The 60,948-nt window shown below is 39.5% G+C and overlaps 2 protein-coding genes and 2 pseudogenes across 3 annotated transcripts; 3 read left to right on the top strand and 1 right to left on the bottom strand.

Moving 5' to 3' along the window:
* Positions 1–37,116: 37,116 nt before the first annotated feature.
* Positions 37,117–42,786, top strand: LOC120290344 (putative disease resistance RPP13-like protein 1). 2 transcript variants are annotated; one of them, XM_039306348.1, is made up of 3 exons: positions 37,117–37,234; positions 37,372–37,504; positions 40,788–42,786. In XM_039306348.1, the coding sequence occupies exon 3, from the start codon at positions 40,880–40,882 to the stop codon at positions 42,176–42,178; it is 1,299 nt and encodes a 432-aa protein (XP_039162282.1). In that variant the 5' UTR covers positions 37,117–37,234; positions 37,372–37,504; positions 40,788–40,879; the 3' UTR covers positions 42,179–42,786. The 2 variants fall into 2 exon arrangements, with proteins under 2 accessions (XP_039162282.1, XP_039162281.1); XM_039306347.1 differs by having other exon boundaries at positions 37,121–37,234; positions 37,368–37,504.
* On the top strand, positions 42,248–45,764 carry LOC120290679 (putative disease resistance protein At3g14460). Its single transcript, XM_039307037.1, has 3 exons — positions 42,248–43,630; positions 43,796–44,032; positions 45,006–45,764. The coding sequence occupies exons 1-3, from the start codon at positions 42,248–42,250 to the stop codon at positions 45,762–45,764; spliced, it is 2,379 nt and encodes a 792-aa protein (XP_039162971.1).
* A 108-nt stretch (positions 45,765–45,872) lies between these two features.
* On the bottom strand, positions 45,873–46,533 carry LOC120290680 (annotated as a pseudogene).
* A 6,974-nt stretch (positions 46,534–53,507) lies between these two features.
* On the top strand, positions 53,508–59,200 carry LOC104434984 (annotated as a pseudogene).
* Positions 59,201–60,948: the final 1,748 nt, after the last annotated feature.

The following is a 60,948-nucleotide window of genomic DNA, read 5'->3' on the forward strand; positions in this document are numbered from 1 at the left end:
GATTTTATAAGTAAATTAAAATTTTAAGGACTTGATTAGAAAAGCTGCATAAGTTGAACGACGAAAAGAAATCAGAAAACCTTTTCCATTCTTAACAATTTTGGAGTTCGAGGATATGTCATTCTGGCAGGATTGGACTCATTTTCGTGGCGCCGAAGAAATAGAAGCGACGTTCCCTTGTCTTCAGCAGCCCGGAAAACTCGATGCCCTCGTGAGGCTTGATATTATTCGTGTCCGCTTCTGGATGCCTCCCTGCGGGAAAATATTCAGTGGTTGCTAACCACCAGGTCACCATCCTACGTGGCGCGCGTGAGCTGAAGTGGCTCCATTGAAAGATCGACACGTGACCTCTGATCTGGACCAGCCACGAAATGGAAAAGTCTAAAAGTTGAGTTTTCTTTTTCTCGTTCCGTAAGCAGGCTGTCAGAAAAGGACGAGACAATAAATGCTCGGACTCCCGCTTAAAAAATTCTCTCTCTTAATTTCAATTTTCAGAGCTCTTTACGTTCTTTCTTGAAGAAGAACAGCCCAGACACTTCGCTTTCTTTCTCCAGCGAGTCCACTGCCTCCGCCTCTCCAGAAAGCCTCGCCGGTCGTCGCTTCCCCCAAGAGCTCCGTCGGTCACAACTGGTTCCCGCCTTCGCCTCCGCCGTTGCCTCTCGGAGCGCCATCGGTGGTTCCAACGAGCTCAAGTAAACCTTGCATGCGCTTCGCTCCTCTCTCTCGCCTGGGTTTTGGGAAATCAAGCGATGAAGAAGAAGCTTCCCCCTTTTTTTTTTTCTGCTTTTTCTTGGAGACATTTCTTGTTTTCGCCCAACCTGTATCCTTGTTTCGACACCACCATTTGAAAAGCTCCTTTGTCGTTGTTAAGCTCAAAATCCTCTTGGTGTTTTATTCTCTGTTGAAGTTCATTTCTCTTGACACTGTACAAATACTCTGTTTTCTTTCCCCTTTTCTTCGACCGGTTTTGATTTCGAGCTCAAAAACACCTTATTTGCAAACATTTTTTCCCTTCATTCAAACACCCACGATGTGCACGCATTTTTTTTAATGGGTGTGTTTTACTTGTGCAGGATCCTAACACGTATGGGAAGATGCGAGTGTGCATGACGGTGTTTGAAGGCTTTATTTGATTTGGGCTTAAGGCCCGTCCGCCCAAGTTGGGCCCAGAAAGCCCGGCCCACGGGAATAGGGCCCGTGGAAAGAAGGGAGTATAAAAGGGAGGAGAGAGAGAGAAAAGGTACCGTTTAATAAAAAGAAACGACGTACGCTTCTCTCTCTCCCGCTCTATGTTGTTTTTTCCTCCAAAGGCAAACAAAAGGACTCCCGAAGCCGTTTTGCTTCACCGGATCAACAGGACTAAGATTTCTCTTCCTCCATTGGCGTCGGTGTTTAATCGTGGCTAAAAGGTACGCTCGAATCCGTGGTGTGTTTTAGGATCGGTGATGCGTGTTCGTTTTCCCGGGCTTGTCTTCCGCTTGAGTTTAGGGGTTTGATTTAGTGTCGAATCCGGAGTTTCGGGGATCAGTCATTCCCAACATTGGTATCGAGCCCCTAGTTCACGTTTTCCCGATCAATTTGATGTTTTTGTTTGAAATTTCGCGAAGAAACTCTCGGCCGTACGGATTGGGACAAAAATCCCGACACCCGAGCGTTCTTCGGCTTTTTTTACTGAGTTTTCGTATGTCGAAACTGTTTTCTGATTGCATAGGAAGAAGCGCGACGTCGAGACGAGTCCGGCGATGTGTCGACCGCCGCCGGGCTCCGCCGCACGCCCCCACACGCGCGGCCGGAAGGCGCTACGCGTGGGCGCGACGCGCCCGAAGCGCTGGCATTGGCCAGCGCGTGCGGTGCACGCGCCGGTCGGTGAAACCGCGCGTGCACGCCCGCCGGCAGCCGACCGACACGCCCGGTCCGCGGACCGGCGCGCGGCCGACGTCACGTGATGACGTCACCGATGACGTCATCGGCGCTAGGTTCGGACGCGTCGTTTCAGCCGGCGGTCACCGGCCGGGGACCCCACCCACCGGAGACCAAGGCACATGGTAGGCACGTGCGGATGGCGTCCGCGTGACGTCATCCCCCGCACGCGCGCGGCACGTGCGTCGGTCCGCGGAGCCCGTCCAGCCGCCCGACCCGGTCCGTCCGGTCCGATCGGTCCGGCGACCGACGAGCGTTGACCAGCGACGACCGTTGACCGTTGACTTGACCGTTGACCGACCGACGACCGTTGACCGTTGACCACCGTTGACCGACGACCGTTGACCGGTGACTTTGACCGTTGACCGTTGACCCGAAAAAAAAAAAAAAAAAAAAAAAAAAAAAAAAAAAGGAGGAAAGAATGTGTTTCTTTTTTTTTTTTTTTTCAATTAAGTCTATGTGGATTATAATGTGATCCCTTATTTGTTCTGCATTTGTTGCGGGAACAATGCCTCCCCCGAGGTTGCGCACACCTATTCGCGCATTACAGATGAACAAAAGGATAGGGGCTTGTCTAAGTTGATAGGCGAGCGTGATCGATCATCGATGGGAGAGAAGTGACTTAATTGATCATGTCCTTGAAGTTAACGGGAAAATTCAACATGTCATATGGAATGGTCGTCCTATGTCACAGTCAGAGATGGTGCGATTTTTCATAAACACTCTTCCACCTGAATGGCAAGATGTGTTGAATCGCATATGGGATGTCAACGGAGCTGCTTCCTATAAGAAAATTGTGATGGATTTTGTAAATGAATATTATCGTATTGTTTCAAGGGAAAAGATCAAGAAATTGAACAAAAGAGGATCTTTCCCAGTTCGTGTGTTGACTTGGTGTTAGTTGTATTGGCTTATGTATGTTAAGTATGATTTGTGGACATATTATGTAATGATTACTACCTAATTGTGTTAATTGAAAGCATTATTGTTTTAATTGTATGTCAATTATCTCATTGCTTTCATTCTTTTGCTTGTTCTTTGTGGGTAATTAGCTATGGGTAGTTTTAGAAGTTTTTGTAGCTTCATAGAATTGATTTTGCATAAGATAATTATATTGATGATAGTTTTAAGTTAGGATTTTGGAGGATGATTGGAAACATAGTGACCTTTTGATTCTAAAACCTTACTTAAAATTATTCATTAATATGATGGGTCTATGTAAATAGGGATGTATAAATGATAGGCATTAATAATTCGTGAATATTTGTCGATTTGTTCGGATCAATGGCTTGACCACAAAGAGCATAGTTGCTTGAGCTGAACAAAGGTGAAAAGCTCAATGGTGACAACTATGAAATTTGGCAAATGAAAATCCGGTATGTCTTTGGAAGAGCAAGAAGCACTTGAGGCTCTTGTCATGACCATGGTAGAACCCGAAGAGGGAACCACTTTGCACAAAGACAAAAGAGACAAAGAAGCTTTTTCTGCGTGGAAAGAATGAACTCTCTAGCTCGCATCACGTTCTTTGAGCAGCATGGAAAATGACGTCATGCGAGAGTTTCGGCGTTTTGACAATGCTAAGGAAATGTGGGAGGCATTGGCGGCTAGATTTGGTCATACTTCGGTGACTAGGCGAGGCGGCTCACTATCGGGTTTGACTCTTATAAGAAACCTCATGGTCGAGACCATGAAGCAACATCTTAGAAAGATGTCAAACATGATAAGCGAGCTGAGAGATGCTGGCCATGTCCTCACGGATGAGTAGCGAGTGCAAGCGGTGATTCGTTCCTTACCTCGAGTTGGGAGCACATGAAGGTGCACGACTCACAATGAAAATATCAAAACCTTTGAGAATGCAATGCGTCATCTTGAGCTGGAAGAGGACCGCTTGTTGGCGGCTAAGCCGGATGCTTGAACTTTATCATGCTAGTTCTAGCTCAAATGGAGCTTCGAGCTCCAGCGCAAACGCCCTAACTAGTTTGATAAGGAAAAGGCAAGGAAGAAGCGGGTCCTTCGGGGAAGAAACCCAAGTTTAACCAACATGAAAGAGGGAAGCGTCCACGCATGAAAAAGCTTGCAAGGGTGAAATGCTACAAGCGTGACAAGAAGGGTCACTATGCTCGCGGCCCATCGTGAGCCAAAGAAGGTATACACCCCTTGTACTTTTCAGAACTTTACTTTTGTGTCGAGTTCTGTTTTCTTAGCGAGTCTAATCCTTTGTGGACTGTGGATTCGGGAGCGACGGACCATGTAGCGAAGGATAGAGGATCCTTTGTGGAATTCCGGCAGTACCAAGCTGGAACTAAGTGGATCTATGTGGAAACAACTCCAGCTGAAGTGAAAGGAATTGGCACATGCCAGCCGAATATGCGTGGTGGACGCACTTTGTTCCTTCATGATGTCTTTGTACGCTCCGGAGATTCGTCGAATTTAGTGTACTGTATTAGTGTTGGTTAAATTAGGTTTTAATATGAACTTACGTAATAGAGGTGTGAATTTGTTTTTGGATACAAATTACTATGGTTGTGGTTATTTTCTGAATGGTTTTATTGTATTAGATATTGATTATGTTAATACTAATGTTTGTTATTCCCCTTCTCACGTCTCCTAATAAATATGATAATGATGTGAATGTGTGGCATGCTAGACTTGGTCACATTGGCCAACAACGTATGAATAGACTAGCCAAAGAGGGCTTGTTGGGCAATATTGAAAAAGTCGATTTGTCCATATGTAAGCATTGCCTAGAAGGGAAAATGACAAGGAAACCATTTGGAAAAGGAAAAAGAGCTGAATTTCCTCTGCATTTAATCCATGCTTGATATATGTGGTCCAATGAATGTGAAAGGAAGGCATGGGGCTGTTTATTTCATCACTTTTATAGATGATTACACTCGATTTGGATATGTCTATTTGATTTCTCATAAATCTGAAGCAATAAGTTGTTTCAAAAGGTTTATGAACCTGGTAGAGAATCAATTAGACAAGAAAATAAAAGCATTGAGATCCGATCGAGTCGAGAATATTTATCGATGAGTTCAGAAAATTATGTGATGAAAAAGGAATAGAAAGACAGTTGTCTATTCCATATACTCCTCAACAAAATGGTGTTGCGGAGAGAAGAAAGCAGAACCTACTAGAAATGGTTAGGTCCATGATGGCGCATGCTAACTTGCCTATCACCTTTTGGAGTGATGCATTGTTAACGTCCGCTTGCGTATATACTAACAGTGCCTTCCAAATCAGTTACTTCCACTCCATATGAGTTATGGACGGGTAGAAAACCGGACTTAAGTTTTTTTAAGCCATGGGGTTGTGCTGCCTATACACATGAGTCCTCTCATAAGTTTGGGAAATTGGGTCCCAGAGGAAAGAAGAGTATTTTCATAAGATACTCGAACACTCGAAAGGATATGTGTTCATAGGTGAGCAGGAAAGTGGGAGTATAACGAGTTTGAATCACGAGATGTCACATTCTTAGAGGATGAATTTCCTAGGAAGGGCGAAATAGGGGAAGATTGTTCCCTATTTGAGACCTTGGATCAGGATAATGATATTAGTGGAGTTCATCCAAGTGGGAGTAATATGAGAAGTGATGAATTGAATTCAACTCATTCTCAATTGCAACCACTTGATGAGACGACATCATTACTTAATCAAGTGGGAGCATAATGGGAAATGATGTGCAAAGTGTACAATCTCCCATTAGGCGAACAAGTCGCCAAAGTATTCCCCGTCGACGTTTTGGCATTGAAGGGGAAACTTTATGGTTGCTCCACAAGATGAGGATGAGCCAAGAAATATTAATGAGGCTCGAATTGCCCTAGTAAGGAAAAATGGATCAATGCAATGGAAGAGGAAATGGAGTCAATGAAATCAAACCAAGTCTGGAACTGGTTGATCGACAAAAGGGCGAGCTATTAGGAACAAATGGGTTCTCAAAATAAAGCGAAAGGCTGATGGCTCGATTGAAAGGCATAAGGCTCGCCTTGTGGCGAAAGGGTATAATCAACAGGAAGGAATTGATTATGAAGATACATTTTCTCCTGTAGTGAGATTTACCTCGATTCGCATTATTCGGCAATAGTGGCTGTCGGATCTTGAATTACATCAAATGGATGTAAAGACTGCTTTCCTCAATGGAGAATTAGAGGAAGGAACATATATGGAACAACCTGTTAGTTTCATAGTGAAAGGCCAAGAAGAAAAAGTATGTCGACTTTTGAGGTCGATATATGGTTTTAAGCAGTCATCAAGACAATGGTATATACGTTTTCATAATGCCATAATGGCATATGATTTTACGATGATTGATAAGGATCATTGTGTATATATCAAAAGATCCAAAGATCAATTTGTGATCATATCATTATATGTTGATGATATACTAATTATTGGAAGCAATATGGAGTTTGTTAAGACTGTCAAAAGTTGGTTGTCTTCCAACTTTGAGATGAAGGATATGGGTGAGGCTGCATACATTCTTGGAGTTAAGATTTCAAGAGATCGTTCGAAGAGATCGTTGTCTCTTTCAAGAAACTTATATAAACAAAGTTTTAGAACGGTTTCGTATGCAAGATTGTAAACCCATAGACACTCCTATTGCAAAAGGTGAAGGATTGAGCCATAGGCGTGTCCAGGACTCCACAAGAGAAGGAACAAATGAAACATGTTCCTTATGCAAGTCTTGTTGGGAGCTTGATGTACGCTATGATGTGTACAAGACCCGACATATGTTTTACAGTTGGAATGGTGAGTAGATACCAATCCAATCCAGGTCCAAAGCACATTGGAAAGCTGTCAAAAGAATACGAGGTATCCGAAGGGAAGCTGCTGATTACAAGTTGAATTACCAAGGAAAGGATCTGCGACTTGAAGGCTATTCGGATGCTGATTGGGAGGAGATTTAGATGAAAGGAAATCTACCTCGGGATTTGCTTTCTTGCGAGCAATGGCGCCATATCATGGAGTAGTAAGAAGCAAACCTGCATAGCCTTATCCACGATGGAAGCTGAGTTCGTGGCATTATCAACGACGGTACAAGAAGGAGTTTGGCTTAAGAGATTTTTGGATCATTTAGGTGTTATTGAGAAAGCTGCAAATCCATTGTTGGTTAATTGTGATAGCCAAGCAGCTATAGCGTACACCAAAGATCCAAAGTATCATGGCAAGACCAAACATATAGATACCAAGTATAACTTTGTAAAAGATATGGTTGCACGAAAGGATGTGAACTTACGGTACATATCTACGCATAGAATGGTAGCAGATCCTATGACAAAGCCAATACCTAGAGATGTGTTTGTGGTCATGTAAAATCTCTAGGATTGCGTAGAGTCGATGTACTGAATTGTAATTTCCTGAGTTGTTCACATTTATGAAATTTTGTTTTTCATTGATTAATGCCTATGAATCTTTGTATGATCTTTATGCATCTTAATACTTAGTTTATTATTTTAAGTTGAGAAGTATGTCGGACGATAAAAGATTAGCCCACTCACACGGGTAATCGCCTCATTTCTTGTGTGATAAATAGAGATGAGACTGATTTTAAGCTTATTATCTAGGTGATAATCGAGCTCAAGCTTAAAATACACATGTTGCCTTAACTAAGTGTTAAGATGAGGACATAATACTTGTGATGTCCGAAAGTAAAATACCCCACATATTTTACTTTATCTGTCTATGATGCCAGATGTGAGTTCTGATGAATTTTGTGATTAGTAGATATGTGAACTCAAGTTAGACATTAGGTATGTCTAAACTATCATCTGTACGGTATTGAAAAGTGCAGACATACGCTCCAAGGGAAAGGAGTTAATACCGTAATACGTATTTCATACTACGTATGCATGAGACGACCAATAAGAGTGGCAAAAAGTTTGATCTCAACTTTTATGATGTGTGAGACTCTTGAGGAAAAGAGTTCCTCAATTTTTAGTCCCCTCGGGACTCTTACTTATTCTCAAGATTTCTATTTAGTGTTTGCTATCTTAGGATGTTGCCAATGGTCATGAGATGATTCGATCTAATGGGGCATTTCTAGAAAAGCAAGCTAGACTGAAATTGAGAGTTTGAAGGAAAGAGGAAGATCGATTTTGGAGAATCACATTGTAGTTTTTGTATTCACTTTGGTCGACCAATTATGATTGTTTTGTGATAATTATAATTGTGAATACAATATATATCATTGTTTAAAAGAGATCAAGAGAGATATAAATGTGATCGATCGATCTAGGGTACTGCATACTAAATCTACTCGGAGTGTGACGCCCAATTATGAGCTGCTACATATTCCTAACAGATGTATAGCAACGAGCTCTCAAAGTATGTTGGTCGCACGGATTATTCACCGGTATGAAAGTTGAAGAGAGTAAAAGAGAATCTGTTCGGCCCACCATGTGCGAGTGGGAGATGAAGGCTTTATTTGATTTGGGCTTAAGGCCCGTCCGCCCAAGTTGGGCCCAGAAAGCCCACGGAATAGGGCCCGTGGAAAGAAGGGTATAAAGGGAGGAGAGAGAGAGAAAAAGGTACCGTTTAATCAAAAAGAAACGACGTACGCTTCTCTCTCCCCCCGCTCTCTATTGTTTTCCTCCAAAGGCAAACGGTGACTCCCGAAGCCGTTTTGCTTCACCGGATCAACAGGACTAAGATTTCTCTTCCTCCATTGGCGTCGGTGTTTAATCTGTGGCTAAAAGGTACGCTCGAATCCGTGGTGTGCTTTAGGATCGGTGATGCGTGTTCGTTTTCCCGGGCTTGTCTTCCGCTTGAGTTTAGGGGTTTGATTTAGTGTCGAATCTGGAGTTTCGGGGATCAGTCATTCCCAACGGTGTTGACATTGATCAAGGCTTTGGAGGGTGAAGCTTGCATCTTCATCATGACATTCAGATAAACCCCTTTCCTTGGAAATATCTAAAGAAGCGAGGGCTTCGAGATGGCAAGCCTGGAGAGGTCACGGAGGAAAGTGTGGAGGAGGGTTTTCATCTTCATGGAGCTGGAAACTAGAAAGAGAAGGTGGAAGCTTCATGAAGAAACTACGAAGACGATGATTTTTTGCCTAAAATGTTGAACCTGCATTTTGATTTTCATTTTCTGACCTTATGCAACATTAGCTTACCGCTGGGGAGATGGACGTAGATGGCATACTGAATAGTTTTAATTCTTCGTGAATGGTTGCAATTGTGGGATGGAAGGCATCAAATAAGGAGCTGATGATTTTTTGCCTAAAATGTTGAACGCCAGATTTTGACTTACTCAGGGCTTTTCAGTAAAGGATTGAGGATTAAGGATGAAAGATAGGTGAGGAAATGAGCAACGCTTGAATGGAGTAGATATTAGTAGAAGCATGAGTATAAGTAGAAGGGAACTTGAGGAAAAACTGAAGGAAAAAATTGAAGCATGTAAAAAGATCTCTTGTTATTAACTAACTTTACATGAAAGAAAATGGCTTGTTTCTTTAAGCCTGCCATTCCCACTCTTGTCATTTAATTTGTACATTCTAACCTTCAACTGAAAGGTACGTTCAACCTGCTCAAAAATTTGAAGCCAAAAACACCCATAAAATAGAAACATGAAACACAAACTACATTCTCGCAGCCAAAGTTGGAGATTGATTATCTAATGATGCATCATTGGCTTCCAATAATCAGTCGTCAATAGTCAAGAAGGTGAGACGTTTCTTTGCCTCTGCAACTCCAGAGAAAGCTTGGGTACTTGCGAGCATGAGATACAGATTCTCCAGTTTGGCCACAATTGCTTGCTAATCTCTTCTCCGCTTCCCGTGTCTTTCTTCTCCATTTACAAAAAAGACCACGTATCAACTCAACGATTCAGCGTTTAGGGGCTCAACATGATGCTGCAGTATTAAATAATTGAATCAATATATTCACCAATATAAACAAGCAGAATTCTCTCTCTATATATCCATCACTCTACACGATCAAAAAGACACCAGCTTTTGCCTCACAAATGCACATCAAGAACCTAAAGAAGCCCATGATTACTAGGCTAAAGATATCTGCTTCATTAAGATGCAAAACTTTCCATCCTCTTCGTCTTCGTAGTTTCTCCATAAAGCTTCCACCTTCTCTTCCCAGCTCCATGAAGATGAAAACCCTCCTCCACACTTTCCTCCGTGACCTCTCCGGGCTTGCCATCTCGAAGCCCTCGCTTCTTTAGATATTTCCAAGGAAAGAGCTTTATCCGAATGTCATGATGAAGATGCAAGCTTCACTCTCCAAAGCCTTGATCAATATCAACACTGTCATGCACACTCGCATCTTCCCATACGTGTTAGGATCCTGCACAAGTAAAACACACCCATTAAAAAAAAATGCATGCACATTGTGGGTGTTTGAATGAAGGGAAAAAATATTTGCAAATAAGGTGTTTTTGAGCTCGAAATCAAAACTGGGCGAAGAAAAGGGGAAAGAAAACAGAGTATTTGTACAGTGTCAAGAGAAATGAACTTCAACAGAGAATAAAACACCAAGAGGATTTTGAGCTTAACAACGACAAAGGAGCTTTTCAAATGGTGGTGTCGCAACAAGGATACAGGTTGGGCGAAAACAAGAAATGTCTCCAAGAAAAAGCAGAAAAAAATGGAGAAGCTTCTTCTTCGTCGCTTGATTTCCCAAAACCCAGGTGAGAGAGAGGAGCAAAGCGCGTGCAAGGTTCACTCGAGCTTGTTGGAACCACTGATGGCGCTCCGAGAGGCAAGGCGGAGGTGAAGACGGGAACCGGTTGCGACCGATGGAGCTCTTGGGGAAGCGGCGACCGGCGAGGCTTTGGGAGGCGGAGGCGGTGGACTCGCTGGAGAAAAAAAGGAGAAGCGTCAGGCTGTTCTCCAAGAAAGAATGTAAAGAGCTCTGAAAATTGAAATTAAGAGAGAATTTTTTAAGCGGGAGTCCGAGCGTTCATTGTCCCATCCTTTTCTGACAGCCAGCAGTCTGAGGAACGAGAAAAAGAAAACTCAATTTTTAGAATTTTTCATTTCATAGCCGGTCCAGATCAGAGGCCACGTGTCGATCTTTCAATGGAGCCACTTTTGCTCACGCACGCCACGTAGGACGGTGACCTGGTGGTTAGCAACCACTGAATATTTTCTCCTTGCCTGCCGTTAGTCCTCTCTCTCTCCACGAGCTACATATACTTCAGAAGCTGTAACGAGGTGACTTTTAGGATCTTGGTTAACATGACTTCTCTAACCACTCTTGCTGTCGAAAATGTCGAGGGGCTCGCTTTCCTCTTGGGTACACGACCTCCTTGACCAAGTTAGAGAAGTTTGAGGTCAGAAGATGCAAAAAAACCTGATACACTTGTGGCAGGACAGAGATTATGTTCAGAATCTTGCTTGTCTGAAGAGCTTAGTGTTGGAGAAATCTTTCCAGAATATTTTGAAGCTGACAAAACGTTTCTATCAGTCTAGTCTGGATAATTGCAGACCTTCTTTTTAGAGTCGAAGACTTTCGGATCACCGGACTCGGCGCTCAAGACTCAAGACTCAAGACTATTCTCATTGACAGTTTTCTAATCCAGTGACGTAGGCAATCCAGAGCCAAAGTATTTGGTTGAGGATTTAGTCCTATCCTCTGGAGAAGATCTCTTGGCTGGATAAATATAACGGTTCTTTTATTCATAATCAAGATCGTTTGAAGATCCGATGATCGAAAATATTCTTGGAAGGTTCTATTCTTGGAAACCAAGATCCCGATTGTATGGGCGAACATGATTGATGGGCTATCGTCGGGTTCCTTTAATAGCTCGAATGATCTTCTTGATTGATTCCGTCCAACGGGTAGATTGGAGGAATTCCTTTGTAAGTGCCAACGGGTATGATGGCATAAAGGAGTATAAAAGGAAGACGTTCTAGTTGCTTTAGTGCATGATCGATAGAGAAATTCCAAAGTCTGAAGCACCTTGATTATTAGTCGATACGTTTTGAGCGAAATTGTATACACAAAGAGTGTCTATACTTAGTGATACCTTGAGCGAGTGTGGTAGATCACCTACACCGAGAAATCAAGGAAGAACAACGCTGTAACATCTTTTTGTTCATAGTGGAATCCAGCCAATAGACTGTCAGTGCAGAAGAGTGGACGTAGGCTTGAAATAAGCCAAACCACTATAAACCGCGTGTTCAATTCTCTCATTCCTTCTCTCAATCTTACTTTGATTATTGTTTGTCGCAAATCTATCAACTGTCTAGTATTGTGCAATTATCGAGAAAAATCTTTTATATACCTCTTCACCCCCCTCTAAGTACTTATACTAGCTATATCAATTGGTATTAGAACTCGTGTACTTACTTTATTCGAAGTGTTTTACTTCAGAGTAAAAGATCCATGGCTAGTATGCTAGCACCAGGGCTGGTTGAAGGGCAAAGCAATACCAGACCACCTTACTTTGATGGAAAGGATTACAACATCTGAAAGAACAAGATGAAAGCTTTCCTACGATCAAAGGATCCTCTGGAATGGGACGTTGTAGAAAGAGGAATTACTCCTACAGCTGCATCAGTCTCTGAGAGAGGGAAAGAAACTGTTGAGACCAGCGGAATGACTCAGGAAGAGATAATCAAAAGACAAGCACTCGATGCAAAAGCAATTTACTCTTTATATTGTGCTTTATCACCAACTGAATATAACAGAATATCTTCTTATGTTACAACAAAAGAAGTTTGGGACAAATTACATATCACCTATGAAGGAACAGATCGAGTGAAGGAGACCAGAATTAACATTCTCCTCGGTCAATATGAAGCCTTCAAAATGAAACCAGGAGAATCTATAACTGACATGTTTAGCCGTTTTACAGATATTATCAATGGTCTTGAGAATCAAGGACAAAAAATTTCTGATCCCATGAAGGTAAACAAGCTTCTGCGTGGACTCTCCAAGGATTGGAATCACATAAAGACTTCAATAAGAGAGACGCAAAGAATTATGCCACTATCTGTCGAACGAGCTGATTGGAACTCTTCGATCTTATGAAGTGGAACGAGTTAATGAAGACGAAGATCCAAAAGGTAAGAAATCCATTGCATTAAAATCAAATGATGATTCGATGATGACAGATTCTCAAGATGATCTAGGACGATGAGGAGCTTGCTCTTATGATAAGAAGATTCAGAAAACTGAATAGAAAATGAAGAAGGTTCAACTTAAAGAAACAAAGTTTTCAAAGACAGCAGACCAAGTCTCGTGATGATGAGGAACCAAACAAAGATGTAGTCTGCTTTGAATGCAAGAAAAATGGACACATCAGACCCAACTGTCCTTTTCTAAAGAAGAAGAGAGGAAAAGCTGAAAAGTTTCGTAAAGCTCTCAAAGCCGAAACATGGAGTGATACAGAGTGTGAAGAAAGTAATGATGAATATGCCAACTTGTGTCTAATGGCACAATCAGACTCAGACTCAGATTCTGGATCAGACTCAAACAGTGAATTTGAGGCAAGTAATTTTAAAATTCCTGTCAAAGTTTCTAAATACATTGATGAACTGTGTTTTAGTCTTAAGACTTCTCTCAAAAGAATTTTCGAACTTAAAAAGGAAAACTCAGCTCTAAAACAAAAGGAAAACGTTTTAGAAGAAAGAGTTAAAAGTTTAGACTTGAATGTTTTCACTCTTAAAGAAAATGAAGATAATCTTTTGAGAGAAAATGCCCTTTTAAAAACTGATTTATCAAATATTTCAAAGAAATTTTCAATAGGGTCCGAGAAACTTGAAAAAATTCTTTCAGCTTAAAGACCTTACTTCAATAAGTCCGGTCTAGGTATGACAGCAGAAACAATTCCCTTGATTGATTTTCCTAAGGTAAAAGAAAGAATTAAGAAAAGACCCTCGAGAGAGGCTTACAAAAATCATTTCAAGAAAGTTTTTGTAAAGTCTGTAGGTCGAAATGCCCTCAGATGTTCAAAGTGCAACAGTCAGAATCACTTTGAAAAGGAGTGTCCTATGGTTTGGAAACCTGTTAAGAAAGTATGGGCTAATAATGTTTATCTTACTAACACCAAATGACCTAAGAAAATTTGGGTACCAAAGAAAGCTTGAGACTCTCTTTTAGATGTAGGTCTCCGTCAAGAAAAAGGTAAAGTGGTATCTTGACAGCGGATGCTCAAGACACATGACAGGAGACTCAAATTGCTTCATAAAGCTTATTCAAGTAAATGGTGGAAACGTTTCATTTGGAGGAAACAACAAAGGAAGTATTGTGGGATTTGGAACTGTGAAAATTGGAAATCTCACAATAAGCAATGTTTCTCTAGTGGAAGGACTCAATTACAATCTTCTCAGCATTAGCCAATTGTGTGATACTGGTTTCAAGATCTTCTTTCAAGAAGGAACATGTTCGGAATCGAAAGACTCTACTCGATCTTTTATGGGTCGAAGACATGGAAATATCTACCTCTTAGACGTGAAACCAAATGAATCACAATGCCTAATCTCAATTCAAGATGAAGCAAGCCTATGGCACAGAAAGCTTGGTCATGTCAACATGAAGCAATTAGCCAAAATCTCATCAAAGCAGCTTGTTCGAGGTCTACCAAAACTACCATACCAAAAGTCCGATCCATGCACTCCTTGTATTCTGGGGAAGCAGGTTAGAAATTCATTTAAGCCAATAAATCATGTCTCTACTAATCATGTACTACAGTTGCTGCATATGGATCTCTTCGGACCAACCAGAACCCAGAGCATTGGAGGTAAGAAATATTGCCTAGTAATTGTGGACGATTACTCCCGCTTTACTTGGGTATATTTCCTTGCAAGTAAGTTTGAAACCTTCTCGTATTTTAAAAAATTTGCTAAAAAGGTTCAAAATGAAAAAAGGGTGTGTTATCTCAAGTATAAGAACAGATCATGGAGGTGAATTTGAAAATCAAGATTTTATGAAATTTTGTGATGAATCTGGCTTTAAGCATATGTTCTCTTCACCATATACTCCAGAGCAAAATGGAGTTGTGGAAAGAAAGAATAGATCTCTTCAAGAAATGGCTAGAACTCTTTTAATTGAAAGTAAGATTTCTTCACGATTTTGGGCTGAAGCTGTTTCAACAGCGTGCTATATCATTAATAGAGTCTTCTTAAGACCTATTCTAGAGAAAACCCCTTATGAGTTATTCAAAGGTAAGAAGCCTATTGTTTCATACTTTCATGTGTTCGGTTGCAAATGCTTTATTTTGAAAAATGCAAAAGATCAAGTTGGTAAGTTTGAAGAAAGATCAGATGAAGGCATCTTCCTTGGATATTCTACATCAAGCAAAGCCTACGAGTCTACAATAAGAAGAGCCGATCCAGTGGAGGAGTCAATGAATGTCAAATTTCAAGACTCTACGCAAGATGAATCCAATTTGACTCATCATGAAGAGTCTGAACCTGCTCCAGACCCTCCAAAGCTTACAACTCAAGAAGCATCTCAGACTCTGGAAGACCAGCATCAAGCTGTTCGTGAAGATTCAAATAAAGAAAGAGATCATCAACCGCACAAATCAACCAAGAATCGGAAGCATAAGTCCAGTCATCGCAAAGATCTCATTATCGGCGAAATTAATGAAGGAATTCGCACCAGATCTAAAAGGCGTGAAGAGTCTAGTGTTATGGCTCTCATTTCTGAAATTGAACCAAAGAGCATAGAAGAAGCTTTATCTGATGAAAGCTGGATTGAAGCTATGCAAGAAGAGCTCAGACAGTTCAACATTAATGATGTCTGGGAATTGACATCTAAACCAAAAGGCAAAACTGTTATTGGAACTAAATGGGTTTTCAGAAACAAGATGGACGAGAAAGGTAAAGTCGTAAGAAACAAAGCAAGACTCGTGGCCAAGGGACACACACAAGAAGAAGGGATCGACTATGACGAGACTTATGCACCGGTAGCAAGGTTAGAAGCAATTCGTTTATTACTTGCATTTGCTTGTCATAAAAATTTCAGGTTATTTCAAATGGACGTCAAAAGTGCTTTCCTAAATGGATTCATCCATGAGGAAGTCTATGTGGAACAACCACCAGGGTTTGAAGACCCAAGGAAACTAGACTCATTATTCATACTCAAAAAGGCCTTATATGGCTTAAAGCAAGCACATCGAGCTTGGTACGACAGATTAAATAAGTTTTTAATACATAAATGGATTTGTTAAAGGTAAAGTAGACACTACTCTTTTTATTAAAAAGAAAAAAAAAGTTTTTTACTTGTTCAAATATATGTCGATGATATTATTTTTTGGATCCCCTAATGAAAGTCCGTGCAAGAAATTTTCAAAGTCTATACGGGATGAGTTTGAAATGAGTATGATGGGAGAGTTAACATTCTTTCTCGGGCTCTAAGTGAAACAAATGGAGGAAGGAACTTTCATTCATCAAGAAAAGTATGCAAATGATCTTGTCAAAAGGTTTGGACTGGAAAAGTGCAAAAAGACCGACATACCGATGTCATGTTCTTTGAAGATAGACAAAGATGAAGAAGGGAAGAAAGTTGATCAAAAGCATGCAGGAGCATCATTGGTTCACTTCTTTATCTTACCGCTTCTAGACCCGACATTTTGTTGAGTGTTTGCATCTCGTGCTAGGTTTCAATCGATTCTAGAGAATCCCATCTCGGTGCTGCGAAACGTATTATCAAATACGTTGCTTCATCTTCAAGCATCGGTCTTTGGTATCCTAAGAAGGGAGACTTTAATCTTCTAGGATACTCAGACGCAGATCTGGCCGGTTGCAGAGTCGATAGAAAGAGCACTTCGGGAACTTGCCAATTGCTTGGAAGCAGGACAGTGTCTTGGTTTTCAAGGAAACAAAGCACTATGGCTCTCTCAACAACAGAAGCTGAGTATATAGCTCTTGGAAGTTGCTGTTCGCAAATTCTATGGATAAAACAACAGGTACAAGACTTTGGAATTGAAGACTCATGCACGGAGATTAGATGTGACAATACCAAATAAGCAATCAATCTCACTAAAAATCCAATCATTCACTCAAGAGCAAAGCATATAGAGATTCGACATCATTTCATTAGAGATCATGTTCAAAATGGAGAAATCTCAATTAAATTTGTTGATTCAAAAAATCAACTAGCGGATATATTCACAAAACCTTTGGAGAAGAATCAATTCGATCATATCCGTTCCGACTCAACATTTTGAAACTTGAGGAAGTTAAAGTCTAGAGGCTCTCCAACCCTCGAGACTCGGACATTCATGGCTATAGACGTAAGTTGTTATTATATTCAAACTCGAAAAGGTACAATCTTTATTTCAGTTAATTTATAATTTCCGTGAAAAACGGAATCTTGTCTTTTCAAAAAGGATTAACCTCTATTTGGGTAGTTATTGATTTTAAAAGGAGGTGTTTTTCAAAATTGGACGTTCACTTTCCTTTGTGCCGATTGATCTTTCCTTTTTAAACCGAGTTATATATATACGCTTTTCTTTTTTCGCTTAAACTTCAAAACCCTAAAAGGCATTCTCCTCCCAATCCTGTCTCTACTTTGTGTTCATCTTCGAGAAAGTTGTCATCTTTTCTTGGGAAAGCGAGTAAAGGAATCTTTCAATGACAAGGAAGGATGTCTTCTTCGAGAAAGTCTTCAAGAATCGCGAACAGGGGGACCACAGAGAATGAGGGAGGGGCCTACCCATTTCGATCTCACCGAGGAGGAAGATTTATCGAGTCAGCAATAGAGCCCGATTCACTCTCCACCACGTCATTCTTCACCATCTACCCCACAAGGTGCGGGTCAACAATCGGAGGAAGAAATAATCGAAGACGCAGACCCTGTAAGAGTTCAAAAACCCTCTTATATTTACAAGCTCTATCGTGCGTTGAAAACCACTGGTACTCCGCTGAACTATATAGATGATTTCCTTAAAGATAAGAATTATGGGAATGAGTATATCTTTTTGCGAAAAATGGAGGATTTGGAAATTGCTCCCAAAGGAAAGGCCGAGGAAGCACTTGCGAACATTCCAAGTGACCCTCATGTAGGAGGATTGAATCCCACTAATGGGAATGATGATGATAAAATGTTCAGTGAATTTCAACCTAGAATGGGTGTTGCTGCAAAGGTGAAGGGAAAAAGGATGGATTTGTTTAAATCAAAGGAACAGGAGAACTGTTCTTGGTGATGTTGAAACGAGGGTGATAAACCCTAGAAGTGTTGATTTCGATTTCTTGGATGCCATTAATGTGAACTTAAGGGAGAAGTTCAATCTGCTTCAACTTAAGCAATTTTGCTCTGATACCACAGACGGTTATGCGCAATTGACAGCATACTTCTATTCGAATCTTAGCTTTTTAGATGCGAATAGAATATCATTCAGTGTTCGAGACCAAGACCATGTGGTAGATGTGGACATGTTGGCTGACATAATTGGAGTTGAACGAGGACGCTATCAACCGATCAAAGTTTCGATTGCTCGTGCCACACTGGAACTTGTCAAAGACAGGAATACAGAGGGAAGAATTACCTACTCAAGAATGCATGCCATCAACATCTTGCTTCACAAAATTGTGATCAAGCAGATCGGGCCAAAATCTACATCCAAGACTAACGTGTCTAACTCCGAGGCGAAATTGATGTACGCGATCAACTCGGGGAAGAAGTTCTCTCTCCCTCACACCATTCTCTTTCACATGTACGAGCAATGGCGAAGGACAAGGGCCAATTTTCTACCCGGTGTCTTGTGACCAAGATCTTCAGACACTTGAACATTGAACCTCCACATACTCTTTGTGTTTGACCATGCGACAAAATGGTGGTAGGTCTGAAAATGCTGACAAAAATGCGTCTGAAAGAGCTTGATATGGCAATGGAGAAGTTCAAAGTGAAGACTCCAGTATCTTCTGCATCAAAGAGAAAAGGGAAGGAGCCCATGGGTGTTCCACCCAAGAAGAAAAGAACTCTCATCTTGGAGGATGAAGATGAAGAGGAAGATGTCACTATCTCTGCATTGATAAGAACTAGACATTCTGTACCTGAATCAACGGAACATCAGAAGAAAGGGAAAGAAGTAGAGCAAGCAAAGAACAGAGAAGCAGAGGAGTAGCAAGAGAAAGAGAAAGAGAAAGAAGTTGAAGAAGAAGGAGAAGCAGAGAAAGAAAAGCTGCAGATGCTGAAGAGCATGACCATCACTCTTCCCCATTTGAGGTCCTAGAGACAGGGGGAGATGGCGAGCAAGGAAGGACTACACCACATGCTGTCAACAGTGAAGGTGTAAGTCGCTCACCAGCAAATCCAGAAGACTTTCAGGCTTCTCAAATGCCTGAGGAAGGACATGATACGTCAACACCAAATCTGCAAGATTACACAGAAGTTCCATCGTCTGCCTTCACTCCATCCGAGAGAGCAAATGCGAGCACACAGACGGACAATACAACGGATTTTCGTCGTATTCTTGATGTTCTTCTGGAAATGAAGGGTCAAATCTATGCTCTAGAATGTGAACTTCAAGTCATGAAGAATGCTGGACAAGCATCTTCTGTTACCCTGACGGATCAAATGAAAGACCTCGCTCTTCAAATTCAAGCCAATGCCAAAGGAGAAGAGGTGGCTCATCTACGGGAAGACTTGAAGAGGTTGGAAGGGATCGTACAGTCGATGGGTGATTTCCAGATTGTGCGCATTCCCAAGAAGACTTGACTCTTTTCTCACCTTTTTAATGATGACAAAAAGGGGGAGAATTGCAATTTGAACTTTAAACTTTGACTTTAAATTTCTTTTGTGTGTTTGAATATGTTTGTTTTTGAGTATGACTTGAGTGAACTTGGGTGTGAACTTGAATTTGACTGACTAGAGTATGGATTTTGATTGATGCTTGACCGTTTGCATTTATATCAAGTGTTGTTGTATGGTATTACTCATGAAAGACTAACCGATTTTCTGTGGATGCAGAGTCTAGTTGTTTTATTAATATTTATGAGATAGCCATATTACTTGAGAAATGTTTTGCAGTCAAAGTTGTTCAAATCTACAGGAAAGTTTTGTCACCATAAAAATGGGGAGATTGTTGGAGAAATCTTTCGAGAATATTTTGAAGCCGACAAAACGTTTCTATCGGTCTAGTCTGGATAATTGCAGACCTTGTTTAGAGTCCGAAGACTTTCAGATCACCGGACTCAAGCTCAAGACTCAAGACTCAAGACTATTCTCATTGACAGTTTTTCTAATCCATTGACGTAGGCAATCCAAAGCCAAAGTATTTGGTTGAGGATTTAGTCCTATCCTCTGGAGAAGATCTCTTGGCTGGATAAATATAACAGTTCTTTTATTCATAATCAAGATTGTTTGAAGATCCGATGATCGACGAAATATTCTTGGAAGGTTCTATTCTTGGAAACCAAGATCCTAATTGTATGGGCGAACAGGATTGATGGGCTATCGTCAGGTTCCTTTAATAGCTCGAATGATCTTCTTGATTGATTCCGTCCAACGGGTAGATTGGAGGAATTCCTTTGGTAAGTGCCAACGGGTATGATGGCATAAAGGAGTATAAAAGGAAGACGTTCTAGTTGCTTTAGTGCATGATCGATAGAGAAATTCAGTCCGAAGCACCTTGATTATTAGTCGATACGTTTTGAGCGAAATTGTATACACAAAGAGTGTCTATACTTAGTGATACCTTGAGCGAGTGTGGTAGATCACCTACACCGAGAAATCAAGGAAGAACAACGCTGTAACATCTCTTTGTTCATAGTGGAATCAGCCAATAGGCTGTCGGTGCGCGAGTGGACGTAGGCTTGAAATAAGCCGAACCACTATAAACCGCGTGTTCAATTCTCTCCTTCCTTCTCTCAATCTTACTTTGATTATTGTTTGTCGCAAATCTATCAACAGTCTAGTATTGTGCAATTATTGAGAAAAATCTTTTATATACCTATTCACCCCCCTCTAGGTACTTATACTAGCTATATCACTTAGATGTCACAAGTTGTCCTCAGCTCGTATCTTTTATAGCTGAAGAAAGTGATAGAGAGTTGCTTAGCCGCCTCGAAGCTATGAAATTGAGCGATTGCTCAAACCTAGAGAAGCTTCCATATGAGATGCACAATCTGGCCTCTCTTCGTGGCTTGATCGTTCTTAATTGTCCGAAACTCCGGTCCTTTCCAGAGACCGGTTTGCCAGCATCTATGACATCATTGACCATTGAAAACTGCGAGAATCTCCAGCATTTGCCCGTAGGCACTAAGATCGCAATGAGACGTCTCGTCTGAGAGAATTGAGAATCTACGGATGCGATTCGCTGCCCGCATCACCATTCAGCAAGGACGGACTACCGGCGACTCTCAAGGAACTTAATTTTCACAACTGCAGGGGAGTGAAGTCACTGGCGGAGATAGTTTCAGACTCTGGCCACCAACACCACGTCCAATGGCTTGAAGATGTAAGAATTTTCTATTGCGAGCAATTAAGAAGCTTGCCCCGGAGCCTGCACAAGCTATCCCACCTCACTCGGTTGACGATATTCGGGTGTCCTCCTCTGAAGCTGGAGCACTTCCCTCCGCTTCCCGCCAGCATGTCCGAGTTCAGCCTCTGGAGTTGCCCGGATGTGAAGTCTTTACCTGATAAATCGCATCACCTCACATCCCTCCGGAGCCTATATATCGTCGATTGCGAGAACATCAAATGCTTTCCCAGGGGAGGGTTACCTCCCAATATAGAGATATTCGAGGTGTAGGTCTGCGTGAACATGGAGCAGCATGTGGAAGAGTGGGGGCTTGCACACACTCGCGTCGCTCCAATCTTTATGGATCGACGGGAGTGTCGGAGGACTTGGAGATATGGTGTGCTTTCCTCCAGATGGCGACAGCAACGGTGACGACCATGATCTCCTCGCTTCCTCTCTCGCCTATCTTAATCTCTCCGACATGAGGAACCTAGAGAGTCTATCAAGTGGCCTCCCTTGCTCTCTCCAGCGCTTATACACTCATGGATGCTGGAAGCTGAGGTGCTTACCCAAGGCTGGCCTCCCTTCCTCGCTCGAGCATTTGTCCATCAGCGACTGCAAACTTCTTGAAGAGCGATGCTTAAAGCATGCCGGCGACTATTGGCACCTCATCAAAGAAATCCCGACCATCTACGTAAACAATGATCTGATCTCATGAAGAATTCCACCATGTCTTTACCTCCCATTTTTGGTATGATTTCAACTACTGGCATTGGTAAAAATATGCATTAACATTTCCCATGTAAGCGCTTCCATTTCATTCTGTTAGATTTTGGTGTTATATTTGGCATAGACTATGATATGAAGGTATTGTGTATGTGCGTATGAGATTTATCAGCAAAGGGACAAATCGGAAGGAATTTATCGTATTATAATGGTTGGTGCACATGAGGAAGCTAGCTAGGTACATGCGATTTACAGTTGAGCTGACTGATCTGTATACAATATGCGAGCTCTGCGAGCCTATTTTCCATCAACATACTCGGCAAATTATCCATGCTTGCATCGGAGATACTTTCTTCAACTGTGTCTGTTATCTGGATGCTTTAACCATGGACAAATTAGAGTCCAGTAAAGTTGAAGTGGCCAGAGTGCCACAGCTATGAATCATTAACTTGAGCTTTTCTGGCTAGATTTCTAGCAATTTTTGTGTCAGAGATATCTGTTTCGATTGCATCTATCTTGTACATGCTTCAACCATGGACAAATTATTAGCCACTGCATAACAGATCTTCTAGGAGCTTCTAGATAATTGTAGTTCTGAGAATTCTAGGAAACTCTACAAATTGGATGGACAATTTAACAGCTTCGCATAGTTTCGACAAACCAACCCATTTTTGCTGAGAGGGAGATGACATTTGGGTGTGTAGAATTCGGACTATTCAAGCTTCTTCTTTTTTATTTTTTCGGGAAAATGTGGGTGAAAATTGTGACAATGCGGAAATAATCTAGCCGCGCTGTCGAACTTGAGGAAATCAAATGGGGGCAGCCAAATTTGATGCTGTCGTTTCTGTTGTCATCTTAGACAGATTAGCGAAACAATTAGCTTTCAGCTGCTGGTGAGCAAGGTCATACCTTTTACACAGCGAGATGGGCTACTTCCGCCAAAAAAAGATGCAGAGAGATGGCCTCAAAGTCCAATGTCCACGGCATTTTAATCATTTCATGACTTCCTCGTGTTCTAATTCAAATGAAAAATCCAATGTTGTTTTTCTTTTTGTCATTTTTCCAATCCTATGTAGCTGTTAATGTTTTGGCTGAATTTCCTCAAAGCTCAAAACGGTGTAGTTTCTTGCCGCCACATCAGACAAAATAACTAGAAAATTGAAAAAACAAATGAAAATTGGAAATAGAAGCAAATATGAAAAAAAAAAAAAAAAAATCAAAGAGGATTGCCACGGCGGGGTAGTGGGGGAAGAGGTGGCACTACTATCTCCTTTTCACAAGTGAGGGCCGATGAGGATTGCTCAGGTCCTTGCGAAGGCGGCTGGCCTCGCCACATCAACCTCGATGCTAGTCAGTGGGGGCTTGCTTGCCTTGACCAGATCTGGTCAAGGCCAGGGTGGTGCCACAAACCCCACTATAGAGCGAGGGTGGGTCGGCCCTCAGGACCTCGTCCTCGGTGACTTTTGAAGACTCAATGCTCTAGTAGCTCCCTATTATTTTGTTGTCTCAACTATAGCTCCATTGGATCTAGCGATCATGTGCTTGTGCTCCTTGCGCCACTATTCCTACTCTGCCTCTTTCTCTCTACGAGCCAAGGTACTCACTTGTGGCACAGCTCGACAGTCGATGCCCTCACCAACGTGATCGACGTTCCGCTAGTGAGCTCCATAGAAAATTGCTTGTGAGGATTGGCCCAACCTTGCTTGACATTGACAACCATGATGCCACCGTCATGCGAGTGAGGGTAAGCTGATAAGATTCACAACATATTTTATATATAGAGATTTATTAGCATATGTTCGAGCAGACAATTTATCCTAAACAATTGGGATGATTACATAGAAGGTTCGTGATTATTGACCCCACGTGCAATGCTGTCCATATACCTTTAATTTTTTCGATATGATTCATGAACTTTTGGTAAGTCCCTAAATTATATAATAATATTCAATGTTGTCATTCCTTCAATTCAAGTTACCAAAAAAATATTGATTATTTTCATATAAATCAATGAACTAAATTGAACATGTATCAAAAATTCAAGAATCACATTGAATAAATCAAAAGTTCAAAGATGATATTACACATTAGATTAAAGTTTATAGATCACATGATGTTAATTAGAAGTTCGTGGATGATATAACATACCAAGCTAAAAATTAAGGACCATCTATGTCATTTGTCTTGAAAAAGTAAGCCATCATAAACTAAGGAAAAGAGGTCCTAGTTCTGGTCGTGTGGAACATGACTTACTACTTAATATTAGCCTCCTTTGACCCAAAAAGAAAATGCTAGTCTACAAAAAGTGTGGAATATCGTTGTGCTATAAATGATATTAATTTCCTTGAAGGGTAATGAGTAGGGGTGTGTAAAAAAATTGAGAATTGCCAAGAAATGGACTGGACTGGCCTAGGGATTGGGCCAATTCTCGATTCCAATATACTAGAACTGGTGAGTATCGGTGTAATTCCTAAGTCCTCCTACCCTAACCGAATCACTATATATAGAAAGAAAGAATATATCTATATATCTATATATAATTTTAAAAAATATCCAGCTCATCTTTTCCTTTTTATTTTCTCTTTCCTGCCTCATGTCTGCAACATTCTACATTCACTCTGTCTTTCACTCTCGGCGACTAATCCTCCTAGTCCTCCCTTTGTGATTTTCTCTCTTTTTTTCCCGCATTTTCCTCTCCTTCTCGCGGGCCAATCCTTTTATGGAACGAACTGAGGCATCTTAGTAAACGTCAATCTCATTTGTCATCTTCCCCTACGACTTTCCTTCCTACGATCTGCGAAAGCTTTCTCTCTCGCGCCGTTGTCTCCCCTGCACATCAGAGCTAAGGCATCTTCGAATTCCGTGGTCGCGGGATTAAGGAACGGCGATCAGCATTTCCCCCGAGTTGCGTTTGGATTGCAGTTTCGATCTCGACAGAGTTTCCCGCGTGGGCATTAGTAATGTGGGGAGTTTGGTTGAAACATTTTGAGTTCGGGGGGTTTGAGAGAAGGACGAGTGGATATGGCAAAACGGACTATCGCTTTTTACTATGTATTTTATTAATTGATTAATGCAATCTTGTAGGAATTCGGGACTAGTTCCATGACTTGCCCATAAATAGGACCAGACCAATAGTCCGATTTTCGAGTAAATACATAGAACTAAGAGCAGTTCATGGTTCTGATTTTTTGGAACCAGTTCTTCGTAGATGGTTCCCGATTTCAAACAAACTCACGCCTAGTGATGACTGATGAGTGCTTAATTATACAGCTTGTGTGCAGAAACTTTTTGACTCGACCTACTCTTGTGAGTCATCAGTTTTCCTTCTAATAATTTTTGGTTTTTGCATCAAAATAGCGACAATCTTTCAATTTTTAGATTCACTTAGAGCCCCGCTAGCATATGTTAAAGAGGCCCCTTCAACTTTTTATGAAATGTCTCTTCTTTTATCAGGTGATTTTTGTTAACATGTATAGCAAAATTGTTGGTACAAACGTCAGAATACACGTGTCGTGTTATAATCCGCTCAAAGATATTATATGATGCCAAAGATGTGCCACATTAAACAACATAAATGAAAACAAAATTAAGAGATAGAGATAGCGGCTCCATCGTGGCTATCAGGGTGCAAGTTCAAGCTCTAGCTTTCAGCAGCCATAAATGTTCAAGCTCAAGTTTGTGAAATCCATAGCCGCTTGAGCTTGTAGCCATGGCCGCTTAATTTAAGCTCGCAATGGCCATGAGCTCGAGTTGTGAAGCTCACAATGATCGTGTCCTATTGATATTTTTGAGCCACAAAACTCGAAGTCATGATTGCTTGATTTTAGCTCTTGATCATGGCCACTCAATTGGTGATCGTATAAATAATTACAAATCATAAAACTTCTATTATTAAAGGTAATTTATTGATTTTCTTCATGTCAATCATGTTCCTTATTTTATTCTACACAGATAAGTCATCCCATTGTCATCCCATTACGGGATATTTGCCTTCAAATCTTCGAAGGAAACTGGCTAAATAATTTAACCGGTTTCCTTGGGAAAATGAAAAGTAGGGAAGGCAACATCTCTTTTCTAAAAAGATAGTGTCTTTTTTTAATGGGTTTTATTATCATAATAATTCTTAAAATACTATGAGAATAACAATATATTATAAGTCATAAATTTTTAAATAAATGAATCACATAATAGTTTATAATTATTTATAATTTAATTTTTTGTGATTCATATTAAATATTATTTTTACAGTACATTAAAATTATCATGTAATTAATTTTTTTAATTTATCATAATGATTTTGTTAGCCAATCATTTCTCTTTCACTTGTCTGTCCAAAGCCAAGGAGTTGGGTTTCACGAGGGAATAAATGCTATGAAGTCATATTGGGCTCCAGCGATACCTTAGAGGTGCCGACGTCGCCCTGTCCACTGATGACACCTGTAATTTTTATTTTATTTTTACTTTCTTCCCTTGTTTAAAAGTCAACATCATATCACAAAAAGTTAAAAAGGAATAAATGACTTGAAGAGAAGGAAGTGATCACACTGGGGCATATATTTTTCTTCTTCTATGTACTTTCTTTTCCACTTAAAAAGTCTGTAACATAGCGAGAATTTCAGAATAAAAATCGTAGCTTGAATTGAAAAAAATATAATAAAATAAGCTGAACTTATAATAAATTTGGAGATATTTCTTTTTGACATTCACAAATATCAGATGAATTTTATTCTTCCTCTTGTTTTACATTTTTTATGTTCATAAAATAAATTTGACATGAGGAAAACACTCAATATAATATCAAGAGAATTTTTCTGACAAGTCAACATCAAGGGATGGATCTAAAAGGGACAAAGAAACGATTATGTTCTACTCAGAACTCAATATCAACTTATAACAAGCAAAAATTACGGGAAATAATCATGCCTCAGCATTGAAAAATAAATTGAAGATAAATGGTTTGGTTTTCTTTTTCACCGTAACACAAGATTTGTTGAACATGCAAGCAAACTAAAAATGTTCATAATAGAAATTTGATAGGTGGTCTTTTACGTTCACATGTTGAAAAAAATATGAAAAATGATATTTACAAAGAGTGACCAGTCTTGGAATAGAATGAAAATCGGAAAATAATTAGTAAAGTGAAGGAAGTGATTTTGTGAGGGTGCAAAATAATGCATTTTAAGAAGATCTTCCGCAAGTGCAGGTTGCATAGAAGTACTAGAAAATGGATGCTTGCGTAGAAAGATATTATTCTAACGGCTATAGCATTATTGTCCTCAGCATGGCATTAAAATGTTACATCTAAGGCCTTGTCTAGACCTCAAAATCCGTCACATGTAAAGCACTTAGAGAGTAAATCTAGTTACAGGGCTCGAAAAAGATACTCTATCAATGAAGGGATATGAGACGTGTAGATACCAGTACATTAAAATAAAATACATTCTAGAAGTCCAACGTCCTTGCAATGCAAATGGACAGGCATAGGAGGCCCTCGTAGGTAAAAACCCATTTTAAGAAGATCTTCCGCACATGCAAGTTGCATAAACTAGAAAGTGGATGCTTGCATAGAAGAAAGATATTATTCTAACGACTATAGCACTACCATCCTTAGCATGGCGTTAAAGGCTACATGTAAAGCCTCATTCGAACTTTGGGATCTCTCATAAGTAAAATACTTAGAAAGTAGAGTCAGGTACAAGACTCGAAAAAGATACTATATCAATGAAGGAATGTGAGATATGCAGGTACCGAAATATTAAAATAAGGAATGCATCCTAACAATCCGCCGTTTCCATAATCTAAATAGATAGACGTAGTGGAAACCCATTTTAAGAAAATCTTCCGCAAGTTCAAGTTGCATAGCAGAACTAGAAAATAGATGCTTGCGTAAGAGAAAGTTATTATTCCGACAGAATGTCCAGCTGTAGAACTAGAGGATGCTGCATGTAGCATCTAACAGTTTTTCATTCTCCATGTCCATATTTCACGTCAATCTTCTTCGATAATGTTCGTGAACAGTGTAACAAATGGATTCGTAACGCTTCAACCTTAAATGCGTCGTGGTTTGTGGTTGTCGGAAGGACTGATTTGAGCAAATAAGTACAACCGTCAGCAATTTTGTTATCTCTAAACTATTCGTACAAGCTTTATTAAGAGAGTTTTCTAGAGGATTTGTTATATACTTGGGGGTGAACTGTTTTTGGTTCTCCTCCCATCGTATCAAGGATGATAATACTTTTAAGAAATGTGATCTACAAGCCCCATAGTCTATTCCCCTTTCCACCTGCACTGTCTTTTCTAACGTGACATAACATTCAAAGAATAGCACTTTCAAAGAATAGCATCACGTTAAAAGTTAATTTCCACTTTGACACCTTGACGCCAACGCAAGTATCGATTCTTTTATTTAATGGGCATGGAAAGCAACAGGTCGCCTATCTTCACTTTGATTTGTCTACAGGCATGTTATTCTTCCCAATCGGTTGTCTTGGACGAGAGGTGAGCGTTAAAGAAGTAAATTGCCTCATTAAAGATTTTCTATAAATTGAGTACATGTGGCTCATCCTTTAAGGCAAGAGAAACAGTGAAGCTATCACCCTTGTCTCTCGACACAAGGCTCCGAATCACTGTATATGTGGCGTGTTGCTTGAACTTCCTGAATAACAAGAAGGGAATACCGCACAGCATCCTCAAGTCAACTAACATCTTGTTAGAAGCTCAGGACCTTAATAACCTCGTTATAGACTACAGTCTCCACAGATTAATTATGTTGTCCGGCACCACCAAGCAGGTACTGTCACACCCCAAATCCTACAGAGATGGGGTGACACGGTCATCCTTCCTTTCAAAGGATGTAGCCTCAAACTATACCCAAAGTTCACGTCCAAAGGTCCCCATCGATAGCACTCTCATTTTACTATCTGCTAACCAATGAACCCGAAAAGTTAAGAAAAGAGAAGGGTGAGCAACTACATTTCAGTGAGTGGTATATATTAAATCATATGAGTTGTTTCATTACAATTCAGAAAATGCTTGTTAAAATCATTCATAATCATCAATGATTAAGTCAATTGATCAATCTCATCAAAATCACAAATCAATGGTTTATCTATGGATCCATCTCATATCAAAACACACACCCATCTGATCAATGTCAGAACCATCACATCTTAAAGCCCTAGAAGTGACTCCCACGAGACCACATCATTGTGTAACACTTAGCCCTTGAGTTGTACAAGACTCTAGAGGTAGTTCTCACGAAATTACGTTATGACTAACCAACATATTAATTACCAGGCTCTAGAGGTAGCTCTCACGAAATTATGTTATCATGTAGTATTTAGTCATTGACCAACATATATCAATAATACAAGGCCCTAGAGATGGCTCCCACGAAATTACGTTATCATGTAGTACTTAGTCCTTAACCAACATATATCAATAGTACAAGATCCTAGAGGTGGCTATTAAGAAATTACGTTATTGTGTAGCACTTAGTCCTTGACTACAAAACTCTAGAGGTGGCTCTCCCAAAGTTACGTTATCGTGTAACACTTAGTCCTATACCCATTTATATCACAATTGATTTTACAAGGTTTTCACAAATCAATTCTTTCCACAAAACCAATCTAGAATCCGCAACATACTTTCTAGAGCTTTCATTGAACCATACTCCAAGTCAATGTAATTCTTTCACAAGAAGGTTTCGCAAACCCAAAATATATCATTTCGCAAACCTTTCGTTGAACCATACATTTCACAAGACACATCTCACATCATTTTCATAATCTATTTCATAAACCCGCGACATTTCAAAACGTATTTCATAAACGTTTCTCAAATCGTTATAGAACTCATATCATAAACCAAGTTCATAAATTTTATAGCAATACCTTTCCTAAAACATTTCTCAAGCTATTCACAGTTACCAAAATATGGTAAATATCTAAACCCCTCATTGGGTTCACAGTCATATTGAGCACAATTCACCATCCTCTAATACTAGAAATCCAATCCAGAACCCACTCTCATAAACCAAGTAAATAACTTTTTGCAACATAACCATCCGCCATTTCTCATCCATTTGTCAAATCATTCACAAACCTTTCCATAAAATAATACACATACGCAAACTATCACGACACATTTCATAATATGTTTCTCAAACCATTATCAAATAACCGAAAAATAATGAATACTCGATCTCACTTTATGCAACGAAATGCTCCTTTCAATTCAATATGAATATATATACATACTTCAAGGCATGGGTTTTATAAACCCAAAGAAAATATAGCACTACTCACCTTAAACGAGGCTCCCTCGAATCAACAAACTTGTATTCCTATCATATAAGCAAGAAATAATATCAAAACAAAGTAAAATGCTATATTAACTGATGACTCGACTAAACTATACTTAGTCATCGATAAAATGACAGCTATGCGCTAATAAATCGCATATCCGAAGCGATTATTCAAGCCGTCTGCAATGCGGAGCTTGAGCGCGAATCTTCGTCGCGCCGTAACTCTTTCCACCGAACCCTGTTTTAAACATATTTATAGTTAATAGAAAGCCCTTCAAATATATTACAAGAACCCCAACTTGACCATCCTAAAATCAAGCCGAAAGCCAACAAAAAGAAATGGGCACAAAGTTGCTGGACGTGCACTGTTCATCGCCCAGAGGAAACTTCGAAATTTTGTTTCGAGGAAACGATAAACTCAAATCAAGACCCGCAAAATCCTACAACTCCACAACATTATAAACTATCATTTCTATTAAAATACGCTGCTCTACGACTCAAAAGTCGGATTTCGCCGCTCGATTTTCTCAAAATTCCAAATTTGAGCCTTGAACTTGGAAAATATTTCAATTGGAAGAACGAGGGGCGCAAGCGCTTACTGGGCATTGTGTTACGGAGTCGAGTCGGCTTGACGAGCCATCCATGGCATGCACATGCTGACTGTTGAAAAAAGCTTATGAGAATAAATAAACTTGTCTGAGGCGTGCAAGCGCAAGCATTGTCCTTAAGGATAATTCCGCCCTTCATAATGCAAAACTCGATGCGATAGGCTTCTAATGGCTATCCTCCCAAGATACAACATACCTTCTTCTATATTCCGCACTGAATATTGAAAGGAACAAAAACAACATTGTGTATAACCCAACAAGGAAAAGGAAAGGGAGATTTTTTTAAAGAAAAGGATATTATCTCTTTCATTCAGTGTATATATCATGATTGTCTTATGCGATTTTTTTTTTTATATTTAGACAAAATAGAGCCGTTAAAAGAGCCATTGTAAAATAATGGATGATTTATTTGAGAAATAAATTAAATGTTACAAAACAATTGAAAAACCGTTATATGACCGTTAAGAAACCGTTATGTGACCGTTAAAAATAATGATGGTCTTCAATGCGATATAACTTTTATTGAAGCTATTATTGTAAATATTTCAAAATATTATTGAAATATCCAACAATCCCCACATATTTCAAAAGATTTTGAAAAAATAATTAATAATGATATCTTTGGGTTAGTAGAGTGTAATGCATCGGAACTGGTGCTTGTTAGGTTATGAACTAGCCCTAGAAAAAATGAAATATAATTCATGAAATTATTGGTGAAGTTTGAAACTTCTATAAATCAAAAATTTCTTTTGTGAATTATAATTTTCACCAATCACATTGCACCTCCACAAATTTTGCTGTTCAACGCGGTTTTGCGCTAATAGGCCATGGGTGTGCTTAGTTTATTCATAAGTGCTTTAGAGATTTTCGCCAAAAATTTTCATAGGAACGGCTCCACTCCACACTTATATAGGTGTTTCTATCAAGTGTATTATGCATTTTAATACACTACCAATAATGGCTATAGAATTTTATTAAGAGCTTAGTTCAACCTCTTTTTCCTTGCAATTTTGCACTATTCTCATCTTAGGATGAACAATAATTTTTTTTTTTGTGACCTAAGAACCCTGTACACCCGGCAACTAGCGAGTAAACCTAGGGCGACACATAGCGGGAAGACCCACCACCCCCGGCATCCCACTTAAAACCCCAAGCGACCATAAGGGGATTCGAACTCCTCCCCTTTGTGAGGGAGAGAGAACCCAAACCATCACGACCACCAAGGCGGTGGTATGAATAACAATTATTAATAGTGCATCATTAGAACAACAAATGACTTGTTATTACCCATATGAATCTAATTCATGAGATCGCCAATCACATAGGTTGGATTACCATCACTGTTGTTTTTCCTCAATTGGCTTAAGCCCCATTCCCCTTGATGTCTCATAAATTAATTTTCTTTCCACAGGTTTAGTCAAAAGATTGGTCAAATTCACTTCTGACTTTACAAAATCGATTAATATAATTTCATATTTAAGCACCTACTTTATTACATCATGTATCAATTGGATGTGTCTATTTTTACCATTGAAAGTTCTATTCTTTGCAATGGTTATTGTCGCTTGGCAATCATAGTGTATAGACACAAAAGGTGTCGGTTTCATTCCCAAAGGAATATCTGCTAAGAGATTCCTTAACCACTCAGCTTCATTACTAGCCAATTCTAGAACCACAAACTCTAACTCCATGGTGGATTTAGCAAATATTGTTTGTTTGGCTAACTTCCAAGTTACAGCACCTCCACCAAGGGTGAACACATATCCACTAGTGGATTTTGTCTTATCTGAATCCGAAATCCAATTACTATCACTATATCCTTCTAATACAGCGGGAAATCCACTATGTAAAATACCATAATTCATGGTTTCTTTCAAATATTTCATTAATCTGCTCAAAGCAATCCAATGATCATCATTGTGATTTTGTGTATATTTGCTTAGTCTACATACAGCATAAGCTATATCAAGTTGAGTATAATTCATCAAATGCATCAAACTCCCAATAATTTGAGCGTACTTAGACCAAGCCACACCATCCCCTTTATTTTTCACTAATTGGATATTAAAATCATAAGGAGTATCCACAGGTTTGACATCAAAGTGATCATATTTTTTAAGTAACTTCTCTACATAATGCACTTGAGTAATCATTATGCCACTATTACTCTTTACGATTCTAACACCCAAAATAATATTAACTTCCTCTATGTCTTTCATATCGAATTTAGAAGTAAAAAAACATTTTGTTTCATTCACAACATCAATACATGTACCAAAAATAAGCATATCGTTAACATATAAGCTAATAATTATAAATTCACCATCAATAGTTTTTGTGTATACACATTTATCTACTCCAATAGAGAAAAATCCATTATTAACTAGAACGTCATCAAATTCATCATGACATTGCTTTGGCACTTGCTTTAAGCTGTATAAGTATTTAACAAGTTTACAAACTTTGTTTTCTTGGCCAGGAAACATACAACCCTCAGGTTGTACCATGTAAATTTCCTCTTCCAAATCGTCATTTAAAAAAAGATATTTTAATATCCATTTGGTAAACAACAAGTTTGTAAATAGAAGCTAAAACAATTAAAATACGAATTGATGAAATTCTTGTAACTGGAGCAAAAGTGTCAAAATAATCAACATTTTGTTTTTGATTAAAACTTTTGCAACTATTCTTGCTTTATATTTATCAATAGAACCATTCCTTTTAAAAATTCATTTACAACCAATTGTTTTTGCACCGGATGGTAAATCAACTAATTTCCAAGTTTAATTTTGTAAAATAGAATCAATCTCGATTTTTATAGCTTCTTTCCAAAAATTGCTTTCTGTAGAAGATATTGCTTTAAAATAAGTCAATGATCATTATCAATAAAATAAGTACAAAAATAATTTCCAAAAGAATTTTTTTTTTCCTTATTCTTTTGCTCTTTCTCAATTCATCATATGAATTTTTTGAAAAAAAAAAAAAAAAATATGAAGAGGTGCAGGAGAAATAGTATCAATACTTAATGGAAAAATATGCTAAAAAAATTCTGCATTTTTTGTCTCAACTATAATATTATCAAGCACGTCAGTTTTTAATATAAGAAATTTATATGCAGCACTATATTCAGCATAACCAATAAACATGCAATTAGATGATTTAGAACCTATTTTCCTTTTTTTAAAAACTAGGAAGCATAACTTTAGCAAGACACCCTCACACTTTTAAATATTTTAAATTAGGAAGATAACATTTCCATAATTCATAGGGTGTTTTACCCGTTTTCTTATGAGGTATTCTACTTTGGATGTGACATGCAAACAAAATAGCTTTACCCCATAAATTATTTGGAGCATTAGAACTAACAAGCATAGAATTTGCCATCTCTTTCAAAGTCCTATTTTTCCTTTCAGCTATGCCATCAGATTCAGGGGAATAAGGAGGCGTAGTTTCATGTATTGTTCCTTCATTTTTACAAAATTCATTAAGCAATACATATTCTCCACATCTATCTGATCTAATTCTTTTTATCATTTTATTCAGTTGGTTTTCTACCTCAACTTTATACAAAAGGAACACATCAAAAGCTTCATATTTATGCCTAAGCAAATAAACTTTAGTAAATCTAAAATAATCATCAATGAATGTCACGTAATATTGTTTACCTCCTCTAGTCATGGTTTGTTTTAAATCTCCTAGATCAATATGAATTAAACTCAACAAATCAGATTCTCTATTTACAAAAATACAATGCTTTTTTGTTAAGTTTGTTTTGGCACATATTAAAAATTTATTAAAACATGGGTTTTTAATTCCACAAATGAAACCTTGTTTTTGCATTTTATTAATATAAGAAATATTAACATGACCTAATCTACTAGCCATAAATCAATAGATTCAGCCAAGTATGCGAAAGTAGTAGCGTTTTCATTGATAACATTGAAAACATTAAGAACAAAAAGTCCTTTATTACAATTATCCTTTCCCACAAAGACGTTATTTTTTGTCATTACAATCTTCTCAGATTCGAATGACATCTTCACCCCAACATTTCCTAAAAGAGCTACTGATACCAGATTTGCCCTTATATTAGGGACATGTAATACATCATTTAGGGCCAAAGTCTTGCCAGATGTGAGTTTGAGAAGAACTTTTCTTTTCTCGAGAACTTGAGCTATTCTTGAATCACCAAGATAGATAATTTCTTCTCCTTCCCCTACTAGCGTGTAAGAGGAAAAGACATTTTTATTTACACAAATATGTCTCAGTAACACCTGAGTCTACCACCCACTCTTTCACATTAGCCACAATGTTGGCCTGGGAAATAACTACGACAATTATATCATTAGAGTCATCTACTTTAACCAAATTAACTTTTGGTTTAGCAGGATTGTCATTTCCCATTATTCTCTTTCTACAGTGCGCTGCATGATGACCTAGTTTTCCACAAACAAAGCAAGTGCCTTTCTTTTCAAAGGTGGGGTCAGCAACCTTGGGTTTGTAATCAAGTTTTTTGTTATTATACCTATTTTGGCGATGTTGAGATTTGCCTTGCACCAAATTTGCCCCGGTAGCAATTTCCTTAGCTTTGGCAGCTTTGATCTCCTTACGAGTTGCATCATTAACGATAATATGCATGATCAGATTGGCTAGTAACAATTGCTTTTCCTTATGCTTGAATTGTTGCTTGTAGTTATTCCAAGACTCAAGCAACTTTTCAATCAATAGGCCCGCAATAAATTCTTCTTGTAAATTGATATTTTCCGCCTTCAAGTCCTTCACTAGCTTCTGATATTCATTGATCTATGTCTTGATCTCCTTATCATTAGACATTTCCCATTGATAATAATTTCTTATTACAAATTTTTGTCTGCCCACATCTTCGGCAATGTACTTTGCAGTCATGGAGTCCCATATTTGTTTTGCTTCCTTGTACGGACAGTAGACATCAAATAATTCATTAGAAAGACTACCAATAATTGTGTGCCTATATACCTTATTAGTGTGATCCATTGATCTCGCAGCTTGTTATCAGTTGGTTCGGCCTCCGTAAGTGTGAAAGCCATGCCATGCACATCTTAGATAGAGAAAACATTTTCTTGCCACCTTTTGAAATTGTTGCCATTAAAAACTTCGATATTCGATATGTCGATGAATGGTTTGGCATAGGACATATGTGGTAGTGGGTGTAGTGCAACTGGACTAGCGGAGATTGAGGCATCAACAACTGTATCAATTTGAGGCTCCATTGGAATTATCTTTAAGATTGTTGAAAAAAGCTGATGAGAATAAATAAATTTGTATGAGGTGTGTAAGCGCAAGCACTGTCCGTAAGGATAATTTCACCCCTCGGAGTGCGAAACACGGTGCGATAGGTTTCTGATGGCTATTCTCCCAAAATACAACATATTTTCTTCTATATTTTGCACTGAATATTGGAAGAAACAGAAACAACGTTGTGTATAATCCAGTAAGGAAAAGAAAATGAAATATTTTTTAAGGAAATGATATTCTCTCTTTCATTCAGTGTATATATCAAGATTGTCTTAAGAAATTTTATTTTTATATTCAAACAAAATAGAGCCATTAAGAGAGTTGTTGTAAAATAATGGAGGATTTATTTGAGAAATAAATTAAACGTTACAAAGTGATTGAAAAGCCGTTATATGACTGTTAAGAAACCGTTATGTGACTGTTAAAAATAATGATGATCTTCAATACGGTCATAACTTCTAGCAAAGCTATTTATTGTAAATATTTCAAAATATTATTGAAATATCCAACAATGACCCCTAGTTCTTCTTCCTTTTTCTTCTTTTTCTTCCTCTTCTTCTTTTTCCTCTCTCTCTCTCTCTCTCTCTCTCTCCTTTTCTCTTGTCTCTTGTCCACGTGCTCTATGGTTCCTTTTTCCTTTTTATAACACTTCTTTTTCTTTTTCTTTATTCCCTCCTTTTTACTTTTCAAATCTATCTTTTACTATTAGACCGCACCACCATGTTGGTACTACATTCTACAATGACATGCACGCCATTCACGTTTCGGTTACTCGGTTTATCTCTACTCTTGCACTCAATAAATTGAGGCAGTGAGCACAAACAAAGCAAAGAGAGATCAGCAAATTAAAGTTCTAGAATAGCTGCAAAAGAAGAGGAAGCATATCTAAGGGTGATCTATCCATGACCGGGATGAAGCTTGGGTGAATAGTGCAAAACGAAGGCCCGGCTCCAAGTTCATCTTGATTCTTTGTATTGTAATATAATTTAGAGATCATCATCATCATCATCTCCTCCTTTTGATATCAACGGTATGCTTTATCTCTACTTCTTCTTAATCTTTTCTCATTTCTATCTAACTAATAAGCCAAAGTTGTGACTATGTATTAGTTTAACCCATATTTTTTTATTGAAACCCAAAGATTCACAAGTCAATTCGATTAGGTAGGCGAGGTAGCTGTGTAAGTCAAGATGGTGGGAGAGGAACCGAGTCCGAGAAACTTTGTCAAGGATGGCAAGGTTTTCCCGAGAGAGCTCATGAGGACGGATTGGTCCATAGATTGTTGAGAGATATTGATGAGGTAGTAGCATCTTCTTCCATGGCTTGCAATTTACCACGTCGTACATGTTAGCATTTGAAAAGGGTTGATATCATGAAAAATCCCAAACTAATATATATGTGACAAATTTATTTCACACTAATTTTTTGAATACCCAAAACCTCAAATTCCTAAACCTGTGATAAGTTTACTCTCCGCTATTCCATTAAATTTTACCATCAAATTGCTAAGTTTGATAACATGTGGCAGTTGACAAGCGTACCAATTTAGGGTTTTGCCCTTCGTTTGTCATAAGTGTATTAGTTTATAGTTTTCATGGTATTAATCCAATTTAATAAAAATTAATGGAAGGTGAATTTGTCATAAATATACAAGTTTGGAATTTTTTGTAGTAAAAAAATTAGTTTATGATAAAAATTTTATAGATGTACTAATTTGGATTTTTTTTAATGATATTAACCCTCTAAAAAAGTCAGTAGAAATGCATTTATTGAATAATATCATGTAAATTTTAAGTCGGACATAAGCCACGAGAGTATCTTATAATTAATGATTTTGAAAAGTTTTGACACAAAGCAACGTTCAGAAAATTTTAATGCTAAACTGGATGTCAGATCATAGTATGAGTAATTGTATTTTGTGGACTAAAACCTAGTTAGGTGTTTCTGATCACACTACAGTCATTTTCTTAGGAAGTAATATATTTTGCTCTTTGAATCATCAGAATTCGAATTTCATGGTTCAGAATTTATTGACGATTTTATTTTTCAACTGTCCTCCTTATCTTGCTATGGCCACAAACTAGTCCTCCTTTTCTTTACATTATATAAGCTATTTTTACTCCATATACGACTAAATCCACCTAAATTGCCCTCAATTATTTAATTTCAATTTAAAATGATGCTCCAAATTTATTTATTTATCCTTCCATCTTATTTTAGCTTTTCTATTTATGTTGGATCTAGTTGATATAATTAAAAATATTACATGTTTTTTTTTTTTTATTGTTGGTTTGCCATGAATATTAAATGAATTATGTCTTTCTCCTATTAAATTTTACTTTAGCTAGAATTAGGTTTGTCAAAGAGAGAAATTTCTATACGATGTTGAGAAAATTTATGAATTGATTTTTTTTTTTGTCAATAAAATTTATGAATTGATCGTTAAGTAGAATATACAAAATTTTGGCACAAACCCGCTTTTTAACACGGTATTATGTTTATAAAATTCCTATTTTTGTTATGTATATCTTTTTCACTGGTTGTCTTTTACATAGTTATACGTTTAATAGATTGATTGGACGAAAAAGAAGAAAACGCCATCAAAGGTTTTTAAAGACAAAATCACAGTTCCGTTCCACAATGTGAAACTAGAAAGATGGTAACAAAATTAAAACAAAGCTTTGCACCAAATAATAATCTCTTTTAAACTATCGGTGAATTATTATTCATTTTGGATTAACAAAAGTTAATATCAGTCATGGAGTGTCTACCGGAAAATATCAAAATACCTCAATGTCCATAACTTTTTCATACCGATGATTTTTGGGTTTTGAATAATCCTAGAACATCTTACATGGAAGAAAACACATTGTTATATAGAAAATAGATAGACTAGAAATAATTTTTAGACAATGAAATCAAAATTAGAATTAGGAGGGACAAGGAATAGATAAGTTAATATAAGAGCAATGATGAGGAAGAGATCAGCTTTTATTTTCTAAATAGCAATAAGTTTAAATACAGAAAACTGTAAAGGGAAATAACTAAGTTAAAGGAAACCGTGCGAATATGAAAACCGATAAGACCAATCTTGTCCATCTAGTAAGAGAGGAGGGATTTAAGTAGAGATGAAAATAGCACCTTCCTCCAATCTTATCCTTCTTTGTCCCAAAGAAGTATTTGAGAAGACAGCTACCAACATATGTCCAGTAGGGGTGTGCAAAATACCCGGGAACCGCCCGGACCGCCCGGAACCGGACGGAACCGCCCGGAACCGGTGGTTCTCGAGGGAACCGGTCCCGGTTCCCGATTCCAATTTTTGGAAACCGGTGGGAACCGGTCGGTTCCCGGTTCCATGGTGGATCCACCCGCCCGCCCACCGGACAGACCGGCACTTTTTAATATTAAAAAATAAATAAATAAAAAAAAAGAAACCCTAAGTTCGCGTCGTCTTTGACTCTCTTCCTCTACGGTTTCATCATCTTCGATTCTCTCTCTCTCTCTCTCTTCCTCAATCTCTTCTCTTCGTCTTCGATTCCTCCCCTTGCGTCGACGCGCCACCGCCGCTCCTCCTCCCCCCTGTCCACCCCCTTGAGCCGGTCGCCACCCGCCACGGCCCGCTGCTCCTCCGCCTCTGTTGACTGCCCCCTCGCTGTTGTCGCCCCCTCGCTCGGTCTCTTCCTCTTCGATTCCTCCCCGAGCGTCGATGTCGCCGCCGCCACCACTGCTCCTCCTCCGCCCATTGTTCGCCCCCTCGCGCCGGTCGCCACTCACCACAGCCGCTCTCCTCTACCTTTGCTGTCCGCCCCCTCGCTCAATCTCTTTGTCTTCGATTCCTCCCCGAGCGTCAACGCCGCCGCCACTGCTCCTTCGCTGCCACTGCTCCTCGCCACCGTTGCTCCTCCTCCGCCGCTGTTCGCCCCTCGCGCCGATCGCCACCCGCCACAACCGCTGCTCCTCTGCCTCTGCTGTTCGCCCCTCACTCGGTCTCTTTGTCTTGATTCCTCCCGAGCGTCGACACCGCTGCCGCTGCTCCTCCGCCGCCCGCCCGCATTCGCCCCCTCGCGCCGGTCGCCACCCGCCACAGCTGTCGACCATTGCTCCTCTGCCTTTGCTGTCCGTCCCCTCGCTCGGTCTGTCTTCGATTCCTCCCCGAGCGTCGCGCCGCCGCCGCGCTGCTCCTCCGCTGCCCCCCTTTGCTCCTCCGCTGCCAATATCGGTTCCATGGATCCACACAGGGAACCCGGACCGGTTTTCGGCGGTCCGGTTCCCCGGTGGATCCATGCAACGAACGGATGGATCCCGGTTCCAATTTTGGAACCGGTCCTTAGCGGCGGTTCCGGTTCTAGTCGGGAACCGCCCGCCCGGACCATGCACACCCCTAATGTCCAGATAGAACTCAATGCTATTGTAATAGCAATCGGTGAAACTTTTCGCTCACAACCATTTTTTTTTCCTAGTAATAATAAATAAATAAATAAATAAAAGAAACAACAATATTTTTCCCAAACATTGCATGATAGTCTAGTTTTATTACAGTACGTCGTCCGACCTTTCGCTCACCCCTCTCCCTTCTCTTCCAGGACTTGAGAGATCAGCTTTGCCTCCATTTTCCACTCAAACGCACACTTTGGTTCACAACCATCTGCATTGCGGTTCAATCCTCCTTGGGGAGATGGCAGCGGCCATTGGAGAGATGCTTCTCAGCACCTTCCTCGAGGTGCTCTTCGACAAGTTAACCTCAGGCGAGCTGCTTAGCCTCATGCGGCGTGAGGGACTCCGCACCCTACTGAAGAAATGGGAGAAGGAGCTCCGGCGAATAAACTGCGCTCTGGAAGACGCAGAGGAAAAGCAGTTGACTGGTGATGCTGGAGTCAAGTTGTGGCTCGAGGACCTCCGGAACTTGGCCTACGACATCGAGGACTTGCTCTACGACTTTGATGCTCAAGCCAGGAAAAAGAAGCAGAAGGCGGATTCCAGGAGGGTGAGCAAGACACTTCTGGTCGTGCCGAGCTGCTTCAGTCCCAGAGAGTTCGTGCGTGACCAGAAAATGAGGTCCAAAATAGAGGATATCGACAGTCGACTGCAGGAGATTATCAAGCAGAAACATAGCCTGAGCCTGAGGGAGAACGACGCCAACCAGCTGGCGTCCAACCGAGTCCAGCGGCGGCGTCTCACCACCCATATCCCAGAGTCTTGTTTTGTAGGTAGGGAGAAGGAACAGATGGAGGTCCTTCGATTGTTGATTGGAGAAGAAGAAGGCATCAACAACATAAGTGCGATCCCGAAAATGATTCCCATAATAGGGATGGGAGGGGTCGGTAAGACCGCTCTAGCTCGGCAAGTCTATTGCGACAATAGAGTCGCCGGCTATTTCGATGTCAAAGCATGGGCTTGTGCGTCCGATGACTTCGACATGGCTGCTATTACAAAGAGGATTTTGGAGAATATCACTGGTTTGTCTGGCGAAGGCAACGACCTAGACCGGCTCCAGGAGAAGTTGTGGAAAAGTCTGTCTAGGAAGAAGTTTCTTATCGTTTTGGACGATGTTTGGACTGAGAAGTACGGAGAGTGGACTGATTTCCTGAAGCCTTTCCAAGCCGGAGCTGAAGGGAGCGTGATCGTCCTTACAGCTCGTAACCTCAGTGTTGCTTCAATGGCCGGTGCTCCGGCATACCATCTGAAGGAGCTGCCTGAAGATGCTTGCTTGACTTTACTGGCCTATCACGCTCTTGGCGCCAAAAATTTCGACCACCACACCCCTCTTAAATCATTCGGTGAGAAAATAGTGATGAAGTGCAAAGGCTTGCCGTTGGCTGTGAAGATGTTGGGCGGACTACTACGTACCCACGTCGATCCCCAGCAGTGGGAAGCTATATCCAAAAGCCGAATTTGGGATCAACCAGAAGCGAGAAACGAGATCCTTCCCTCGTTGAAACTCAGCTATCACCATCTCCCCCCTCATCTAAAGTGATGTTTTGCTTACTGCGCGATCTTTCCCAAGGATTACGAAATAGAAAGGGATGAGTTGATCCATTGGTGGATGGCGGAGGGCTTGGTACACAGAAACGAAGGAGAGAACCTCTGGAAGACAGGTCTTAATTATTTCAAGGAGTTAGTATCGAGATCTTTTTTTCAAGAATCAAGCAGCAACAGTTTGTGGTTCTCGATGCATGATCTTCTGAATGACCTCGCAAAGTCAGTTACTGGCCCGACGCACTTTAGCTCACGGGGGTTTGACTCAGAGAGCAATGAGAGTAATGCATCTTCAGCTCATCATGCATCCTTCATTTCGAGCTACGGAATTGCATCCGAAAGATTTACGATGTATCACAGAATGAAGCGACTAAGAAGCTTCATCTCATTGCCACCGCGACCCAGGAAGTTCGCGATGTTGCATTTGTCCCAAAGCGTGCTAGGTGACTTGCTGTCAGACTTGAAGTATTTGAGGGTGTTTTCGTTGAGTCATTATTGCATCAACGCGATACCAGACTGTGTAGGTAAATTGAGGCATCTGCACTATCTTAATTTATCTTACACTGAGATTGAAAGGCTTCCTGAATCCATCGGTGGGCTGTTCAACCTAGAGGCTTTGATATTACGGGGTTGCCCATACCTTGCTGGATTGCCTCAACGTGTTGAGAAGCTGATTAATTTACGATTTCTCGACATTCGAGAAACCCGGAGCCTACAAACCATGCCACGACGTATAGGTAACTTGGTGAATCTTGAGATTTTGTCCAAGTTTATTGTGGGAACAGAGAACGGGCGGAGGTTAAAGGAGTTAAAACACCTTGAGCAACTTAGAGGGGAACTGTTAATCTCTGATTTGCATAGGGTAAAAGACGCTGGAGATGCTAGGGATGCTAATCTACAAATGAAGCGTGGAATTGACCGGTTAATCATGAAATGGAGCGAACCCCTTGTAGATTCGCGGAAGGCAGAGCTTGAAATGAAGGTCGTTGACTTTCTTCAGCCTCATAAAGACCTTCAAGATCTCACAATCTCCCACTACAGCGGCATTGATTTCCCTTTCTGGTTGGGAAATCCATCGCATCTCAACATGGTCTCTTTGCGCTTGTGTGGCTGTCGTAACGTCGGCTCATTACCATCACTTGGGCTGCTATCCTCCCTGAAAGAACTGCACATCGAAGGTCTGGATGCTGTGTGCTCGGTGGGCTCCGAATTTTACGAAACTATAGAGCCTTTTCCATCATTAACAACTTTGGAGTTCAAGGATATGCCATTCTGGCAGGACTGGACTCATGTTAATGGTGCCGAAGATACAGAAGTGCCGTTCCCTTGTCTTCAGTATCTAATGGTCCGCAATTGTCCCTTGTTGAAGGGACGATTGCCAGAAAAAATAGATGCCCTTGTGAGGCTTGATATCGATTCATGTCTCTCCGCAAGCTATACTTCAGAGGCTGTAACGAGGTGACTTTTAAGAGCTTGGTTAACATGACTTCTCTCACCACTCTTGCTGTTGAAAATGTCGAGGGGCTCGCTTGCTTTCCTCTTGGGTACACGAGCTCCTTGACCAAGTTAGAAAGTTAGAGGTAAGAAGATGCAAAACCTGATACACTTGTGGCAGGACACAGATTATGCTCAGAATCTTGCTTGCCTGAAGAGCCTGGATGTCACAAGTTGCCCTCAGTTCGTATCTTTTATAGCTGGAGAAAGTGATAAAGAGTTGCCTAGCCGCCTTGAAGCTATGAAATTGAGCGATTGTTCAAACCTAGAGAAACTTCCAAACAAGATGCACAATCTGGCCTCTCTTCGTAGCTTGATCGTTCTTAACTGTCAAAACTCCGGTCCTTTCCAGAGACCGGTTTGCCAGCATCTATGACATCATTGACCGTTGAAAACTGCCAAAATCTCCAGCATTTGCCCATAGGCACTAAGATTGGCAATGAGACGTCTCATCTGAGAGAATTGAGAATCTACGGATGTGATTTGCTGCCCGCATCACCTCTCAAGAAAATACTCTACTCGTTTCAGATAATTAGTAAGCAAATCTATTAAGCAAGTTTGATATTGGAGCATGATCAGACAGATTTGGTTTGTTACCAGGAAGCATAGATTAAAAGAAAGGAACTCGAGTTACCAGTAAGCATGATCTCCTCGACTCCGGCGTGGGCAGCATCGCGGGCGACAGCGTCGATGGTTCAGAGAGAGAAAGGGCCAAAAAGAAGAAGAAGAAGAAGAAGAAGAAGAAGAGCGAGCTCTGCAGATTGAGAGATCGGAGCTCGAAGAGAACGCGGGCGGGGAAGTGGAAGCTGAGAGTAACCATCAGAGCGCAGAGTTATCGGGCAATGCCCCGCGACGCAGGCGATTCCCGCCATTTCTGGTCCGGAGGTTGAAGATGAAAACGACTATGAAGATGGGCTTCCAAAGATTCAATAACGAAGACAGATATAATGAGCCGAAGGAACTGTGTTAGGAATGGGCCTGACTCATATGAGCCCAAAGAAGGTTGACCTCCCGGGAGTCAACGTGGGGCCCATCTGCATTTCGTGATAGTTTGGGCTCATGACTAGGCCCAAAGAAGATTGACCTCTCTTCTTCTGATCAATCCGGCTGGCGCAACTAACCAGTCCATGAGTTTGTATTTTGCCCTTTTTTGGGTGGATTTAATCATTTGAAGGCATGTGCGCTAAAATCTAAATATAATGGAGTCATGGGAATTTATCCAACTCTAATTATTATGCAAAATTCAAATCTTCAAAAATACTAGCGTGGTTTAAAGAAACTTAAGATTCATAACTGCAGGGGAGTGAAGTCACTGGCGGAGATAGTTTCAGATTCGGGCCACCAACACCACGGTCCACGTCCAGTGGCTTGAAGATGTAAGAATTTTCTATTGTGAGCAATTGGGAAGCTTGGCCCGGAGCCTGCACAAGCTCTCCCACCTCACTCGCTTGACGATATTTGGGTGCGCCGCTCTGGAGCTGGAGCACTTCCCTCCACTTCCTGCCAGCATATCCGAGTTCAGCCTCTGGAGTTGCCCGAATGTAAAGTCTCTACCTGATAAATTACATCACCTCACATCCCTCCGGAGCCTATATATTGTCGATTGCGAGAACATCAAATGCTTTCCTGAGGGAGGGTTGCCTCCCAATATAGAGACCTTCGAGGTGAGGGTCTGCGTGAACATGGAGCAGCATGTGGGAGAGTGGAGCTTGCACACACTCGCGTCGCTCCAATCTTTATGGATCGACGGGAGTGTTGGCGGACTTGGAGATATGGTGTGCTTTCCTCCAGACAGCGACGGCAACGACCATGATATCCTCCCTTCCTCTCTCACCTATCTTAATCTCTCCGACATGAGGAACCTAGAGAGTCTATCAAGTGGCCTCCCTTGCTCTCTCCAGCGCTTATACACTCGTGGATGCTGGAAGCTGAGGTGCTTTCCCAAGGCCGGCCTTCCTTCCTCGCTTGAGCATTTGTCCATCGGAGACTGCAAACTTCTCGAAGAGCGATGCTCAAAGCACGCCGGCGACTACTGGCACCTCATCAAAGAAATCCCGACCATCTACATTAATAATGATCTGATCTCATGAAGCCAATGTGGTGATGGTTTTCTCTGTCATAGATGCTGGCATATGCCATCTCTTAAGACTCAACCACACATGGAAACACTTCATACAAACCCATAACAGAGAAAACCTTCACTCAAGACTCAACCACACATGGAAACATTTCAAGTCCCCGACCAACAGGTCGTACCTCTCCCTCTTGGTCAAGTTCCAGACGCTCTTCTTCGCTTCCAGCACCACCAGATCGTACCCGAACGTGTGGTTGGTGCACAGGCTCGACGCTTCCGGCCTTGAACCTCACGATCGCCGACGTCGTGGTCTCCCGGAGTATCTTCATCGACCCCCCCGGGATCATGTCGATGGGGTTCAGCTCCCGCCGCTTCACCAGGCAACAGATCGCAGAGGAGGCGGATTCGTCCGGCTCCGAGGCCGGCGCGCCGATCTTGGGCGTCTCGACGAGGGCCCGGTCGAGGAACTCCTGGATGTCGTCTCTCCAGGGCCGGTCGCCGTTGGCGGGGCAGGGGGACTTGAAGGGGGTGTCCAGCCAGGCGCGGAGGATCTCCACGGCGGGCTCAGGAGGCGTGGAGATGGCGGAGACGGAGAGGATGTTGGAGTTGTTGATGGACCAGGCGTTGTGGCGTCGGCCACGGAGAGGCAGGTCGCCGCGAAGGCGCCGGGGAACTTGTTTGGCGAACATGGAGACGCCGCAGCTGGTGCCGCAGGCGACGAGGCAACGGGTCTCGGATCCCCCGGAGGAGGAGACGCGGCGGCCGACGATGGAACTGCAGAGGTACGGTCAGGCAAGATGAAACAGTTTCTGATGGCATTTTCTAGAGTTTTCTATGTAGAGATGACCATGGTTTCAAACTAGATCCGAGAATTGGAGATGCGTACCAATAGAATTCGGTCCGGCCCAATTTCAGGTTTCTGAATATACGGTAAGTTTCATGTCTTAAAAATTTCAATGAGTAAGAGATGGAACCTGGATTCTAGAACGGTCTCTACATTTTTCTTAGTCTATATTTTTGAGTTATCTAACATGAAATTATTAGTTTGAGCTTCTATGACTGAGGCTTTAGTTTTGTTAAAGTTTCATATTTTTTATGTTTGTAAAGATTAGTTGTGATGATGATTCATTGCAATTATTTAATTAAAAATATAAGTGAAATTTGAATAAACCTTAAAACTGACTTTAAAATCTATAATATTTTAATAACCAAATTTGATGAGTATGTTTCAGATGGAATATGGATTGATCTTGCACTATGCACCCCTAGGTTTTTAGAAGAGAGAGAGAGAGAGAGAGAGAGAGAGAGAGAGAGAGTTGGACAGACAAAAATAAATTAATTAATGGTTACATTTTAAGTTTTTTATGATTAAAGTAAAGCAACCATCAAAGGATGCCAAGAAATAACAAACTTATTTTCTAAGTTCTCAGTAAACTTCATGTAAAATGGTTCTCCATTCTATTTGAGCTTACGTGTGGAAAAGGAGTCTAAGAAAATGATTTTAGTGTTCCCACATCATAAAACCTTTTTAAAGTCTAACCCTAAATGATATACTGATAGATGGAAAAGATCACATGAATATAAATATAACTTTACTAATAAGGAAATGGATAACACAAACTCTACTATTATATTAGAAAATCTAACTCAAAAGCTTAAACTGATATATGAAAAGAGACCACATAAATTTAAAGAGTATTGAAGACCCGTTGTCAAGCAAAGTGGGACAATACTTCAACAATTGGTTGGGTCAACTTATCTCAAATTTTAACGTTAACGTGAGCCTTAACACAAACAAAAAAAAAAACACAATCACTGAGGTGAATGAATTGTAATTAGGATCTTACCGATTGAACATCTTGAAGCAATTATTAAACCATCAAATACTTTAAAATCGACACGAGAAACTAACAATCAATACATCGTTTTATTGGCACAGATATGTCAATTGCATCGTTAAGCAATTTTCCATGGTTAGCAATCAAAATGACTACTTTGTAACAATCTCGAATTTTATTTTATTTTTGCGTGCTTCAAGAATGACCCCTGGCTTGAAAAGTACTAACAATATAAACCTGTAGTAGACTGACATAGATTGGGAAAATGTGAGAGAAGTGAAATAGAATCAATACAATGCAAGAAAACGTCTTCGTTTTGATTTGTGTTTAACTTCCACTTCTCTCGCACTTCATTGTACCGACCGTGCGTGTCCGTGTCTGTTACCATTTCCGTTGTCGTCAACTGTCGAAAGCTTGAGCTGCTTTCAGCATCATCCGACCTTCGACTCCCCGCTCATTATCGCCATGCATTGCCTATGCATGTTCGCTTCTTGAAAGTGCCTACAATTTTTCATCAACTCCTCGTTGTTGGAGAAGTGGGTTTATGCACATTTCTCTCTATCGACTCGATGATTGTCTGCTGATACTTTTAGATTTGCAATTTTCGGGAAAAAGGGTGTTTTTTCATTGCGTGATCTAGGCGTTCTTGAGCTTCAAAGATTTCGGGTTATGTCAACTTTTCATGGTGGCTTTTTGGCGGACCCTTTAGCTTTAGTTCTCACCGGGTCTTTCGCTTGGCTAGCTGGCGGCCTTACTCCAGTTAAACTTAGAAGCGCTTTTGGAGCTAAAGAAAGGGATCCAAAGGGGCCGCTCTGGGCAAGTTCTTGATGTAGAAAATTTATTCACATAAATTTCTAAATAATAAAAAAAAAAACGGATCCATATATGATTGTAAAACACCAAGATCAATAAATACAGCGAATTAAAGCGTACTGTTTGAGCCATTGCTTTACTTGAAAAAAAAAAAAAGTAAATCACTCGATAATCGGGGATCTATTGGAATGCGGATCTTCCTCTCTATGACCTATTTCGATATAGCTTTCAATGGGATTAAAGAATCGATAGGTATAACCTACCCTTTTATAGGCTAGAAATGGGACCTGTAAGAAACCTGTCAACAAATGTCAACCCACAGGCCTTCCCATTACGGGCCGGTCAAACACACCGCTTGCCTACACTTTCTTTGCTCAACTAGGCCCGTTATCAATAGATGCCAATACACAATTCAATCAGATCACTTTAGGGTTCAACAAATATTGGAATATCCATTAACCCGATTATTTAAAATAGAAAATCAATTAATTAATGTAAGCCCATATTATAGAAAATTTCCAACATTCTCCTATTTGGGCTACATTAATTAACTTATTTTATTTTGAAAAATATTTTATATTGAAAACGACACTATCGGGTTAATAACTAAAAATTTTGTTTTATGTGGCCACAACTTTAAAAAATAATATTCCAATAATGGCATCTCAAAACCAATCCAATTTTATATAACCTGACTATGGAGATCAATATGTTAAGAAAATACCACAACACATGATCTTCCATAATCACATGATAAGCATTATATTTTCATGAATCATGGGCCTAGTAGTGTAGTAAGAAATAGTGCCAACATGTACACTATTTCTTATCGGTCCTCAATACAATTTCTCAACGACATGAAACTGCATTAACGCAATTTCTAAACAACATGCGATTTCTAAACAACATGAAATTGCATAATTATGTCACAATCCAACATGAGATCCCATAATCAGTGATATCCAGTCATCTTCAAACTATTTGTTTAAAGATACTGTTCTATACTTCCATTTCTCAGTCGATAGGAGAAATGATAACAATAGAATCAACAGTGATGATCATAAAAAATAAATGCTTTAATAAAGAGCGTAAAAGCATTATCAGTTTGCATATAACTACAATATCCAGAAAGACAAATTATATAACTCCCACTAACAAAAGAAATCAAAAGATTCTAAAACACCCATATTTTTTACATGTTCTTTAAACAAAATAAATCATAAGTCTTTGTTAGAGGATCAACAAACATGGACTCAATTCTAATATTTTCAATCACAATGTCTCCTTTTTTGACCAAGTCCTTAACGGTATAATATTTGATCTAATTAACATTTCAACCGTGGCATTGTTGTTATTTATAGCAAAAGTAACTGTTTGTCACACATAATACAATAAAATCAATTATGGGCAATAAGTATTTCAACAAAAATAATTAGTACATTATAAACTCCCATTTGGGCAGAGTGTATAATGCACCATTATTTTCAGTAACATGAAGTTTGTAAAGCAACAATAAGGAGAATTACATATAATTGTTAATGATCCATCCCCTTTGGACAGACAAATCATTTAAATTATACATCTCCATGATATCAATATATAGAGACGATAAAAGAGAATTACATATAATCTTCAAGGATCAATCCCCTTTGGGCAGACAAATCCTTTAAATTATATATATCCATTATCTCAACATAGAGGGGAATTACACATAACTCTAAAAAATTTATCCCATTTAAGCAGATAAACCTTTTGAGTCACACATCCCCATCATTCATCTCTAATATATCAATATAGAAGGGAATTATATATAACTTTCAAAAATTTATTCCCTTTGGGCAGATAAATCTTTTTGAGTCATACATCCCCATCTTTTAATTTTGGAATTTATCGTCATGTAATTTTCAAATTAATATACACAATGACCCCCTTTGGGCATGTAATTGTATATACTAATTTTTATCAATAAGGAACTTCAACAATTTACAAACTTTAACAATTTGTAAATAATGTTCCATTTAATCAATGCCCAAAACTTCATCAAACAATATGAAGCACTTTACGACATGTGCTTCCCAAAATCATATTGCATTTATCAAGCAACAATTTTTGCCAATTTTTTTTTTAAATGGGGGGGTCAGAAACACTGTTTTAGTCCAAATCACTGAATTAACCCAACAAAAGAAAGGATTAGTGCATCTAGCACTTCAGTCAGCATGTTTCGTATTTAAGTTTAAATTACTTGTGCACCAAATATCAAACAAAGACACCCAGACATGAACTACAATCTTTACAAGAAATAGAATGGCACCCAAGCTGCGTACTGGACCTCAACTAAAACAGAATGAAGAACACTCTAAGCAAGCACTATAACCAATTACTTCAGACAGGGAAAACAACCCACCATTCTGTCACCTTTAGTCAATAGGTTCTCATGTTTAAATTAATAAATAAAAGCGGCTCAAAAAAAATTAATAAATAAAAGTCCCACTAGCAATCTTAAGCACTCATGTCAAATCCCAAGTACATATAAGCAAGAGACCAAAACAAAACAATAAATAGAAAAGTGAACGCTGATTCTGCAACAAGAATTGCAATATGTTATGAAAGAAAGCATCACTTCCACAAATTTTGGGCCCGAGATCCTAACTACCCATAGGCTAAGCTCTCCGACGATGGGCGATGGGAAGCAAGAAAAGTGCCATATATTTCTTAAATTAGTAACATACAAAAAAATCAGAACAAAGGCACGAAACTCAGCACTAAGGACAGAAGAGAGAGACATCAACAACCAACCAACGATACAAAAATCACTCCCATAGATGATGATCCCGCACAACACGTACGTGATGCAAGTTCAAGATCATTCTCTAACTTCCCACAGACAACACATATTAGCAAAGTATTTGAATGAATAGATTTCTATGTTATAGTTAGTGGGCAGTAATTTTTAGCATGAAATAGTTATTCTCCTTATTACTAAAACTAGCTGGAAAATCACCACAAAGACCAAGAGAATCACCAACTTATGCGAATATTACCATCCAAGAACCCTCACTGGATAAGATAGTAGAACGCTTCACATAATTGAGCACTTACAACAAAATAAGTGCCAGTAATAGTAAATGCTAAATTTCTGGACAAAAGAAAGGCACATACACTAATTTCCATGACTAGTTTACCAACAATGAACAAATGAATTGTTACGATTTCTATTTTCTTTCAGGGTAAACAACCATCAATTAGAAAATCGATTTTACTTTTCCCTTCTTACTTTTCTTGTAGAGTTTGAAACTAGACTTTGATTCACAGTCAAATACCTGAAACCCCTTTAAACTGGACTTTATGCGGGCATGATTATTAAGCACACTTAGCACACAGCTGTTGTGGGGTCTAGCCCACACCCAACCCTTCTTCTTCTTCTTCTTCTTCTTCTTCTTCTTCTTCTTTTGTTATTTTTTTAATTTTATTTTAAATTATTCTTGGTTTTGGGCGTGAGCCCAGAACTAACATTAAAATCAAGGTTCTGGGCTGCCCAGAACCTGAAACATAAAAAAGAAAAAGAATGGATTTCATCACAAATCGAACGAGCGTGCTGCAACATCATAACCAGATGATTAACATATAAGTGGAGATCTTAAAGCTCCATATATCAGTAAGACCTGCTTGCGCAAGAACACTGTGAGCTTGTAGAGAAAAGCACGTCATGTAATTTCAACAACAAAACTTTTTCTATTTGAAGCAAGTAATCAAAATTGAGACATGCAACGTAGGATGAAAAACACAAAAACAAAATATAAACCAGAATGAAAGTCAATTCTTTACTTATGTCACACTGAAACATTGACATGGAACTTATGGCCATGGCATTATTTGACGGAGATCATTCGTCAGTAACATCCACCAGTAAATGCGTCGGAGGAACGAGAACAGAAGCATCGAACCCTCGGATTACCAAAAAAAAGGATCGCGAAAAGAGGCAAACACAGCAAGATCTAATGAACTCCGCAACCAATCTGACTATTCCAGCCATCGCCGACCCAGCACGCGACATACCCTCGAGACCCTTCACTACGAATCGACGACATGTTCATTTAACCCCAAGAATCAAGAGGACATGATCGGATCTAAGCCTTCTATGGCCGAAATTCAGTTTTCTTAAATTTAAGCCCTAAAAAATTAAATTTAATACAACAAAAGGATGCTAAAACATATAGATAACAATACCCATACAACGATTTGCAACGAACATCAATCATAATCATTCTAGCACTTTTTTTTTGTATAAACCCTAGAATTTCAAATTTAAAATTCTCTCTCAATTCTTAACGAAATTATGCAAATTATATATGGTTGGAAAGATTTCAACATGTAGAACAAAAGCCTATGGTTTCAGGATCAATCGAGCAAAAAAAATTCACACGAAAAAATAATGTCCATATTCGGCTCAAAGAGGAAAATTTCGAATTTTTACATGAAAAAAAAATTTGGGTTCTACAATCATATATGACCATGCTCTGATACCACATGTAGAAAATTTATTCACATAAATTTCTAATTAATAAAAAAGAAACGGATCTATATATGATTGTAAAACACCAAAATCAATAAATACAATAGAATTAAAGCGTGCATGTTTGAGCCATTGCTTCACTTGAAGAAAAGTAGACCACTCTAATAATTAGGGATCTATTGGAATGCCAGATCTTCCTCTCTATGATCTATTTCGATATAGCAGCTTTCAATGGGATTAAAACAACTAATAGGTATAACCTACCATTTTATAGGCTAGAGAGGAACTTAGCAACCCTAATCAACAAATGCCCAGGCCCTTCCATTACGGGCTTCGGTCAAACACAATTGCCTACACTTTGCTGCTCAACTAGGCCCGTTATCAATAGATGCCAATACACAATTCAATCGAGATCACTTTAGGGTTCAACAAATATTGGAATATCCATTAACCCGATTATTTAAAATAGAAAATCAATTAATTAATGTAAGCCCATATTATAGGAAATTTCCAACACTTGATTCATATAAAATTCCAAGTCCTTGGCCTCGATGGGTGTCCCCATAATGGCACTGTGGCACGTTTAGTGAAGGTTATGTCACAAACGCTTTCCCTTGACAATGTGTGCCTGATTGGGAAATTCAGCTTTGTTGCTGTTTCTGGTGTCATCATGCTTCAGAACTTGTCAGTATCTAAAAGCCAATTGACATGGATCGTCTCAGAGGTTAGCTCAGACTTAGATCAATTGAAATAGTTAGATTTGCACAGTAATGGATTTGCTGGTGTTAAAAAAATTTTGGATGTGCGCATTGCGTGCATGGTTTTGATATTAGTTATAGTTTTTGGTTAGTGATGTTGTGTGCAAGTGTATGATATATTTTGTAGAGGATAGACAAGGGATCAACTAGGATAATTGAAGGACAAAGAACATGGGATATGGGAAATAGTTTCATTAGTTGGATAAAATAATTTTACAATAGTTGAAGGAAGTGTTGGTAAGGGAGCTACATGATGTGGTTTTTATGGTTAGCTCCCACACAAAACATGGAGCACTTGCTCCTTTATATAGCTACCAAAGTCGGTGGAGGAAGTCTCTAGACTTCTCTACAAATAGCTACTATTATTTTATAGTAACATAAGATGAAACTTCTAGAACACATAAGAGATGGCAACTTGTAGACTCTTCTAGAATTTTTCTTGAATTTTCTAGCTCAAATCTATCTTGAAGTTTCTAGAATTGGATCACAAATTCCAACAGCTGGGGATGTCACGAAGCTGCTCTCTCCTTTCCATAGCGTAGAGTATGCTGATCTGAGCTATAATGAGCTCTTCGGTTCGCTTGACCTTGTGCTTGGCAATTCTAGTTTCCTTTCCTCAATTCGCTATCTGAATGTTAGCTCCAATTCTTCAGTAGGGGAGCTATTTTCGCACGATACGATGCCATATTCAACAGTTTGGAGGTGTTTGAAACTAGTAAAAATAGGTTGGTGGGTAAAATACCCTCATTCAACTTTGTAGTCTCTTCGGGTTCTCCAGCTCGGAAACAACCAGTTGTTGGGTTCTTTGCCGCAAGTGCTGTTGCAGGTGAGCTCTATGATTTAGTCTATGATGGATCTCAGTGATAACCAGATTGAAGGGATCTCAGATTCACCAATTTACTGCACTCCTGTTTGTCGCGGGTTTCTGTTGCTTTTCTCCAAATTCTCTTGTCCGGTTCATTCAGTCCATTCAGAATCATTCTGTGCAGGGGATGATTATATCTACAGTGAAGATAGATTTCTTGCCACGTGATGATGACATGTTTTTTTAGCTATGACAAAGTAATGTTTCTAGAAGCATATGTTTGGATTTTTACCCCTCAAAAAAGAAAAGGAACTCCTCGAAGTATGTTAGGCAAATTTTAAAAGTCTCTGCGCCCCCTTTCAAACTTGAAGAAATCGGAGAAATTGTCCTAAAAATCTAATGCTTTCACCGTTTGTTTGGTATGTGTTGTACCATAACCAACCTTTAAAAATAATTTTGGGAAAAGTAACTTTAACTGAGACTCACTCTGCATGTTTTCGTGGAGTTTGCGTTTGGCAAGTTATTCTGAAATGATTATTTTTCTAAAAGCACTGATATGGTTCCTATAATTATTGCCATTGCTCTTGCCATGCGATAATGTACTGACACAAGATCTCTGTTTAGGGGAGGTTTTGATTAAAATTACAAACTGGAATGAAGGTGAAGCCTGAATTTTTTAATGAGATTAGCAAATGTGCTATGTGAATTTGGTTCTTGGCTTTCACAGTTTTTTATGTGCTGCACAGATTATAGTTAGCAAAACAAAATTTCCAGATATCTTCACAAAACTGAATCTGATCGTAACACTCATGGTAATTCTGATGTCATTCATCATCTTGGCAGGCCCAGTTGGATATGTCACCTCTGCAACTTTGAAGAAGTTTAATTTATCTTCAAACAGACTAGCGGGCTCAGTACCGTCTGTATAGAGCACTGTGCGACAATAGACTTGAGCATGCTCTTTGGCAATTCATCACAAATATAGAGTCGAGGAAACTATGTGGAAGGTGTTCCGGCTCATTTGACAGGAACATTACCTATCCAAACTTGTCAATTTTTTAGACTGACTTCATTCCAGATCTCAGACAATTTAGTAGGGGGCCTCTTCCCCAAGTCTTAGGCACATGTCCAGAATTGAAAGTAATAGGTCTTAGCCTCAACCAAATTCACTGATCTTAACCTATGGTTCAATCCCTCCTGAGGAAAATTTAGAACATTCTTCTGTAGGTTCCAATTAGAATTGCAGCCTCTGAATTATTGATCTGTCAAGTAACTCATTAAGTGGCCCTCTTCCTTGGGAAATCGACAGATATCGCAACTTAGTATATCTGGACCTTCCACCCAACTACTTTGAAGGTGGCCTTCCCAACAATCTGCTTGATGAACTTCAAGGATTTAATGTGTCTTACAATAATTTCTCAGCCAAAGTGCCTGAAAACTCAAGAAGATTTTCCTGATTCACCATTGCATCCAGGAAACTCTTTGCTGGTTTCTCCTTGTGCACCAAAATCTCCAGAAGGGCCTCCAGATAGGATTGAATGAACTCGGGACACGTATGAGAACTGCTACTAAGATTGCCCTTATTGGAGATTTGGTTGGAGGTGCTTATATGATAGCTCTTCTATGCTTCCTTATCTCTTGTAGCAAAAAACAAATGGAAGGTGAAGATTTGAAAGAAAATATATGGAAAACTGGTCGTTCTCTAGGCGATTCTGCAGCTAATCTGGCATCATTTTTCCAAAAGATTTTGGAGCCCCATCATCCTCAGTTACTTCAAATCCAGATCAGCTGCCATATGCTCAGATGGACTTTTTCCTCAATCAGAATCAAATTCATCAGTTGCAAAAGTTAATGTGGATCTTAGCTATATTGAAAGAATAGATGAACTGGTTTCTTCTCATTTGTCTCTGTTGTCTTCTTCAAATCCATTGCCTTCTAACAAACCCAATGTGCTCAAGGTTGGTTCTCTGGACTAGTTGGATGGTCACTTGCATCTATTTGATGGGTCCTTTATCTTCACAGCAGGAGAACTTTCGTGTTCTCCTGCAGAAGTCATGGGAGGGAGTTGTCATGAAACATCATGTAAAGCTACACTTCATTCCGGCCATGTTTTGGTTGTCAAATGGTCGAGGGAAGGAATAGCAAAAGGAAGGAAAGACTTCACTAGGGAAGTCTAGAAACTTGGGAGCATCAAACTTCCAAATCTATTTCCTATACAGGGTTACTATGGGGGGGCCAAAGGAGCATGAAAAGCTTATCATGTCTAATCATATCTAATTATATCTATGCAGCAAGCGTGGACCTTTATCTTGAAGGTAACCTTGCCCATCTTTATGCTTAACTTGATATTAGACTGTTAATATGTGATCCAAACACTGCCATGGTCTCGCCATTGATACACATGTTTTCATGTCTTAAGTATTTTAGCTTGTGATTCTTAAAGCTTAAACTGGCAATGAACTGTTGCTTAGAAAAGCAGAAGTAGATAATCCACATTCAAATTGATTTTTATATTGAATAAACTGTAATCCTCTTTGCGTGATGCTCTACCCTTATTAAACTTATGGTCTATGTGAGAGATTAGTCAGATCATCTTGGAGGTCTTAGTGCTATCTTACTATGTGCACCATCTTCTGCGAGTGAAGGAATTGCAAATGAAGTGCATCTCTAGAAAATGTAGAAGATGGTCATCAGGAGTCAGACATGTCATCCATAGAAGAGCACCTTAACCATCTCGACATATGAAGCAAAGCTACACTTTTCAACTGGCTAGGTTTTTGGTCCAGAACGTAGTTACAGTGGATTTGATGAACAGAATGATTTAGTCGGTTATACAGAGGGTTGGTGCTTATACATTAATTTTTTCTATGCTTGGGCAATATAAAATATACCCATATTCTAAGAAGTACCGATACTCTCCGGGAACCTTTATGTCGTGTCCAACACGTTCAGACACGTAGTCAATGAGTGTTGAAAAATCCGACATATGGTCAACTCTCCCCAACATGCTTTGACATGCGAGTTTGGAATTCTGACACATGGTTCTGACACGCATGGGGTCAATTTTAAAAATTATCAATACTTGAAATGGTCCAAATGTACATAAATGAAAAAAAAAAAAGGGGTAGGGATAGTAGCTAGGCACCACTGCCACCATCGAAGGGAGGTCGGCGAGGCAAGGTCCTAGGTGATAGAGGGGGGACCCTCGCCGGCCTCGGCGAGGCCATTGTCGGCTAGGTAAGGGCCAGTAAGGCTCACCCAAATTTGGGCAATGCCTCGGCTGAGGCCTAAGCAAGTCTTGCCCAGATCTAGGTGACAATGCAACCTCACTCAGGCCTAGTGAGCATCGCCAGCCCTCGCTTGGGGCCGGCAAGGCCTTGCCTAGGTCTAGGGAGCATCGCCGGCCAAGCGAGGGCCGGCGTCGCCCAAATCTAGGTAACCGTCGTTGGCCCCAGCCGAGGCATCGCCCAAAACTAGGCGAGCCCCACCTTGCTTGGGTCGATGAGGGCCCCCTCCCCTCCACTGCCTAAGGCTATCAACCTCACCGACCCCCTTCTACGATGGCAGTGGCAATGGTAGCAATAGCGGCGTGCCCATCCACCGCCCGCGACCTTGCTCTTATTTATTTTATTTTTTTTTCCATTTTTAGAATTATTTTAGCTTTTTAAAAGTTTTTTACTATTCTTTAAATAAGATTTAAATAAAAATAATAATAAAAATGCCATGTAGGATAAATAAATAAATTTAAAAATACCACAGGACTTGTAATGCACATACCTCTAAATTTAGTGGAATGCGCATTGCTTTTTTTTTTTCTCAAATTTTATGGATTATTGTAATGGAATGTAGTTAAATTTGTCAAATTAATGTTGGATTAATGTTTTTAATATAAATTAATTATAGGGTTTTTTTTTTTTTTGTCATGATATTGGGGTCATGTGCTAGTCTCCTCCGAGGTATAGGGGCCCCGCCCTTTAGTGCCTTCCGGGCATGGGGACCCATGGTGGAGTCTCGGTTACTAAATAAAAAATTATAGGTCATTTTATTTATTTATTTATTTATTTATGCATTAATATATAAATATATATTTAATATATAACATCTCAAAATATATCGAAATTCTCTATTTTCTAAGAAATGACATGTTGACGTGTCATGTCGTGTCGTATATTGTGTCTCATCGGTGCTACATAATCCTTATATATTTGGGAATTGAAGTTGTTCATCGTCATTTTACTCTGGAAAATCCTATTGGCATGGATTGAGATAATGCTGAAGATAACACTGGAAACAATTGAATGTGACTTAGCATTGATTAAGAGCACCTACGAGTCCATGGCACACGTTTGAAGGTCGTTGCAACAAAGACAGATCCAAGGAAACTATCGCCCTCGTCTCTTGACACAAGGCTTCGAGTCACTGTATATGTGGCGTGTTGCTTGAACTTCTTGAATAACAAGAAGGGACTACCACATAGCAACCTCAGATCAACTAACATCTTGTTAGAAGCTCAGGACCTTAATGCCCTTTACAGATTACAGTCTCCACAGATTAATGATGCTGTCTGGCACCACCAAGCAAGTACTGTCACACCCCAAATCCTACAGAGATGGGGTGACATGGCCATCTTTCCTTTTGAAGGATGCAGCCTTAAACTATACCCACAGTTCATTTCCAAAGGCTCCCATCGATAGCACTCTCATTTTACTAGCTACTAACCAATGAACCTGGAAATGTTAGGAAAGAGAAGGGTGAGCAACTACACCTCAGTGAGTGGTATATATTAAATTATACGAGTTGTTTCATTACAACAAGCTTAATACAATTCAGAAAATACTCGTTAAAATCATCAATAATCATCAATGATTAAGTCCATTGATCAATCTCATCAAAATCTCACATCGGTGGTCTATTTATGGATCCATTTCATATCAAAACACACGCCCATCTAATTAATCTCATAACCCATCACATCTCAAGACCCTAGAGGTGACTCCCACAAGACCACGTCATTGTGTAACACTTAGCTCTTGAGTAGTACAAAACTCTAGAGGTGGCTCTCATGAAATTACTTTATAGTATAGTAGTTAGTCCTTGACCAACATATATCAAGTACCAAACTCTAGAGGTGATTCTCACGAAATTACGTTACCGTGTAACATTTAGTCATTGACCAACATATATCAATAGTACAGGGCCCTAAAGATAGCTCCCACGAAATTACGTTATCATGTAGCATTAATCCTTAATCAACATATATCAATAGTACAAGACCCTAGATGTGACTCCCACGAAATTACGTTATTAGGTAGCACTTAGTCTTTGATTACAAAGCTCTAGAGGTGACTCCCTCGAAGTTACGTTATTGTATAGCACTTAGTCATATATCCATTTATATCATAGTTGATTTTACAAGGCTTTCACAAATCAATTCTTTCCACAAAACCAATCTAGAATCCGCAACATACTTTCTAGAGGTTTCATTGAACCATACTCCAAGTCAATCTAATTCTTTCACAAGAAGGTTTTGCAAACCCAAAAAATAACGTTTCGCAAACCTTTCATTGAACCATACATTTCACAAGGCACATCTCACATCATTTTCATAATCTATTTCATAAACCCGCAACATTTCAAAACGCCTTTCATAAACGTTTCTCAAATTGTTATAGAACTCATATCATAAACCAAGTTCATATATATATATATATATATATATATATATAGTTATAGTTTTGCAATACCTTTCCTAAAACATTTCTCAAGCTATTTATAGTTACCAAAATATAGTAAATTCCCAAACCCTTCATTGGGTTCACAGTCATATTAAGCACAATCCACCATCCTCTAATACTAGAAATCCAATCTAGAACCCAATCTCATAAACCAAGTAAAAAACTTTTTGCAACATAACCATCTGCCATTTCTCATCCACTTCTCAAATCATTCATAAACATTTCCATAAAATAATACACATACGCAAACTGTCATGACACATTTCGTAATATGTTTCTCAAACCGTTCTCAAATAACCGAAAAGTAATGAATACTCGATCTCACTTTATGCAACAAAATGCTCCTTTCAATTCAATATGTATATATATACATACTTCAAGGCATGGGTTTTATAAACCCAAAGAAAATATAGCACGACTCACACGGAACGAGGCTCCCTCGAATCAACGAACTTGTATTCCTATAATATAAGCAAGAAATAATATCAAAACCAAGTAAAATGCTATATCAACTAACGACTTGACTAAACTATACTTTTTTTTTTTGGACAAGGACTAAACTATACTTAGTCATAGATAAAATGACACATATGCGCTAATAAATCGCATATCCGAAGCGATTATTCAAGCCATCCACAACGCGGAGCTTGAATGCGAAACTTCATCACGCCATAACTCTTTCCACCGAACCCTATTTTAAACATATTTATAGTTAATAGAAAGCCGTCAAACTTATTA

Source organism: Eucalyptus grandis, chromosome 2 (genome assembly GCF_016545825.1).
Source record: "Eucalyptus grandis isolate ANBG69807.140 chromosome 2, ASM1654582v1, whole genome shotgun sequence".
NCBI lineage: Eukaryota > Viridiplantae > Streptophyta > Magnoliopsida > Myrtales > Myrtaceae > Eucalyptus > Eucalyptus grandis.

Excerpts from the sequence above, each read along its gene's own strand:
- LOC120290679 (XM_039307037.1), top strand. The coding sequence starts at position 42,248 with ATGGCGGAGGGCTTGGTACACAGAAACGAAGGAGAGAACCTCTGGAAG. Across the intron at positions 43,631-43,795 it reads CAAGCTATACTTCAGAGGCT|GACACAGATTATGCTCAGAA; the intron begins GTAACGAGGTGA and ends CACTTGTGGCAG. Across the intron at positions 44,033-45,005 it reads CCGGTCCTTTCCAGAGACCG|ATTCGGGCCACCAACACCAC; the intron begins GTTTGCCAGCAT and ends AGATAGTTTCAG.
- LOC120290344 (XM_039306348.1), top strand. The coding sequence starts at position 40,880 with ATGGCAGCGGCCATTGGAGAGATGCTTCTCAGCACCTTCCTCGAGGTG.